Here is a 72,089-nt window from a genome sequence, read left to right as displayed (position 1 = left end):
TCTTATCTGTTTGTCTTCACAAATACAAGTTAAGTATAAGTGGAAAAAATAATCCACGAAAGTAAGGAAATATTTGTTGTATTCGCAATAGTTTTAATGGAGTTTATTTTGGGAGTTGATTAACAAGTGGTAAAAAAAAGAATGATACTTTCCTGTTATCTGGTACCTGCGAAAAAATTCTTTAACCACGAGTACAACTTCGTCGATCCAGAGTCCGGAGCACATACTACCGTTTAGGTTAGGTTTGGTTAGGTTAGGTTAGGTTAGGTTCGTTTACTTACAATGCTCATGTTATTGATAAACTAACCTAACCTAACCAAAGTACAACCAGGTACCAAATAACAGGAAAACATTTTTTTGCAGGTACCAGATAACAGGAAAGTATATTTTGTAGGTGTAAGACACTTTCAAATTCTGTTTTAATATAAAGTCTTATTAATTCTAAGACCTATAAATGATCATATTTATAAATTATACATGTAAACATAAAGTTTTTATTATATGTTTCTGAAAATAAATATAATATGAGTTTTAACTTGTATAAATATTTGAATGTTTTAATGATATGTCCGTTATAGAAGACGGGTTTTAATCAAATACGCATCATACATAAAAAAAACATATACATTTTTTCCTGTATGTAATAAGGTGAAAAAATAAAATAATAGAATCATAAAAACAGGAGCAAAAAGTGTGCAGTGACGCATTATGTTTAACGCAGCAAATGTCATCATCTTAATCCTCGCTCATAACAATTTATTTTTACAGTTGTCATTCTTTCTTACACTACATTTCCTGTGTTAAAATAATGCTTTAACGACAGCTTATCTCTTTTGATGTCATAATGAACTTCCTTTATGTAGGTTTTCTATAGTTATGTATCTTTACAAATTATAGGAAGGAAATGTTATCATGTGATATTTCTAAACTACGTTTAAAATGAAATCCTACCATAACTAAAGATTGTTAAATATCAAGCATTTCTGAAAATTTAGTACATGACCGCTTTATTGTTTCATATACGAAATTAGCTTATTGTTATACATGTTTAAGCTATTAATAAATCTATATTTTTAATCTAGCGAACCATATAATAATTTTGACTATCCTAAACATTTATTTTCCTTGCTTAAAAGAACGTTTGCTTTCGTAAACAGACTTTTCCCCTATCCAAACAAATAAAATTTCCATTTAGCTCAAAGGGAGGCATAATAATTAAATAATGTCATAACTGAATCGAAAATAAACACGTTTGTAATAATATTTAAATGTAACTGAAACAAAACTTTCATATAAGATGTCATGGTTATTAGAATAATATTCAGGCTGGTGACTTAATGTTATTATATTTATGAACTATCCCGTTTCTGTACACCATGTCACAAACATAGGCTATTGTGTTATTACGAGAAATATTTTTCAAAAAGTAGATAAATAGCAAATCTATGCTGTACCAACTTTAAACAGAATTACCGGACTATGAAATAATATTTTACTGTTTCAAACCAAGAAGCTTTGCGTTGGTTTTTGCATTGAGATAAAAATATCAATCACTACTTGTCACAAAGGATCCATTCTGAGGCTCAAAAGTGGTTTTTTGCGCTCAATTGAATAAACCACTATCTAGCCCCCAAACAGGTTCCTTTCGGGACTAGTAGTGAAATATGCAATTTTATTGGTAAACAGGCAATAAATGTCTGTTTGTTTATTGGTAAACAGGCACTAGCCCGGAATTGTTTTTCACGTTGCTTCAGGCTAGACGTAGGGGTTACGGCATTATCACTTAGATAAAATACATTGGTGATTTGGTGGGATTTGAACCGAGTTCCCACGAAAGATAATATTCTAATAATCTTAATTTCAATGTGTACTTCCAAAATAATTCAACTCACACAGCGTATTCCAATGTTTGACAGATTATGAAGGTTTTTAATAGATGACCAAGAGGAACTTATTCGTGAAACTTCGTATTTCCTAATCCGATTATAATCCTCAGTGTTCATTGCTGTTATTTCAAAGGTGCCAATACGTCATCCCGCATCCATCCTTAATATTTATTGAAATAGAAAAGCTGTATATTTTTTATCAAACAAATTGATTCTTTTGAGATTGTGGAAGTGGACATATATTACAGATGTCATACAATACAGTCATACAATACAGATGTATGACTTTGATCAATAATTTTCCTTTGCCTAAGCAACTTGAACTGCCACTGTCGTGAAAATATTTAGGTCTTAGATAGCTATACGTTCTTCGTTTCAAGGATATGTTTAAGCCAATTTTAATTTTAATGAAATAATACATTGTAAAATAAAGCTATCAACAAAACTCCTTTTAATGAGACCTACAAAGTTTCAAGCAAAAACAACCTCATATTAGTTCGAAATATATATTTTATAAAAAAATATTCAATTTGTTACAAATACCAATAATACAAAATTAATTATGAATGGAAATTAGTGAATGCTGTCATTATTAAGAATTTCTTAATTCATTGCCCACGAGCCAAATCTCTGGATTTCTTTACTAAATCTGACAATCTATTTAATATTTTCTCAAAATAATTTTGGTAGGAACTTTATCGTATTAAGATGTATATTATGTTGAATACTGCCAGAACCAATGACTGAATTAACCATAGTCTAAACATAGGGATGGTTGGTTAAAGGGAACCTTAAATTTACCTTTATAATATCGGATCATTGAATACACGTTTGATTGTAACTTATTCGGAATTAGGCTCTTATAAAGTTACCAACCACTGCCTACAGCGTAGTATATTAGTATAAAATCATTTCATTAGATTTCTCTTACTATGTATGAACTGTTTTTCTGGTCCTGACAGCATTTCAGAGGAAGTGCAGCTTTGTACAGCACACTCCTTCAGTTTTACAACTTGCCTGAGGTTCTGGCATTTAGCATATATGTGTGGCTTTGCATGCAAAAGGAATATAATTAAAATAATATTATATCGGTGGTTTATTAACCATGTAAGCAAGGTTTCTGTCTATTTCGGTTTAGGGTCATGGAACAGAGTGGAAGGTCTTCTATGGAAGTCAAGACGAGTTATCGAATGTATGAGTACATTACATGCATTTATATATAATTTAGATCAGCAAAAAATTATAATATAACCTATATATATTATACCTATATTTTATTAATATGTAGATGATATATAAAGGTATTCACATTATTTGTAATTTTCAATATTATGGCCAAATGTACTATACAATAATTTACAGTAAATTATACTCTTTTGCTATTATAGCCTACCGTAATATTTAATTGTTACTGCGCACTCAAGCTATACTAAACAAGAAGCACAAATAATACGTCATTTGGTGTTAGAAGTGTACGTGCAGTGTCTAAAAATCAAAATATAGGTCACTATAAAATTATATAATAATATTTTATTTCTTTTTACTTAAAGATATATACTGTATAATGGAACTGTTATTGAAGATAGATTCGGAAACAGACTTTATATTCTTGGCTCAATATGATTAACTGGGTTGCTGTTTAACTTCTCATAATGTGAGTTTTTTTTTCTCTGCAAGAATGGAATATTATAACTAATGACTTCTTAATACTCTGAAGGTTGATATCGTATCTTACCAAACACTTTGTGGAACATCAGCCGATAATGACGCAATTACCAGTTTTATCAGAATGCTTCGCTGTGTAAAATACTCGTATTTAAGAAACTTTGTGTTGTTAAGTTTTTTATAAACAAGATTATTGGATGATATACGTAAGTATTGATACTAACACTTTGTTTATTATTTCATTGGCAATTGAAATCAGCTAAGAGTTAATGATTTCGAATACTCACTTTTATTGAAGAAGTTAGTACAAGGTATCCTGTAAACTTTTAATATCGATGAGCAAACAATAACTGCAGCTCATGTCCTTGGCCATCAAACTATGACCATCCTTCTCTAAAAACTTGCTAGAGCTGCAACAGATTGGAATAAAATGTAGGTGAATTGTATGAGAAGATTGAATTCAAGTTCAAATTATCAACCAGGTCTATTAAAAGTTTGTTAAGAATCATAATTTTTAACAAGAAAAGTATATATTTTAAGTGTAATAATAATATGTAAATTTTTATTGAAGAGTTAGTTTTAAAGCGTGCTCTTGATAGCAAATTCTTAAATGTACTAAAGTAATGAGTTTGTTTATACTCACCTCCTACTACCAAGTTACTGCCAGTGGTGAGCCTGGTTTTATAGCACAGTTGAACCAATCATTAACTAGCAAATACATTTTTGCGCTACACCAATAAAAAAAAATGATCAACATTAAGCTTGTCATGATAAATCTTAAATAAATATAATTTTGAAGGTTTACATAGTGAGTAACCAAACACCGTTGATGTTTAGTTAGTCTAATCAAAACCAATCACCACTTACCACTTTTTACGCACTGTATTTAACTCCAGTAGGCCTAAATAGTTAAACATCACCACATTGTGTTATTAGGCTACTAGTTTTTTCCCATTATTTCCAATCGTTAGTATCCTACTTTTGAAAGATATTATATTTTTAACAATATGAATAAAATAACTGGTACTGGCTAGGTTTTTTTTTCTCATGGTGCAAGCAGTTCCAGTCTCGCATTATAATAATCTTACTAATATTATAAATGTGAAAGTTTGTGTGTTTGTTTGTGTGTTTGAAGTTCAATCATGCATAAACCACTGGACGGATTGGGCTTCAATTTGACACTATTGTTGTATTTATGAACACAACAAATATAGTGGTTTTATAGAACTTGATCATCCATTTGCCCTTTGAAAAGGGTTGCAAATAAAAACCACAACTATGGCCAAAAAATACTTGTTTGTTAACACGTACGTTTTTAACTGTATTTGACGGACCATCCAATGAAAAAAAAAAACCAACCAAAATTGAGTCTTTAATAGTCACAGCTAACTGAAACAAACACGTTCAACATATATTACAAGGCTGTATGTGTTCTACAAAGCTAAGACACGTTAAAAATTATTTATATCATTTAATATAGGGTTTTAATCATGGTGCAAACAAAAATACAAAAATCGCAGTTTCCTAGATTAGAACTATACCAATGTGAATGTGTAGGCTCGACAGCTGCACACAACTTCCAGAGACTAGTTAACATGCATTTACTTTGAAACATTCTAGTGTAATTAATCCAAATTAAGTTTTATATCCTATGTATTATCAAAACAGATAAATACTACTTCTATTGGCGATTGTAAGTCATTGTTGATTATTTTGAAATTTAGGAGTTGTATATAAGTATGATTACTGTTATTTATTACTTATTTGTAACTTCCACATTAGAAAACTCACGTTGATTTAAATATAAACAAATAAAACTGATTGTAAAATTACAAAAGCTAAACCGGGTTTTAAAAAATTCCTTGACAATATACACACATAGGCCATACACATATTCCTTGACAGAATACACACAGAGGCCATACACATATTCTTTGACAAAATAGACACATAAGCTACACACACATTCCTTGACAAAATACACACATAGGCTATACACATATTCCTTGACAAAATAGACACAGAGGCCATACAAATATTCCTTGAAAAAATAGACACATAGGCTATACACATATTCCTTGACAGAATAAACACAATAGCTATACACATTTTATTTAAGGGTCTGAACTATGGTACGTTACTATACAATGCACTTATTCAAATGGTTGTTTAAATGAATCGGCATACCATATCATAAAGCAAATCTTGGCAGGAGAGGATGCTTTGCAGGTAGAGTAGTCGTTAGAGGAATTTATAGATCAATAAATTTAATGTTTATGTAGTGCTTTATTCGTTGGTCATGGCTATGAGTGCCTTTAGGAAAATACAAATGTTGATCTTGATAACTGGTAGCTATGTATATTGTACGAATGATTTGTTGTATATAGTGCCAGTTTACGTTCGAATTTCAGATCAACGTTACTCGCATATAAATGCATCCATTTATTTTCTGTACTGCCAAATATGTCGTATAAGAACTCCAAACCCTCAAATCCATTGTAAAGGTTATGCCTTTACGAAGAGCTTTACATTAGAGCAATAAAACCTCTTTACTTATTTAACTTTTTTTATTTACTTATTGCAAGAAACTAAATTTGTCACTTATTGCAATAAAGTTCTTGATGCATCCAAATGTTGAAACATAACACCTAATAATATTTTTAAATTTTCAAAGGTTAATATATTTTTGGTAGATTTTATAATTCAAAGCACACAAGTTGTCCATTCAATCGATTTAACTTCCAAACAACCTTTTAAACTCATACATAATTAATGGTATTAATGACTGAGTCATCATAGGTTAGTGAAGTCATGAAAGCTCTGAAATCGTAGTATAATATAATGTTCATGAATATAATTTTGCTCAATTGCACACTTTCTTTATAACTAACTACCTAACTCATCCCAAAATCAATCAAACAACTCAACGCATAAACAAGCGTGCTCTCTGATTCAAACTAAACAAATATTTTCACAAACAATTAATTATCAGCTGAACTTTAAACACATGAATACTCGTACATTGGTTTTCATAGTCGATTAAGAACTTCCTCTATTGTATTAATTTAATAACACTAGCTTAAAAGGTATTCAACTGAAATATTACATAAATGTGATATTTTAAGATGATAAATTTTTGTTTACTTTTCTTTCAATTCAAAATTATTTTATTGGAATCATAACTATTTAGCCAACTCAAATGAAAGTATATTTGTATCACTGGACAAATTCTCTAACACGCCAACTAGTTTCGGTTTTATAAGATGTAATTTAAAATCGTTAGTTGACCAAAAACATGCGACTGATATAAACGTGATCGGACGCAACACGGGTTTTTAAATATAGAATTGAACAAAGGGTTATTAGTTATAGTAGATTATGATACAGTATAAGCTGAAATATCATTGTTGAAAACTTTACTTTTATTTTCTTAGTCAATGGTTATACTTATGTTTAACATGCAGTACATTTATATTTTTAGTTTCCTATGTAATTGGAACAGTTATCCTAGCTGAATCGGGATTTTAAAATCTAAAAAAAACCAAGGACAAATAACATTCAAACTTTTTTTCAAACTCATTATATTCTTGCAAAAAATGCAAACTAAGAATTTTTTTTTGGGAAGAAATTGATGTAATTGGGAGTTGATTTAAAACTTTGTTAATGCTTTGGGGAATTGTACCTGAAAGAATTGTTCAGTGAAATTGATATTTGAGGTGAGAACTGTAACTCTTTGCGTCTTTGTAAGAAAGGGAAGCGTAAAAAGAAATAACGGCTTAGAGTCGAAATAAGAATATCCGGTTTCTGTCAGTTTCATGAACTTCCTTTGAAGGTCATAGACAGACCTAAAGTTTAAGTAATAATTACTATTTAGCTGCAATGATAATAATAAAACCATAATTTTACGTTATACTTTATTAAGATTCGTACACACGTGTTCACTATGATATGTTTTTATGTTTAAAGACAAATGTTATATATACTTGATAATTGACAGTTTGGGCTTATGTTTTTGTCTTTTGACATTGTATAGTATGTTGTATTATAGTATTGGCATTTAGAAAAATAAACTTATAAATAAAGAAAAATTGCTAAATTGAAACTATTTAAATAATTTATTTTAAGTATAACAATTGTTAAATATAACGAAAACATAAATCCACTTTAGCTTGTTACTAAAGTAGAAATCACATAACATGTTATAATTATTTGATATGCTACAACAAACATATTTTATATGTTAACTACAGAATTTTTTTTTTACGGGAAATAAGTGAGCCCCTCAAAAATTCAGTTTATTTATTACATAAAATGATAAACAATGTAACATGTATCGACTTGTCGTTGACATAAAAATATTATTTAATGATTTAAACATATTTGTAGAACTTTGATCAATGGGTTCACATGAGCACAATGACATTAAGCTACTGATTAGAATTACAATTCCTAAACAGTCAGTGAGATTTCCTCTAAACTAGAAATGAAATGTTGGTAAAAAGTGTTTATTATGTTAGGAATTTCTTTAATACAAATATATTTTGTATTATGAGTGCTAACAATTTAAAACCATAAACAAATAATTCCGCATCCAAATAGATTTTATGGTTAGTTTTGGTACGTTTTGACCACCGTATGCTTTGCAAAGTAAAATGTATACTTAATTGAAATGTTGATGTGTATTTTGTGAAGTTCGCCTTTGATACAGAACCCATTAAAAATTGAATAGAAAATGTAATAATAAAAAGGAAACTTAAAGTACTATGACTACTAATTCAAGCTTGTTTTTTCAAATACATACAGATCTGTGCAGTGAAATATAACTGTCTCAAATGTAATCCTGTCAAAAGCTTAGACGATATTTAGCCATGCCTATATCCTCTTGTAATGTCGTAGCATTTAGATATTTTTTAACAAAATGTATATTTACAGACATGTTTAGCCTAGTGTAAATTATGTTTGTTACGTTTGTTAGAATTTACATATTATTTACTCATCAACTTAGTAGTACCCAATAGTAAATAGAAAAGATCATGTAAAATGAGTAACTTAGGCAGCGAATCCTGTTTGTAGTATCTGCGCAAAATATCAAGGTATATATAGTACCCAACAATTTAGAATTTCTCATATGAAAAACTTGTAATGTTTCGTAATAATTAAACTTATTTCAATTGATGGTAAAGATTATGTCATAAAAACTATGGCGAAACGTACATTATGAGACAATATTAAACTAAAAGAAAACATATGATTTACAATCTAGGTGATATCAATCAGGACTATTTTCTCCTACTAAATAAGGGAATGATTTTTTAACATGTACTGCTAATTTCAAGGACTTCAGCTGATTTGTTTTCAACCTGGTGGCGTGGCTTTGCAACGCATTCAACAACAGATCTTTGCGGAAGATTGACGAAAATAGACTTTTTTTAGGATGTTATATTTACATAATATAAACTTGACACTAGGGTTCCGCTTCAATCTTTTGTTCCAAAACATTGAATTTCCCTTTGTATTAAATAATATTCTAACAAATGAAAATTTATAATATAGAAACATATTCCCTGCCTCAGTGACATACTTTTTGTACCTGTCAAGAATTCTTTCTAAATAGTTTGCTTATTAGCGACCTTGATACAGGATTTTACTTCTTAAACATAATGTACAGTATAAATATTTACCAAATTGTTCTTCCTGAGTAGGTTTTTGTAAGCAAAAATAAAACATCTAATTTATAATGTTTATGTATCTTTCTCAATATCCGGTTAGGTAATTTTAAAATTTTAAAAATGATTTCTTAAATATAATAGATACCATGATAGATTCTTTACAAACATAACCAACAATAATAGCAAACTCTCGTTTCTCAATGACAGTCTCACACCGACTCGAAGATAATCTTATAATCAATCAAACTCATGACAGCCGAGGTTAAACTGTCTACGTTTTCAGAATTTTCATTCACCAAATGTTCTAGGGACGGAATATGAATGTAATAAAAATATATTGTAAGTAAAATTCTTTATTTTTAAGCTGCCAATCATCGCGGTTTCCTTTTTTTACTACATAAATCTGTTAGGGAAATAAAATATTTACTTAAACTTAATTTTGTCTAATTAGCAGAACAAATTATGAATACAGACATTTCCTTGTTTTAATTTTTGTTTTGTTTTTTGAGCTTGTTATTAAAATATACTTGGATTTATAATTCCTATATTAATAAATTCATCACATATAATAGTGCAATGAAAAGTTGTGTACATAATCGTAAAAATTCAATTTATAAGTTATTTAATTACCGCATTTGATGTTTAATGCAATTTGCAAGCAAATGTTTCAATTAATAATTTATAAGCAAAGATAGGAACCTAACATTTAACTAATCAACAAAGCAATAATTTTTTTAATGTTATGGAAAGTATGTTTTCATGCAGGTAAGTACAAGGAGACCGAGATTTGCTCTGATTGAATAAAACAGTAAACACAACAACTTTATTAACACAAGTACATTTTAAGACATTTATACGTTAAAGATATGTATTATGTACGGGTATCAATGTGGAAAAATTTAGATGTTACAAAGAAAACATTTTTACACACCTTTATAAATAAATAGATTGCAAAAAAAAATACCTTTGTCAGGAGTTTTTATTAACTCATTAAAAAAAGGTATTTACTTATAATATGGAAACTTTCAAGGGCTGTAGGGTGGAAACTGGATCTTTCCCAGCCTTATGACCAGCTCCAATCGGTTTTTCGTGGCCATATACCTTATAAAAACAAAACAATAAATAAAAATCCTTGGACGAAAATAAAGGTTTTTCCGTACACGTGCTTCCTTTAGAATAAAGAATGGAAAAGGATACGATTACAACTTCTGTAAAAACTCATTGATCAAACGTTGTATTAATGTCGTAACTTATTTTAACAAACGTGTTTTTGTGTCTAATATGTATAGGCCTATTATTTCAAACATGATTAAAACATAATAAACTTTAGAAAGCCAATTTAAAAGCTCTACACCATTTTCGCAGTATGATAACTATCCATAATTATTTAGTTATTGTTTTTTTGCCAACATGCCGTTGATCATAAACGCGTTTTGCTATCAGAATTAACATAACAAAATGTAGATTGAAACATATTGATACCTTTAACTGCTGTAGAAGTTATCGAACCAACGTTTATTTTATTTCATCTGAGTCATAATATAACTTTTGTTGTTTTTATACTAATTACTTATAGACTAAAGTTAGATTTTAGTTTGTCAAACTTGATAAATCCACTCAAACAGCTGATTCAAAGGCTGTTGATCGCGTTTAACCTAACTTTACACGTTGAAGTTAAACTCATGCGTTTTGTTTGAGTTTACACCTCAACCCGTTGAACTTCAACTTTGCATTCACCTACCACTAAATGAAGTTAAGGTCAATACGTTTCAATCAACAGATTGCAACCTAAATTACAGCCTTTACGATCAATTTTCTTGTCTTCAGAAGCAGCACAAAGAATGATACGAAAAGTGTTTTTGATATATTTAAAATTAATATTAGTTTTTCTGTTAATAATTTTGGAACAAGATCTGTATAGGAATTTGGTTTCTATTTATTATTTAACAGGATTATATTTTTAAGAAAACAGTGGCACTGAATCTGCAATTTTTACAGTATAACAATAGTCTAGACACTATTATGGCATATTAGTTATGAATATACATTATTTTAAAGTGTACGTTAAATTCATAGGTATTGTGTTTTAAGTATATGTAAATGAAATAAAATAATTTTTACTATCAATTTTCAACAACATAGTTTAGGGAAACTGGGATACATAATTTAGGTAAACTTAATTATATTTTCTACAAGCACATTTAATTTAAAGAAACGTAAATATTTTCCATCTAGAGACTGCAAAAATAGAGAACTTACTGAAGGCAACAGGCTTATCCTTATTGACAAAGTTTTCAACTCAAAGTATTTTAATAGTATTCTTTTCGAGCCCAAATATATATATTCATAAAAATAGCTTGAGATGTAGAGAGAGGGTATGGGACATATATCTTTCAAAACCAGCAGTAATTTAATAGATTTTTTTTATTGTGGGTTATTATGTTTGTGCTATATATAATAATATAATACATTTCAAAATATAATTTGTTATTAGATAGGATAACGGTTGTTCTAATTATTCAACTACAATACTAAGCTTTTATTATATTACTAAAGTATATGAGTAAACGATTTTAAATAGTCATACACCGTTTCAAAAATAACAACATTCCAATTTCCCTGTTAAAAAAAATTTAATTTTCAGTTTTCTGAATTAAAGTCAATAACAGTCAATAATAGAAAATCATACTCAATCAAATGTTTATCGTTGGTGAATAAGGGTTTTCCCTACTCTGTGAAATATCGCCAATTTAAGGTGCAAGAGGATATTGTGACTATATCCGTTGCCATAGTTACTGTTCGCCAGTATTGCCAAAATATAAGGACACGAACCTTATCCTCTTCCAGAGCACTATCTTTAATAAGAATTTATTTTGTTAGGTTTTTGTAAAGAGAATGTAAACCAATCTGGATTGCATTTCTTATCCAATATATCAGAAACTTTAAAATGTAGGTTTGTTTTATTTGTGTTTGTGGGTTTGTGAGTATAAATTAAACGTGGTATGAAGAAAATGCCGTTCAACAACTTAAAATTCGTGGTTAGGTAATATTTGTTGGTCAATGTTTTGGTCTAAAACTGTGTTGCTAGTACTTTCTCCGTGGTATTTTCTTTGTGAAATCGCTGTTTTTAAAATGTGCAAATTTTTTAATGATCTATTATTTATATTTGGTGAATTTTACTAAGAGGATTACTACAACCAATTCATCTTGAACAGCATTTAATTAGCTTAAATTGTAAGCCTCCTAGTAGAAAAACGTTAATTTTTCAAATGAATAAGTTTTTTCTTAGTTTGTCTTCAGTAATCCATATTTAATCCATGTTTAATTAGCTCAGGTGATTAGGATAAAAATATATTTAGTCGTTAATAATTGTTAATATACGGGAAAAAGTATGCGAAAGTCATAGCCGTGAAGTTACAACTTCAGGGGTGTTCATAGTAATAAAAACCCAAAAGTATGCCAGTGAAGCCGACGGGCAACAGCTAGACTTAGTATAAAACTAAAACTGTAAATGAACTTTAAAAGCATATATATCAATTTTCATCATTAACAAGAATTTGTTATGTACCTAGTAGTAGTTATTACGTGTGGCTAAAATTTATATGCCTAACTAATAGTCAATTAGCTGTTTTATTGAAAACAATATTTAAAATGGTTTATCGGAAAATTTTGTTTTAGTACCACAAAATAATATTAAATATTGTTTTAGTGATCACGATTTATTATGATTCACAGGTACTGTCATCTAAGGAAACAGTGTTGACATTACCGGACATATGTGAGACAAGGCTTTTCTAAGTGTTGTGCTAAGGACATTTATAAAGCTGAAAAACTACACAGTAAAATATATTAAATCAAATATATTTGTTAACCTGGATGGTTTTTGGGCCGAACTTTTGTGTAGCTATATTTTAAATATTAATTAAACGACAATATTCGATGTGTTTAACAATGTTATGGATTGTTGTTAATGAATTTCTAATAATTTGACGGACTGACCTAATCATAATACTATGATTAGGTCCACATAGAATTTGTTCATGTGCTGATGTTCTAATTCACTATTCTAGTGAATTCTCTTCCCTAATGATCTCATAAAACTATGAATATTTGACAGTGAATATTTATATATTACTATTCAATCTTGACTTTATTTAAACAACAAATGACTTGTATTTTTACCTTTTAGACATAAAAATGTCATTTAAATTAAGTCTGATGGTATAATACCATTTACCGGAGGTTTTCCCTCTAGTTAAAATCTTGAGAAATTAAGTATAGTCAATACATTTTAAAATGACTTTATAACACTCGTTCTATTTTCACACAAAAACCTAGGTATTCTGGCGCAGGTATGTTCCATGACAATTGACGATAACATGGACTTTCCTGGAGTGACGGTGAGCCTCTAGACTTTGGGAGGCGGTCACCTGGGCCAACTGGGACCCGTTAGTAGAGGGAGGTAGAGAGGTAGGGGGTGGCTGTCCAGTTGAACATCGTCCAGACAACCTGGTTCAGTTGGTAGGTTGTTAAACAAGCAAGATAATGGAGTTACATAACTCCTCAAACAACTTGGTTTGAGCTACGTTTAAACTATTTGAGGTAACCGAACAGTATAACAAGCTTTGGCTCGATGTTATGGTTGGTTTTATATGTTATTTTGCAGTAGCAAAAACCATAACTTTGTTTATGATGTTTTAGTACACGAAAGAAAGCCCTATTTTTAGAATACAAGTCTATAGGTGTACATCAAAATAAAAACATGTTTCTGTTTTAACAGAAAAAATGGAAAACTTCACCTGATTATTATATAATGTGCAGAGTGTTCCCAAGATAAACAGCGAACAGATTTTTATGGATAAAAATAAAAAGAAAATTAGGAGTAAATGGGTTTTTAACCAGGTATCCGCCACTTAATATTTTGTTTCTACTGTTTCATGGAAATATGATCTGATTGTCATTGACGCTCAGCTTATTTCACACATAGTGTTACTTCAACAACCACAGCCACGGAGCCAGTACTTTAACAACTAGTAGGTAAATAACATAACCTACAAAACAAACGTAACTTCAATGACATTTTATAAAAAAATAAAACAATTAATTTGTGTTATAAGTTAACTATGGTCGTAGGAAAACATCTTGTGTATTTCGAGCACAGTCATTGCCGACCTTAAACATGTATGGCCACACTCAGCTATAGATGAGTTTAATTAACTCAGTAATTTAGGGAAGTTATTTGAATTTTAAAACCTAAAATACAAAAAAATATATTTGATTAAAAAACCTTCAGTTAATTTCTTTACGTTCAACACTTTTTTCAACAAACCAAGTCAATTAACTTCAAATATTGAACGCCTTAAAAATTTCACGATATTTACTTGTAAAATAGGGTAAACTGTGCCGCATCCAAACTACCTTGGTATTGCTTTGCCGTATTTTACAGCTGGGAATCCTTTTGGTACCCTTAGGTGTATCACTATTTGACATTGTGTGATTATCTAAACTCAATATAATTATAGACAACATACTTATAGTTATAAAATGCTTACTGTTGGATAATTGAAAAGAACATTTGAAGTATTTTCTAGTATTTAACGAATTTATTATTTCATAGATTTCAAATGAATTGTTTAATGACATTATTCACATTGGAAAACAGATAAAGTTTTATAATATCTAGTTTGTTTTCACCAAGACTAATTACTTTCTGTGAACACAACAACAATCAACGTCTATGAATATGTATAAGATTCATGAAACAATTAGATACAGAGTTCTCAAATTGCTCCTCCATTCGTTCCGCTCTTATTGCAAACCTCTTTCATCCTGCAAAATTACTATTTTGCAAAGGAACCGTGTTCTTTGTTAAGAATCCTTTTGAGAAGCGCTTCATGAAAAGTAGATGTATTAAAATTCTAAAATAAGTAATAAACGGTTTTTAGAATAGTAATAAACTTTTGAGTGACCTATCATAAAGAATATCCAGTTGCATACAAAAATAGTGAACGGATAGTGAACGGAGGATACAGTAAGTATTGTTGAAATATAACCTTTAAATTTTATGAAGAGGAATAATACATTTGCATTTTTAGGCTACTCAACGGTGACCGGGTTCGAGATTGAAATCTCATCAAGCAGATTGGAAAAATGCAATTTCCTCAAGTTGATCTTGTCGGTGAACACTAACACACAAACATACTAGATAAAACCATTTACTATATATACCTATATAGTCAGAGTTCTACCTATTTTTTCTACAGTTCTAGAACTGTAGGTATATAAAGTCAATGATAAAACACAAAAACACGGAAGGGAATTGTACGAATATTTACAAGACGTGTCGTTTGTCCTTTACTGGCCGAATGAAAATATTCCTAAAATTTTCGTTCTTGTTTTCGCGTATGCGTGTTTAGTCTTCACCAACGACTTCAATTTGAGTGAAATGGCAATTTTCCAACCTCTCTGATGATGGATTTTAATAACAGATCACCATTGACTATAATAGGATCAGTGATGAAGATGGATTGTGTAACTTCAATACTTTATTTTTTTTTCTTTTTTTAGTTATATGCTTATTAAAGTAAAACCTAAGATTTTGGTATACAGAGTTCTAGAAGGCAGAAAGAGCTACTCTTCCTCATTGGTTGGTCTTATTTATAAAAACATTGGCTGTTTTGATTTATATTAGAAAATGTTGTAAAATCTAGGTACATAAAAAGTTAGAGTATGAGTTTGTATTTAAATAATTGATCACAAACAAGCACAAACAGAGAAAAACTTCTAGGAATAACTAAGATATGGCTAGTTATAGTAACGATTTTCTTAATTCCACATTTCCTGATACTCCAAAATTCAATAATTCCTATATTGATTGACCAACAACAAAACATAGCTAATTACAAAAGGTTTTTAATTCGAATTAATATTGAAAGTGGGTACACAAAAGAATAAGGTACGGTGAAAGAAACTAAATGAATCTTATAAATGAATGTTTATGCAAATATATATGTACAGGGTGTCCTGTAACTCTCTGGGCACATGTAAATAGCGTTATTGCTTAGGTCAATACAAACACATTTCACCATAGGAACATGGATCTGTGGTGCCTAGTTTTCCGTCTGTCTGTATTTATGGTTTTTTACAACAGATTTAATAACTCCTAAACGGGTTGAGATACAGTGTTGAGATTTTGCAAAAGCGTTTACCTTATTTAAACCTATTTTCTTTTAACATGTTACTAAAGAATCATAAACCGTTCCAAAATGGCGCCAATATAAAATATCTCATGCAAAATTTCACGAAAACCGTTAACTTTACAAAAAAAAGATTGCAAGTGACAAAAAGTTAGCAAATTGTATGTAGTTTTCAATGATACCTCATTTGGTAAAATTGGATAAATAACAACAGAGAAATTTGCTCTTTTCGTAATGCATGACCACTTTTCTCCATTTAAACAATACAAATTCCCATTTTTTATCGTGTAAATTTCTTTACAACAATCTGTTATACGTCAATCAGGAGTTTTAAAACATAACAGCTGATTGAATAATTTGTTTTTTTGTTGTTTATAGGTAACGTTCGTCATTTTGAACAGTTGTTGTAAAGGTGGCTTCTTGTACATAAAGAAGGGCTATGAGGGCCATTCGTATTTTATAATTACCAAAAAAATTGTACATTATTATTTTTTTAATTGTATTTTAAGAAAGATTAATGTTACTTATAATAAACAGCAACTTAGACTTATAAATAACAAAAAAATATTCAATCAGCTGTTATGTTTTAAAACTCCTGATTGACCTATTACAGATGATTGTAAAGATATTTAGACAAGGTAAAAGGTGAAGAAAAGTGTCCATGCATTACGAAAAGAACACATTTCTCTGTTGTTATTTATTCAATCTTAACAAATGAGGTACCGTTGAAAACTACATAAGATTTACTAACGTTTTAGTATCTAGCAATTTGTTTGTAAAGAAAAGGGTTTTTGTATTAGGCATCAAATAGTTTAAATGGGCGGCATTTTGAAACGGTTGATGATTTTTGGTAACATTAAAAAAGTCTTAATAAGATAAAAACTTTTGAAAATTATCAACGCTGTATTACAAACCGTTTAGAAGTTAATTAATCTTTTGTAAAAAAAAACAAATAAATACGGACGGATGGAAAACTAGGCACCACAGACCCATTTCCCTATGGTGAAAAGTGTTTGTATTGACCTAAGCAATAACGCTATATACATGGGTCCAGAGAGTTACGGGACACCCTGTAGATGTAGATTGTATTAATGTGTTATCAAATAAACTCAATAACACAAAGCTGTTAGAAGACAATATTTGAGAGATATGTGGTATCAACAAACGTGAACAAAACTCTTATTTGTCGTAGCAATACCTTACAAGGTTCAATTTTGTAATAAACAACCGTTTAAACTGATGGTCAATTAAGGGCAAAATTCACATTGTAATAACCTATCACTTGGAACTTCTGAACTAAATAATGGACTCAAGCTACAGTTTCCTCCGGGAGCTAAAGTGAGTAATAACAGATGTAGACCATTATAATGGTTGGACTAAACCCCAACGGAGTTGATCCCACATTTACATTACAAGTTCTATGACTAAGGTGAGATTCCATCAACATATAAATACTGTTTATAACCGTTGTCATAAATAACTAATACATAAATTTCGTAACCCTAATGGACGTGGGTATGTGAATCATTCTAAGTAAAATGTTTGTATGTGTACATATTTGTGGATGTTTGGGGTGAGTGTGTAGATTTCTTACTTTTTCTGTGATTTTTAATTTTAACTTATATCGTGGCCGATTTGAACTTAAGTATTGTACATTAAAAATAAAATATTTTTCATAAACTGCTTTATTGAAAATAATACAACTATAAATTATATAAAAGGTGAGATAAAAAGAATTATGAAGTAAAAATAACATTTGTAGAAATGAGGATGATTGCATGAGACGAGATAAGATATTCCGTGGCGCCGCTTGTAACACTTCATCGCTTGAATTATTCATCAACAAAGACCAAGATTGATGGTAAGGCTGGATAATTTATTTATGATCTGATCTCAATGAGATTTGTAAATTAAATTAAGCATTAATCTATTTAACCACTGAAATGGAGTTTGAATGGTCTACATGTCAGCATCAGAAAATTATATCCTTGAATAAAAATCCTGACAAAAAACTAGTAGTGTGCTACGTTTCAAATATATGTTGTATACTGATCACCTTAAGCTCACATTAAACAATGTAAACCTGTAAAATATTTAATTGCCACTTAAAATCTCTGTTTCTTATATATATTTCTCCATAAAAATGTTATAGTAATATAACTTTCTTCTTAGCTCACAATGCTAGATATAGCATTTAAGTATGTGATTTAAGTTATGATAAACTTACGAAAAACACTGTGGGATAAAACTAGACCATGTCAATTAGTTCCATACGTAAATAACCATAAGGTACTCATGAAAGTAAAACAAAATCATGATGACATGTATTTTACCATTGATAAAATAAATTGGTATAAGTTTAATAAATATTGTCAATTTCTACCAAATGATGTTTCTGTTAATATATCATTAAAAAAACACGTTGTCTACAGATTTAATTTTTTAGGCGAATGAAATTATTTCTCTGATAACATGCTTTTAGTTCACTGTAGCCTATAAGATAAATATTTTGTGTTTGTCTTTTTTCATTTGTTTTATGTGTTTCTTTTGTATTGTATTCTGTGACACAAGTTACTGCCTTAACTCAAGAATATCGTAAATAATATTATTAAACATCCACTTTAAGTACATCCAAATTTCGTAAAGTATAAAATTATCTTAATAAGGTATAAGGGGAGTCAAACTTATAAAAAGGGTCAAATGGACGCAGCATTGAAACCTATCAACTACACAATTGAGCAAAAGGTCTTTCATATAAGTCCTAAGGAAATATATTTGCTGGGTAAGCTTATCAAAGAAAATAAATTGGAACTACTCGAAATAACGATTTTAAAAATAAATACTTTATATTATTATTATTAAGAATGTGAGTAAATATATTAATTGTTCAATTAAATTGTTGCTACTGTTAAACGTTGTTATATTGTGTTTTGGATTAATGTTTCTTTACAAGACAAGTTCTCTTTAATTTCTCCGCCGGAGTAGTGATAAATTAAAGCATAGGATGAATCTAAAAGGATGGTTATTTGACCTCTGGGGACATTAAGCTTAGCAGCAAACATGAAGCTTATCATTGACAACAAATCAGTTTAATATTTTATAGTGTTTCAAAGAAAGATTATGTGTCGAGACTATTTTTGTTGAATTCTACGTTATCAATAGTTAGAACCGTATGACTTTGTAGGAGAAAAGGTTAATATAGCACCCCGGAGGGCTTAAGCACAAAATATAAATGCAGGTCTCTGAAAATACATATTATTACATTGCTGTATTTAATAATTTCCTTTACTAGGAACGTTGTTTGATTCTTGTAATCATCCCAATAATAATTAATCCATACACAAATTTTGTCTCATTTCATAATTGAAAGTAAAAATAACAATGGATTTGGATTTTGGTGGTCACTGACCAAATAAAATAGTGCCCTGATAACTACGCTCAATTTTGCGGATGCCTCTGTGAACACATATATTATTTACATACACTATATTGTTTACAATAAATATATTTTATACGTGGTAAAAGACGTTTTAAAGACAACCCACCTTGACACCAGTAGTCTTTACAAATCTACGTTTCACAAAAAAAAGTTTGTTGGTTTAAATATAACGTCCTTAAATATAGTTAATACTGCTGTAAAAATAATACTGCTTAAACTTATACTGGAATCCACGGTGCTTAGTTATACAGAAACTGTAAGTTCACAACCCATTTAGTTGACCAATTGCGTAAAAGCAGTATATTAAGCATAAATTTAAAACTATTTCCCGTGCTGACGTAGGCTAAATGAGTACCAGGGCTTGCTTCCAAAAACAGACGACCCATAAGCCACACTCCCTATCAAAACTGCTGATGCTATTTCTTAAATAGTCTTTCGTCTTTTAAACATTTTTAACTTTTTAATCAAGCTAAGTGTGGAGTGGAGTTCGCTAAGTTAAAAGTAAATCAAACTATTATTTATGTTAAAGGTTTTGGCAACTTAATGTAATGTAGGTCTAATTCTAAATTTTAAAGACAAAAGACTTATATATTTTTTTGTGTTTAATTCACAAGCACTTTTGAAAACTTTATTTTTATCTTTATGCTGTGTTTAAATCTTAATAATTAAGCACCACAATAGGACTAACAGTTATAACTAATTTTTATTGTATTATCAGATAGTCTAATACATCGATTGGTTTCAATAACAATGCTAAATAATACTAACATACAAAATTTCATACGATACGGAGGAAAAGAATGTGTTGAGATATACAAGATATCAAAAAAATAATATAACAAGCTAACATTTAAATAACTAAAGAAACAATTTTTAATCATAACAATTTAACATTTACTACAATATCAATTCAAAAAAAGGGCTAACTAAAACAACTACGAGATTCAATACAACGGTAACATGTAAATATTTTTGTAATATATGTGTGATAGTTAAGATAATGTATGTACAGTATGCATTGGTTTGAGCGTGTATGATGAATGATTGATTTTATTAAACTATTAATTACAAGTTTAAAAAAATCCAACCTATTAAGGTTAATAGTTACTCATTAAAGTTAGTGAGTTAAAGTAATTTAAGTTAGGGTTTGTTATCTAAGTTAGAATTCACTAACATACCAAACAGATTGTTCTAAATGTTATGTAATCAGTTGTGTAAAATACAAACGTATAACACAGAATCATGTCTGTTGATTGACCATTTTTGCAAAACCTTATTTCTGGCAAATGTTAAATATCAACTATTGTGAAGGCTGTATTGTTTGTGGTGAAGAAAATGCAATGTAGAAAATGATTATTCAGCATTCCGTCTCACAGTAAATGCATTTTTGAGCTCTAGTTCACAAAACCAATAAATCGTTACGAATAATGTTATCGCACCTACATATTAGGCTACGACAAAAAAATGTTTGTAGAGGTTTGATGTATTTTAATTATTTGTTTATGTTTCCTTATAGGAAATTGAGAAAATGTGTTTTAGTAAGAAAATAGTTATTATATTGTTATAATTAGAATATTCTTTATTGATTCAATGTAACATAAAACTGTATAATTCAGAAATATTACAGTTAATATTATAGAATTTCCATAAATAACTAAACGAAACTATTTATTTAAAGTAAAAAAATAATATATTATCATTATATATAATGAATATAATATATAACATATAATATTAAAAACTACAATGTAGTCACCTTCTGAAAATTCACTCAATTGCGGGTACTGGTGGCAGTCTATCTGTTTATTAGAGTTATAATAAATAAAATATTTAAACGTGGGGGAGCAATTTTAACATATGAATACAGATCAAACGAGGAACCACCTCACGAACTGCAAGGTAAAATTTTAATCAATACAACTTTTTGAAGTTATAAAAATGCCACATTAGACAGCAATAACATAAAAATGAAATTCACAACATTCTCATCATCAGCATATTTGGGTTGAAGATTATTTAGGTCTCATCATGAAATAACTATTTTTGCGATCAACCTCTTTCTGCAAATATTTAATAACGCACTTTTAAAGAACTATTTGTTATTGTTATTGTACCCCTATCAGAAAAGTAATAATTATGTGAAATTTATTTACTTTTACAGGTTGAACATATCATTATTCATAAGGATAATCATTATTACGTATTAATGCGACTAGCTTAAACAGTTTTACTCAAACAATCATACTTTTTAGGAAAATATTCTTAATTCCTTGAAAGTAAATATTTAATGGCATTTATTTAAGTTTTTTGTCTATTAATATATTGAAATACTTTACATTATCAAAATACACTTTACCTTATAAAAAGTCAATTATCATAAAAACGAGACATTTTTAATAAACCGTTCTGGGTGATAATTTTATTAAATAAAGTTTGCATCTGAAGTTGACAAGGTCAAAGGAAACATATCAAAGGATTGATTTATTGGAACATGGTTGATATTGAATTTTCATTGTTTTGGTATTTTTTCATTTTAATATTTCTTCTGAAAACTTAATTTCACAACGCTTCGTAACGGATAGAAACAAAGTAAATATGAATTTAACGTTACTGTTTACAATCAATTTTCAATGTATTAATTAAATTGTCATTGCTTCACCTTATAACGAGCAAATATATTCCCACTAAAAATACTCAGTTAGGTTAATAGAAATATTATGTTGCCTTACAATTTCCTTGTTTTTCGTTAATGAACTAAATGCTTTGTGGCAACTGCCACATCCTTAGGATTTTCTTCTCCAAAGACTCGTCTTACATTTAAAACTGAGAACCCAAAACACGTTGATATGACACGTTTAACAAAAACTGTAGCCTACATTAATTAAAACAACCGTCACGGTGCGTTAAGGATATTGTAAGGTAACAAAATGTTTCAATTAAATTAAATCAATATCCAGAAGTAGAACAATGAGTTCTGAATCATTTAGGATACATGAATGAAGTTAAATGTGTGCAAAACTTGTCAATCGTTTTTGATAATTAAAAAGGGTTTGACATTACTATTTCTAAAGGTTGTGTTATCCATGACACCTGTACTAAATAAATGAGGCTTTAAAATTTTCTTAAACAGTGTCTAATTATTCTTGGGATCTAATATTATGCATACGACCTATGAAAGTCTTATTTTATTTTAAAACAATATGTATAGGTACCAAGTTTTATGATTAAATAACAAACGGCAGGGAATTATTAAGGTCAAGTGAATACCTAGTAATAAGTCCAATTATTATCTAGATAGAAAAGGGATATTTTTCTGTTAAACCTAGACTAAATTATGTTAAATCTTTTGTCTCTTTACTCAAGCGTAACAAAATAAAGTTGTTTTTGTATTTATTGTAATATTTGTAGTTTATAAATACGATTACAATATAATTATTAAAAAAATACTGAAAATGCGTTCTTCTGAGCATCGGAATATTTTGAAATTTTCTTCAAATGCATGTGCAATCACAAATTAACCCTCTTTTTCCTATGATTAGTTAGAAGTATACAACTTTTTCCTCAGTTTTTATATATTCCTTTGGTATAAATAAGCAGAAAACGGTTTTGACTCATTTTATGTTTTTATAAATAAATTACAGACATGATTCAGATTTAGATCAATGGGAAACTGTGAAACGACACGACACGGTAAAGTATTATGCAAAACAGTATTTGTATTGTCAGAATTAAATAATTAAAAAAATAAAATCAATTTTATTTTTATTTTAAATTAATTACAAAAAAAGTTTAAAAATTATATTTTTTTATTTAAAATTATAAATTTAATGTATGTATTTAATTTACTGTATACATACACAATCAACACAATTTTGTGTACATTTAAAATAATTTTAAAATAAATTAAAAACCTAATATCTAATATGTAATCAAATAGATTTGAAAACTTAAGTTGAATAAAACACGTTAAAAACTATTAATATCCAATTTGCAAAAATAATTTTGGTCCCCATCATTATTTTTTATGACCAGTAGGAAAAGGTTTGTAATATCTGCTTTAAAATATTTATATATGATAATAACATTTGATTATTTTCTAATACTGAATACATTCAATATCTTACATTTAAAAAAAATCGCAAAGGTCAGATATATTTCACATTCCTCACACTTGTGATTTGCCTACAAAACTCATGAAATTACAGGAAAAAATATTGAATCTAACATGTGACCCAAGTGTTGCCAACTTAATGAAACTTAATTCCCTACTCAATTATGACTCACATTTAGGTCATTGGGAAACAGTGGCATCTCACTTAAAAATCATTATTTAAATTAAATGATTGGGAAATAAAGGGTTAAAATCAACATTAATGCATTCCTAGTAATTAATCTAGAGGATGTTAGGACAAAACGACTGACAGACACCAATCAAACATCGCTTAAACCCGTCTAATCAATCAAATACGTCAGAAATGTTCGAAATCCCACACTTGTAGAATGATTAATTGCCAGATAGCCAAATGCACTTTGTCCGTTACATGAATGCCAACCAATCAAAATTGTGATATAGTTTGTTACGTCCACGTAATAGCAAAACATAAAAGGTATATCAAATAACCAATTTATCTCTAAACACGCTACGATTATCCTGTAAATTACTTGCTTGCCAACCAGTCAAACTTCAAAAATATCAATAATAATATTTAACTAGTTTACATGTTGCTCTAAATCGACCAATCGCAAAGACGTAAAGGAATTATTTAAAAACAAATAACTTATTTAAGAACAAATAAAAGTGATAAATTCCGATGAGTTTAAAAGAGTCAACTAAAAGATTACGTAGCCAACGATAATACTCACAATCTACTTAACAGATCAATATAATCAACATTTCTTGTAAATATTTTATCATTTTTCAAACGCTGATCTGGCTTTTAGTGTATGTAGAAATGTTTCCCACTTATAGCCGCAATAGGTTGTCCATGTTGGTATTTGTCAATGATAAAGTAGTCTGGTCTGCATGGTATCACCCATTGTCGCCAGTACTTGGACAAATTTCAGTGTTTATTTTAATAGCACCAAATAACCATTAACTACCACATTTTCTGTATAACCTCTCTGTCACAATTTTACGATTAACATATGTTCTCCTACTCACTTTTAATTTCTGACAACAGCTGGAGTTTCATAACAATGTTTGTTTCCCATGACAACAAACGAACACATAATTGATAACACAAGCTAAAATCCAAAAAGTTCCAAAGTCCAAAGAGAGGGTAATGATAGATTGAAGTATTGTTGCTTTGTTTTGCAACTGGAGTCAATACGTGCACAGATATTTGGTTGTAGTTAAAGGAGCTATTGTAACCCTTTTTGATTAGGGCACGTTTATGCTTATGGAGAAATACAAAATTTGAAAGGGCCCCAGGGCCTTACTATCTAAATATTTCCCTAAAAAGAAAGTTCCCTGTACAACTTCACGTTACGCTCCTTCCCATGACACCAAAAACATGTAAATCGGTTGGGTAGTTTCGGAGGAGTAATTGTCACAAAAAACCTGCTTGCGTATTAAATAAGTATGTAGATTCAACTCTTTTCTTATTTCCGATACATAAGGGTGTGCCCACCCAAAATTAATGAAGGCAGGGAAAAGAGCTACAAAGCAACGATTTTTTATAAAACATAAAACACATTTTAACATATTAACGTAATGACATGTGCACTTATTTTAAATACTACCTCAGGATTTATTATACTTGTATACAATTACTTTAAATTTTCACTGGTATGCTGATAATCTTATGTAAATTCACTTGGATAAAAAATATATTTAAGGTCATGTACGTTCTTTATCGTTATCATAAAAATGTTATCAAAATGTCCAACAGTTATTTTATATTATTTAGACACACAAATATTAAGAGTAACCTATGATGATTTTTACAGTAACTTAACGTAAATTAATAATTATGGAGTGATGAATCCGTGTATTTGTATACGCATTTGTTACGAAGGACGGTTTGAAGTAAATACAGTGATTATCACTAAGCCTTTGAGCCAAGAATATAAACATATTATTTGGTCTCTCCTGGTGTTATAAGCTGCATTTTGGTGACTGGAAATGGTATTTTATTATTTATAATACAAATTTAATGAATACCATTTTTACAAGCCTATTTAACCTTTAAGTTTTTAACAGTTTGCGTAAAATAACAAAATTGGTAAACAAATGCTTTAGTACTAACGCCCAAATATACCCACGTTCAGTATCTAATTATACAGTATTTTTGTATAATAATTCAAACATAGCTCTAGGCCTATCATAGATCGAACTACCATTACATATTTTCAATTGAAAAAAATGAGTTTTACTTAGTTATTTCAAACTTTCCTTGGAGGTTATAGGTACCGAAATATCTTTCCCCCTAATGTTAAGCTACTTGAAGTCAGCAAACACTTGTAATTAAAATATACATTAAAAAACAATGGCATTTCTGTCCTATACGGAAACCTTATTGTCTTACATCATCACCAACATAAGTTCAACGTTCTACATGCCTTTACACAGTTAGTTAAGTGTCTGAAAGACAGAATTTATATTTTGTAAGATTTCTGTCAAGTTGGGTGATAACTAAAGATCTGATTAGGTCTCAATTACACATGTGGTTGAAGGCAAACTAATAACAGCCTCAGATGGTTTCGTACATATTGCTTTTCTAAGAAGTCAATTTGACGTTAGGAGTAATCAAACACCAATTTATGATTCGTTTCTCGTTTGTATTTAGATTATGATTAGACTGATATTATTGAAGTCTAACAAAGATTACTTCAATTAAATGTAGTCACTGTTATGTATCAAGAAATAAGACCACATGTTTCATTTACAACATCTGTCAGATGACTGTTTATATTATCATGTTTTTGTTTACTTTTTAGTTTAGTCTGATTTTTGAGTCAATAAATTTAGTTTTGTTAATTATGTTTCAATTCACTAAACTGGCGACGAGGATAATTGGATAATGGATCTCATTAAGCCTGATCGTTTTGACCCCTATACTAATCCTGCAAGTGTCGCACAGCGTTGGGGTACGTGGATCAAGCAATTTGAGAGGTATGCTTTAGCTGCAGACATTACCAATGATGTAAGGAAAACTGCATTACTACTAAATCTAGCTGGTGAGGATTTGGCTTACATTTTCGACAGCTTACCACAACCTAATGAAATAACATACAAACATGTGATCAAATTATTAACTGACTATTTCACTCCTACCAAAAATGTCCTGTTTGAAATATTTAATTTTAGGAAGTGTCGTCAAACAGAAGCAGAATCGTTTAACTCTTTCTATTCTCGGCTAAGAACATTAGCTGTGAACTGTGAATTTAAAGACTTGGATAGGGAATTAATTATGCAAATTTTGATTGGATCTAGAAGTGATGAATTAAGGAATAAAATTTTGAAAGAACCTACTATTAAACTTCAGGATGTTGTTATTGCAGCTAAATCAAATGAATTATTTCAAACTCAAAGTAAGGAACTTTCTTTCAGTAGCTCAAGTTTTGCTAATGCACATAAAATCGACCATTCAAACAGGAAATTTGCATTTAACAACAATCCAGCTCACTCTGATACGCCTAATGTCTGTCTTGGTTGTGGACTAAGACATTTTAGAAGGGATTGTCCCCATCTTCAGACTATTTGTAATACTTGCAAGAAAATCGGGCATCCAGCACGAGTTTGTAAAGGAGGGAAACCACGCCCCATAGAATATTTCAACCAAAAACACGGATCAAAGGGACAACGGGCTCATGAAGTTTTGTCAGAGGAATCCAATTGTGAACAAGAGGAAATGTTTCCACCTTATTCAAGTAACGAAACAACTCAGTACGTCCAGGAAGTTAATTGCTCTAAAGTTCCAGAACTGTGTACAACTGTCAACATTAATAATCACAAAGTTCTAATGGAAGTTGATACTGGTGCAGGTGTTTCTATCATAGGAGGGGAACTATGGAATAAAATTTCTCATAAAAACTGTAAACTGCAACCTTCTCCCTGGAAACTCAAGGATTACAGTGGTAAACCTGTAAATGTTTTAGGTCAGACTAATGTTCTTGTGAAGTACGGTAAGTTCAATGGATTTCTTCCGTTAGTCATAACTGAAGGTAACAGAAATAGTTTATTGGGGCGTAATTGGCTAAAAAGTCTTAACATTGAAGTAAACGGAGTACTTTCACTCAACTGCCATGAATCTGATGTTCTAAGTAAAGCCCAGCTAGATGTTCAACATCTGAAAAATGAATTTTCTGATGTATTTTCAAATTCTTTAGGGTGCTATAAAGGACCTCCAATCGAACTGAAAATTGACCATAATTATAACCCAATTCACTTAAGAGCACGCCCTTTACCTTATGCATTGCAAGCCCCAGTAGAAGAAGAGCTGGATAAGTTAGTTAATCAGGGAGTGTTAGAACCTGTTCAGGTATCGGATTGGGCCACACCAATAGTTGTTTCCGTAAAAAGCAATGGTAAAATACGAATTTGCGGTGATTATAAGGCAACGTTAAACAAAGCTATCCAAGATCATCTGTACCCTATTCCACCAATCTCTCAGCTCTTAGCCAAATTAAACCAAGGGATATATTTTGCTAAGTTAGATTTAGCCCAAGCTTATCAACAATTGGTTGTTGACGAGAAGTCGGCGCTAGCTCAGACACTAATCACACACAAGGGTGCTTTTAAACCAAAAAGACTACAATTCGGTATTAGCTCAGCTCCATCTATATTTCAACATTTTATTGAGGGTTTGCTTTCGGGCTTAGACAATGTAATCCCTTACTTTGATGATATTTTGGTTAAAGCAGGAACAATACATGAATTGATTACCACATTAAGGCAAGTATTTACTCGTTTTAGAGATGCAGGAATTACACTCCAAAGTGAAAAGTGTTCTTTGTTATCTACATCAGTTGACTTCTTGGGATTTGTTGTGAGCTCTGACGGAATTCGTCCTAACCCGGACAAAGTCAAATCCATCCAAGATGCTCCTGAGCCGACTAACAAGGAACAACTGCAGGCATTTTTAGGGTTACTCAATTTCTATCACTGTTTCTTACCCAACAAAGCCAATGTTGCAGAACCTTTACATCGCTTATTGGACAAAAATGTTAAATGGCGGTGGGAGGAAAAACATAAAATTGCTTTCAATGCTTCAAAGAAGCTCCTTTCTTCAGATAGTGTACTGGCTCATTACAATCCCTCCAGCCATCTAATACTAACTTGTGATGCATCTCCTTATGGTATTGGTTGTGTGCTTAGTCAGGTTCGAGGAGAAAAGGAAGTTCCAATTGCGTTTTATTCCAGGACAATGAGTCAGTCAGAACGAAGATATGCTCAAGTAGATAGGGAAGCACTTTCCATCATTGGAGGGGTTAAAAAATTTCACAATTACTTATATGGGAGGCATTTTGAAATTAGAACAGATCATAAGCCACTTCTGGGTCTTTTCACTGTGGATAAACAAACACCAAACACACTGTCACCTCGAATGATTCGCTGGAGTATCCTTTTAAATGGATATGACTTTGATCTTGTATACAAACCTGGTATTTCTATTCCGAACGCTGATGGTTTGAGTCGTCTTCCATGTTCCTCTAATGGTGTAGATCAAGAGATAAATGAAGTCTTGAATGATGTGTTATACATTGAATCCGATGAGGTTAAACCAATTACTGCTAATATAATAGCAAAAGAAACGGAAAAGGATCCACTTCTATCAAAAGTAATATTATGGACTCAACGTGGCTGGCCAACTCATAACTCAGATCTCAACCTTACGCCTTTCATTTCTCGTCAAAACTCAATTTCTCAATACAAACAATGTTTACTTTGGGGAACTAGGGTGATCATTCCATCTACTCTCAGGCAACAAGCTCTGAAGCTTCTACACATGGGACATGAGGGCATTGTGCGAACAAAGGCGTTGGCCCGAAGCTATTTCTGGTGGCCAAAACTTGATCAAGACATAGAAAACATGGCGAATTCTTGTCAAGCATGTCAACAAAGTCGTCACAACCCTCCAAGAGCAACAGTTCTTCCCTGGGAGAAAACAAAACAACCCTGGTCTCGTCTCCACATAGATTTCGCTGGGCCTTTCCAAAACAAGTTGTTTTTGATTGTTGTCGATTCTTTCAGTAAATGGTTAGAAGTAGTTTTGGTGCCTTCTACAGATTCAAGATCAACTATAAAGGTTCTCAGAAGCCTTTTTGCAACACATGGTGTTCCAGACACAATAGTATCTGATAACGGGTCGGCTTTCACTTCACAAGAATTTAGATCGTTTAATGAAAGCAATGGCATCCGCCACATCGTGGTTGCACCATACCATCCATCATCGAATGGTCAGGCAGAAAGGATGGTCCAAACGACAAAAAATTCTTTGCGACGAATACTTCAAGGAGATTGGCAAAAAAGATTGGCTCAGTTCCTAATATCATCTCATATAACGCCAAACTGTTCAACTAATATGTCACCGAGCGAACTGCTTTTCGGAAGGCGTATTAGAACCATCTTAGACAGAGTTCACCCTGATTATTCTTCAAATGACAAAGAAGACAAAATCTTGGATAAAGCGCTTCACGATTACCAACAGTCACCTCAGAGGAAATTTAAAGAAAATGATTCCGTATTTGCAAGAAGCTACAATCAGCGAGGACCAAAGTGGATTCCTGCTAAAGTCACTAGAATTACTGGGCCGCTGAGCTACCATTTGACAACAAATGACGGCATTGAAATACGACGTCATATCGACCAATTGAGACCTCGCTCAGAAATATCAAAAGCATCTCCTAACTCTAACTCACACTTGGATAATTCTGAATCTTCAGTAAACCCACCATTCCACCCAATATTCCAGAATCCTATTCAGATGAGAACACCAGAATCACATCATATCACTCCAGTTCAACCACCATCTATGGTCCGCAATCCTAGTATGATGAGATTACCAGAGGTACAACCAATGCGACCATCAGTGATGCAACAATCTCACAATTCCTTTAGTGGTATAGAAGAATCAATTAGAATTAACCCTCATCAAGAAGATGCTGGTTTCAACGTTTCTGGTTTATCTGATCCCAATGTTTCTGGTTCAATTCAAGACTCCACTAGCATGAGCACGAGTCCACAACCTGTTCGGACACATGTCTTTAGATCAAACTCCCAAAACACTTCAATGAGCATGAGTCCTCGACCTGTTCGGATCCGTCGACCACCGGCATATCTCAAGGACTACCTGACGGGGGAAGGAGTGTTATGTATCAAGAAATAAGACCACATGTTTCATTTACAACATCTGTCAGATGACTGTTTATATTATCATGTTTTTGTTTACTTTTTAGTTTAGTCTGATTTTTGAGTCAATAAATTTAGTTTTGTTAATTATGTTTCAATTCACTAAAGTCACCTCAATACCAAGCCTGTAACAGTTTAATGAAAATATCACTTTCGGTAAATAAAAAAGTAAATAGTTAAATAGCTGATAAAAACGGATGCATAGGCCTATATGGGTTTATTTTTTATCCATATTCTGATTTATTGTTAACTATATAAATAACGAAATTATTATATATTTTTCGACTATTATTATACATTTCCCTAAACTGTTCCGAATACATTCATAGCAAAAAAATTGTTGGTTCTTTGTTAAGGAATATGTACAGTAGCCTATGTGGCAGCCAAATATGTTACTATAATTCCGTTAGATTCGTTTAGTACTGTAGATAGAAGAGTAAACCCCTTACGGGGCAGCTTATAAGGAAAACATCTACACACGTGGAGTATCATGCCTAATCCGTCTTTGGAGCATGTAACTGTAAACTCTAGGTAGTATAATCCGATCAAAAGCTTAGATGATATTCAGGTCTTCCTAAATGTTCCGGGCATGTTAGATCAAGCAGCTTTGTTTTGCAACTGGAGTCAATACGTGCACAGATATTTGGTTGTAGTTAAAGGAGCTATTGTAACCCTTTTTGGTAATCGGCTTGGAGTATACTACTGAAATAGCTTTGGGTTTACTTGACTAGCTTTTAAAGAAAGAGAAACTGAAATTAGATATCCACTGAATAGTTATTTGTTACTTTATTTATAACTAGTGGGCGAAGTGGCACTTTGCTGCACACGAGAGAGATGTTTTTAGGTAAGGGCAAGGGTTAGTCCAAACATTGAACGAAATGGGAAACGCTGCACCAGCTGATCGTAGTCGTAATATTTTCAAGCGCACGCGAATTACGTGTACAATAAAAGCACGTTGTTTTGTGTTGTTTGTTTTGAATACTGGTGTGTGCCAAAATAAAAACTGTGCGCCAAAATAAAGTAAGACTTTCTGTATCATAATCTATGCAAGGAAGCCCACTTCGTCGAGTGGCTGTAGGACAAAGCAATTTTGCTTAATATTTAAGTGTGTATTTCGTAATAACTAATTAGTTTTTCTTTTAGTCAAATATAAGTTAAACTAAAAAATGTGACCTAGACAAGTGAGGTGTGGAAAAGTATAAACACAAAAACTAGCTATCTGATTAAAACAAGGACATTTATTATGAAGTGTTTTGTGCCACCCTTAGGATACGATTGGAGTGTCCAATCGAAATCAATCAGTACTTATATATATAAACCGAATGTATTTATTTTAGCGTTTGGGTACAGATTGAATTTAAATATATGTGTCAATATTGATATTAAATGAATTTTTAATTACTCTCTGTAATAAAAGAATATAGCACACAGCTGTACTTTTTCTGACATAAACGTTCGTCAACCAAATTTGCTGGGAAAAGAAGTCCGGATTTAGAAAATACATATGTTTCCGTCAGAACAAAATTCAGTTTATGATAACGTCACAGGACATCATTCGTTACAATAGCATCAAAATTTGTTTACCGACATTGTGAAAAATAATTGGATTGGCACAAAAAAGTGAAGTATGATAGCACAGTAATATTTGTTTCCCCGAAATAACAGTAACAGCTTTTTAAAAACACGGTAACAGCTAAAATAGTCTAAAACAGTCTTAAAAAAAACTTATGGAGGTAAACAACTTATATAAATCAAAATAAGAAGGTTACAATACCTGCAGACTGCCTTTAGTGGTCCTTAAATATCCAACAGGATTACGCGTTTCGGTATTTGTTATACCATCATCAGATCCATATATACAAACTTGAAGTTTTTTGACTCATCATGTCACGTCACAGTTTTAAACACAGTTACAAAACATTTAAACACGAAAAACTATTTACAGTATGCCTACTAATTAAAAACGAGAGACAAAAGTGAAGCAATGCATGTATTTCAAATGTCGAGTCTCAACATTTGAAATGCATGCATTGCTTCACTTTTGTCTCTCGTTTTTAATTAGTAGGCCTACTGTAAATAGTTTTTCGTGTTTAAATGTTTTGTAACTGTGTTTAAAACTGTGACGTGACATGATGAGTCAAAAAACTTCAAGTTTGTATATATGGATCTGATGATGGTATAACAAATACCGAAACGCGTAATCCTGTTGGATATTTAAGGACCACTAAAGGCAGTCTGCAGGTATTGTAACCTTCTTATTTTGATTTGCATGAAGTGGCCTAGAAAAACAACTAGAACATGAAACTTATATAAATATCGTTCAGTAATTATTTTAGTTTTAAAATAAATTAGTGTAACAGAGAATACTGTTCTCCGCACTGGTTAGAAGTGTTTTTCGACATTTCCTCCTTTTCCCTAGCTGTAGTAAACCGAGATCTTTGGCCACATGAGTCTTTATAGGCCCTACTAATGAAAAAGACTTTTACTCCCCTGACATTTTCGTCCAGGTGACATTTAAAAGTCAGTGGTATTCTCCCATATACCATGGTCGTTCTTAGTGACCTTTGAAATGCATTTTGTAAATTTTAGGTTGTTAGGTGTTGTTTTATAAAGATGAAAACAAGCTACTGTACTGCCTCTCTACGTATAATGTCTTAACCCATACAATTTGAACTAATAAAGTGCGAACGATTAGCCTCAATATTAAATACAATTAAAATGCTTAAATATCACAAACAGTCCTAGAATTAAACTTTTTGTGTTTGGGAACCTTTACTTATTGAATTATTCAATAATTTTTCAATTGTTTCTTAGCTACTTTGATTCTTACTCAAGAGAATAAAACGAATCACTTGTATGTGCTACGTATATTTTGTAAGACGGTTTTATATAGATATATCTCGTTTAAATCCTGGAAACCTCAAGTAGATTACACTGTCAAGATTGAGCCACAAAACAACTTAAACCCGATTAACAAAGCATGGCTTAGTTCTACAGAAGTTGAGTTGGAATTAACATACAATCTAATCATCTAAATATTATTCGTCCATACAACATACGTTGGTCTATGCCAATATTGGGTGACCCCAATGAGTCGAACGGTAAACACTATTTGTATGGTACAATTTAGACAGGAAAGAAAGTGCGTAATGAGTTTTTTATGTATATAAAAATATACCCAACATCCAAACATCTATATATAATTAATTTCAATAATAACAAATTGTAAGTCCAGTGAAACTTATATAATGAAAGCAAAATTAGTTGTAAATATAATGTGAGTTTTTATTATATTAAATTTATAATGGAAATACAATTCACTGAGTTTGGCTCAATCCCCAGGTACTAATTCACAATATGAAATTTATTAATAATATTCACTGCAAATTGGTAGATATTCCGTATTTTATGTTACAAGAGAATGCTATCGTGTCCTCACGTAGCTCACGATGCTACGATATAGTACATTTTTTATTGTTTAACCGTGTAAAATTCTGTAGTTACTCGCATTTTACATATTCGAATTATTCATATTTGTATATTCAAATATCGAAGAAGTGTGTTATACAAGTTTTTAATTTAGCTTGATCAATAAAGCATGCAACTTGTGGGCAAAAATAAAGTTAAACGATATGACTAACGCAAAATATTGTAACGGCAACATTGTATCATGTTGATGTTGATGTGTCATGTATGTTTTGTTGATTCTAAATTGTCATACCTTTCAAATAAACTATGTCCAGAAAATTTCTGCGACAACCCTCCTTTAGCCAAAACTTTTAAGTGCTGAAGTTATGAAAGAAAGTGACAAATTACCTGGCACCAGTGCTTCTGACTGTGTCAGTCTTAGTGAATTGGGAGAGATTGAAGGTGAAGTCGACACAAAACTTGGAAATGTTGCTGAATCCAGCGTTTAGAGAAGAAAATGCCTTCACATTGTCCAGAACCTATTAACAATAACACCCTGTATTATGAAATATACAGTAGGTACAGATTTAAATGATCAAACTATGCATGTGAGTTTAAAGTGCTTAAAAAAATCTGACTTGTATCTCTTTGCTTATTACATTATAATTACTACATATAACATATACGGACAACATATAACTGTAAATAAATATGAAATGAAAAGATTGGTGTTTACAATTGATAATAGATTGCATTGAAGTGATGAATTATAATTAGGTTTTCTTGTCACCACATATTTAACCTGGGCCGTATTATAAAAATAACGACGATTTGTAAAATAAAGGCAGATGGTTCTACATGTACGACAAATATTCAATGTTCGCTGAGTGAGCATTCGAAATATCCAACCAAGCTGAAGTGAAAGGATGATCTTTTGTTTCAATGTAACGGCATCGTTCGTGTTAACATCGGCCAGTGTGTGACAATTTATGTCTTAGAAAATGGTTTTTTTCTTTAATAAAACTTGCGGCAACTCTTTCAAACTAAATTAAACATACATAGTTACAACTCGTATTTAATATATTATCTTATCACTCAAATATTATTATGTACATTAATTTCCTCGTAAGCAATTAAAAAGATTGATGACTAGAGAGCATGGCAGATGTATAAGGGCAAATAAGTTCCTAGCCACATATTGTTCTATGGGAATCGTTATATTTGTATAACAAGATGTGTTTGTACATCTAGCCCATTGTCAAAATCGATTGCCTAGAGTTAAATAGGCACTCTGTAAATGAAAAAGAAAACAGTCAAAATAGTATTAAGTGTATTTAGTAAACCATAATATTTTACACGATTAGATGGAATAAAAGTAAATAACTCTAAACTTCTACAAACGTAATTTTTTACTAATATTATCGAGCACACTTCTTGCCACTGGCAATTCATCACAAACTTCGCTCCTAAAACAAAAGTACTTTATAGGCATTGTTATTGATCAATACTTAATTCTCTCTTGTACACTAATTATAAATAGTTATTGAGTGATGGGAGATCACACAAAACTTGAGAAGTTAGTGGTCTTAAACACAGGTTACTCTCACAGTCGAAATAAACACAGAAAATCAAAACAAACACAGAAAATTGCCGATTATCTGGCATGTGAAGAAAGTATATAGAAAATATTGTCAAACAAATGTTAATAGTAAACGTGCACTAAAATTGAAACGTTAAGGGTTTCTAGGGCGTAACCCTTGTGTAAATTCACTATGCAAACTATTTAATTTCCTTTTTTTGACCGGAATAATGAGTATACCAAATTTAAGCCTTCTAGCTAGTCTGGAAGTGGGAAAATTAGTGATGAATCAGTCAGTGAGTCAGTGAAAGCTTTGACTTATTATATGCTTAGATTATTGAATGCAGTAACTTTTTTTTCATACGACGTTGTACATTTTTCAAATCTACTCAGGATTGTAACCACAAGGAGGTTATAATACCAATGATACCAAGGTAAGGAGAGTATAATACCAATCTACGGTATAAGTAACTTAAAAAAATGAAGTGATGATTGTATCGATAAATAGAGCTGACAGTCGGTCTTATTAGCCAAAGACGTTAACAGTAAGCTACTGAGCAAATTATAAAATTAAGGTTTAAGCTTGTATCAGTTTTCACCCAACATTGTATGGGAATTAAAAGCTTGATATTTAGTTATCTAAATATAAAGGGTGTTTGAAAAGTCTGGGCACGGCTTAATATTTTCGAACAATTACAGATGGAGAATACAAGTTGGTACACATTACTCACTAATTACTTATTGGTTACTGGGCATAAAACACTACTTTACTACAACTTCGATGAGCTGCTAACACTTCAAGGGGACGGCCCACAAGGAGTTGGAAGACATTCTTAAGCAGAAGCATAGGTTTATATACACATCAAATTACAGAGCTTTACTAGTATAATACAATGCCCCAAGTTTTTACTCAAACGGACAACCGAGCAAAAAATGACAGGGTTTGTCCATTTCAGTTTAAATTTGCGACACTGTATTCTTCTAGCAAAGGCCTTTAATTTGATGTGCATATCGTCCTATGCATACTTTTTTTCTTCTTCCGAATTATAGTGGGGCACCACCTGATTGGTAGCGTATAGGCTAACTAACATTTCAAATTCAACGCATCTTTGAATGGCTGTAATTTTGAACTCGGTTGCCCGTTTGAGTTCGGGTTTGCGACATTGTGTTTTACTAACAAAAACCTTTAATTCGGTTTGAAAATCCTGTGTGTATGCTTACATTTAAGATTTCCTTCCAATCCTTGTGAGCCGTCCCCCTGAAGTGATAGCGGCTCATTGAAGTTGTAGTAAAATAGTATTATATGGACAGTAACAGTGTACCAACTGGTATAGCTCCATCTGTAACAGTTAAACAGATATTGAGCCGTACCCAGACTTTTCAAACGCCCTATAATGTAATGTAATAGGTTCAAACTAGCTGCCCAACCACGAAACAGACTATTAGATACAGTTTATCTAATCATACTATGAAGTTAAGGTATTTTAATACTGTTTAACAATGCTAGTGGCACAAAGCATTACCCAGGTCAACTTTAATGGCTCTGGAGAATTGTGTTTGCACGTAATCCGAAAAAAGCACATTCGTGTGTAATTGCTATAGCAATAACAATTAAATATGCATTAGTTGAATTTTAATTTGTTTGATTATTCATGATGATTGTCATTAGTAATTAACCTGCAAGCGACAAAGCCATTTTAAACGGGCTTTAATTTGAGCATAATTGAGCTTTAAATAAATAATTCTAGACAAAGAAACAGCTGGTCGTAGTCATTAACAAAGCTACATAGATCATAACACATCATTTTACACTCAACCTTCACTCATATCTAGGTTCGAATATGCACCTAAGAGACGTCACTGTCCCATTTAATGTATTGTAATAAAATATTCACCTTTAATAATACATCATATTAAAAAATATTAAATAAAGATTTTAAAACATTCAAATGTAATGTTTTTCGTTTCAAATACCAACAAACCTCCGCCATATTTATTTCCTGTCACATTAGAATATATACGAGACAGAGGTGTCAACCGGGAGGAATTAAATGTTATGGTTTATACCAGTGTCACTGAATATGTATATACATTGACTTATTGTATCAATACATCTACCTAATTATTAAAACATAGATGTATCATTTATATAATACGTGATATTACATGTTCCGCTTTACATGTTATCTATGTAAAACGGTACTATATTTCTTACATTCTTAAAAAACTTAAAAAAGTTTATGCTTGTGTGTTAATGGTATTGTATTGTAAATTGATACATGGTATACAATCAAGTTGTACTCAATTCTTTAGGTACTTAACTATACAAATTTTTAAACCTTTAAATTTATAATATTTACCAAATACAATTGATTGTTTAGTCTTAACGGGTGAATAGTTTTTAATAAGTCAAGAAGTTTCAATTGTCATGATAATTCCTGGGACAAACTCCCTCTAACTTTAACTTCGCAAGTGCTGAAGTTAGGAAATAAAGTGACAAATTACCTGATCCAGTGCTCCTGATCGTTTTAGAGTCTATTAAATTGTAAATTATTAAAAGAGAACCCGTCAACTTTAGAAATATGGATATGACATGTTTGAAAATATATGGTTAATTCCCAGTAATTCCATATTACTTCCAAGTGTAAAATGTAAAGTGTTGATGTATATTCATTTGCATTTTTATCTGTTCCTGAGGACTAGTATTTGTTGCTTTAATTGTTATCTTAAAACTATCAAAATTAAAACTTTAAAGAAAAATTTCTTTATAACATGTGATGAATTATCCTGAATTTAAGATTTAATTTAACCTAAAGAATTTAATGCACGTGACACATTATCCACCTATACGTATGTGATGTTGTTTGAACAAAGGGGAATTAAAAATTAAATTCCTGACTTTGCTACCAAACTGAATAATTGCTGGTTCAATAGATATTTGTTAATATAGTAGAAATCAAGTTTATTGATCTGTCTAAACAGTGAGTTACTACCTACTGGAAAAATAATAAATTCATTTGAGTTCAGAAAATATTATAATAATACAAAATTAAATTAACCCTTTACAATAAAAATATTAAAATCAAAACTATTCTCTTGATGAGATATTTAAGTCCAAATTGTAATAGACAGAGAGGAATGATGTGTAGAGATGTACTCACGACCTTGAAGAGAAGAAATTAATGAATGTTCGTTAATACCAAGTAATGGAGATTAACACTTGTTGAGAAAATAAAATATAACACTGTGTGCACACAAACTTCTGGTGAATGTTCCTCACGGTTAAATAAAACTTCTGTAGAAACAATAGAGTCAATAATTGATGATTTAATACGGGATACTGAGACCCATAATAAAATATTTAGAGGGATTCAGAGACCCTCATAATGTTTGATTCACATGAAGACTGCATAGTAACTGACTGAGTTGGAGCAGTGTACAGGAAAAACCACTGTTCAGTCTATATCATGTCGGCTGGAACTGATAAGCAGGATACGCAGCACATTCCTCTGCATTGTCTGCCTATCTCTCTCTCTCTCTCTGTCTGGCTTAACTTAATACAGTTTTATTTTATGAACTCACTTAAAATATTATTCTGAATTGAACCAAAAAGAGCAGTTATTTATTTACACACAAAACATTTAAATATCTATTATTTAAATGACAAAACAAGTATTATTTTATTTAAAATAAATTTAAGTTTAGACCTAATTTGAGAATGCTCAAACATACCGCCCACCGAAATTTCAAAGGAAATTTCTAGCATCTTACTTAAAAGGGTCAGAATTGATTGAAAGAAGAGGTACCAATTTCACAGCTGGACGTTGGAATTCAGAGTCACTGGTCTTGACAGTCATCACTCGAACAATTCCATCACGGCCTGGGTAAGTCTTGATGATTCTTCCAAGAGGCCACTGCAAGATAGGTACATTTTGATCCTTAAGAAGAACCAAGTCTCCGATTTTAGGGTTTGTAGAAGATCTTGTCCATTTTCCTCTCGCTTGCAGGATGTTCAAGTATTCCACTCGCCACCTCTTCCAAAAATGTTGAACCATCTTGTGGACTAGTTGCCATCTTGTAAGGACGTTTTCTCGAAGATCAAGAAGAGAAGGTTCGGGAGGAGCAACAAGAGGACATCCAACAAGAAAGTGTCCTGGAGAAAGAAAATTAGTTTCTTCTGGACTAGCTGACAAAGGACAAAGTGGTCTTGAATTCAGAACTGCTTCTACTTGGGTGAGCAAGGTTGACCACTCTTCATAAGTCAAAGCAGTTTCTCCAGCTATCTTCCTCAAATGCGTCTTGGCTGATTTCACTGCGGACTCCCACAGTCCACCAAAGTGTGGGGAGTAGGGAGGATTGAAATTCCATTTTACATCCAGTTTAGTCGTTTGCTGTAGAATTTCTTCTTGTGTAGTCTGATTGGAATACCATATTCCTAACTCTCGAAGACGATTAGCTGCTCCTCTGAAGTTGGTTCCACAGTCGGAATACACTTGTTCAGGAAGACCTCTTCTAGAAATAAAACGTCTGAAAGCAGCCATAAAGGCATCTGTTGAGAGTGCGGTTACCAGCTCTAAATGCAAAGCTTTAGTAGCCATGCAGACAAAAACACAGATGTAAGTCTTGGCAGTGGTTGCTTTTCTTCTTAACGACTCTCTCATAGTCAAAGGTCCAGCAAAGTCAACACCAACATGTAAAAATGCTCGGCTTACATTCACTCGTGGCGAAGGAAGATCAGCCATCATCGGGGAAAAGGTTTCAGCCTTTAGCTTGAAGCACCTTAGACATTTGAAGGTTCGCTGACGGACAATATTTCTCAGTGATGGTATCCAAAATCGTAATTGAATCAGAGCTTGAAGCAAGTTGGGTCCTGGGTGTAGGTAGATTTTATGGTAATAATCTACCAACAATAAGGTGAAATGACACTTTGGCAGAAGGATTGGGTGTCTTTGATCTTCTGGGATAGCTGCATTATTTAGCCTGCCGCCCACCCTGAGTATCCCCAGTTTGTCAAAGAAAGGGGTAAGTTTATGAAACTTATTGAGGACAGCAGTTGCACATCTTCTGTCGCCATCAATAGAGAAAAAGTGTGATTGAATTTTCTTGATGCAGGATAGTAAGGACTCTTGAATTTCCTTAGGCTGAAGGGGTCCTTTAAGACGACTAGTACTGTGTAGTTTAGCTTGACAATTGTAGATAAATCTTCTGATCCAAGATATTACACGTAGAAGTTTGTAGTATGAAGAATAGTTTTCCATCATCTTGATAAGCTCTGGCTCAGTACTATTTGAGACAAGCACTTGTGGTTCAGCTTTCACTTCAGGTAGGGGCTGCTGCTGGAACTGTACTGTAGACTCTGGCCATTTATCTTCAGGCATATTCATCCACTTAGGGCCATGCCACCATAGATCACAGTTTGTTAGTTTATCTGGTAAAAGTCCTCTAGAACCATAGTCACTTGGATTTTCCTCTGATTTAATATGTCTCCACGATGAAACAGGAGTATGTTCTGAGATATGTGCAACTCTGTTTGCTACAAAAACTTTAAGCTTGTAAGTTGGTGTATTCAGCCATCCTAAGACAATTGAAGAATCAGTGAAGAAAATAGGCTTCTGAAACTGATTACTGGCAAATTGGCTGAGGGTTTCCATAACAGAGTGGAATATTGTTGCAAGCAGGTAGGCTCCACACAACTCTAAGCGTGGGATAGACAGTGTCTTGATTGGGGCTAACTTAGTTTTGGCTGTTAGAAGGTTTGTAATTATTTTGTCACTAATAACTCTCAGATACAGTGCAGCACAATATCCTTTTTCTGAAGCATCAGCAAATCCTACTATTTGCAATTTGTATGGTTTGTCAGATGTTACAAATCTTGGAATACTAAGATGTTGCAGGTTCTCTAGCTGAGTAGTCAAGTCATTCCATAGAGTCTTCAAGTTAGTTGGGATTTCCGAATCCCAGCCCAGCTTCAATTTCCATAGGCTTTGTATTATGCTCTTTGCAATCATTATCACAGGAGAAACGAATCCTAGAGGATCAAAAATCTTTGCAATAGCTGATAGGATGGCCCTTTTAGTAAACACAGGGGTAAATTGTTCAATCTGGTATGCAAACGTGTCGCTTGAAGGGTTCCATTGAAGTCCTAGGATCTTGACATTTGAATCTTCACTAGATGAGAGGTTGATCTGTTTGATATGTTTTGAAGGATTGATTGCATTTAAAATTTCCTGAGATTTACTGGCCCATTTACTTAGACCAAAATGACCTTTGTGTAAAAGATTGATTACTTCATCCTTGAGTTTCAAGGCTTCATCAACAGCAGAAGCACCAGTGACAAGATCGTCGACATACATGTCTTGAAGAATAGCCTTTGCTGCATGTGGATAGTCAGTCCCTTCATCGGTTGCTAGCTGTTTCATGACTCTCAAGGCTAAAAAAGGTGCAGAGGTAGTACCATACGTTACTGTATTCAGTTCATATTTCTGAATAGCTTCAGAAGGATCAAATCTCCAGAAAATGTGTTGATATACCCTATCAGAGGGATGAACTAAAATCTGCCTGTACATTTTTATTATATCAGCCACAAAAACTACTGGATACATCCTAAATCTTGTCAAGATACCTTTTATGTCTTGCTGTAACTTTGGGCCTATCATAAGATGGTTGTTTAGAGACGTGTTAGAGTCAGTAAGGGAAGAAGCATCAAATACTACTCTGAGCTTAATCTGTGAGCAATCTTCTTTAGTGACAGAATGGTGTGGGATCACATATTTTGAAGTAGATGATGTGGGGCTCATGTGTTCCAGTTCAAGGTATTCTTTCATGAAATTGCAGTATTCAGACTTAAGTAGAGAATTCTTTGTCAGTTTTGTTTCTAGACTGTATAGTCTTTTCAGAGAATTTCTTTCAGAGTCACCAAGATGCTTTGGCTCACTTTTAAACGGTAGGCGAACAACGTACTGGCCGCTCTCAAGTCTGTAGTGAGTCTCTGTAAAATGCTTTTCACAAGCTAAATCTTCTGGGTTTTCTTTGACTGGGATAGAAGCAGGTTCCTCGAGTTCCCAAAATCGTTGCAGCTGATTATGAATATCATCTTTATCATAAGCAAGGGTGAAGAAAGAAGCATTCATATTAGTGGATGATTGACAGTCAAGAACTCTCCCAATAGCAATGTAGCCAAAGACTGATGCAAACAGCTTGGGTTGGTTTTCATGAAGAGTAATCGAAGATCCAAGCCAAACATCTGGAAACAAGTCAGAGCCCAATAAAAACTCAATAGGTCCAGGTTCCCAAAACTTAGGGTCTGCTAGTTCAAATTTGGTATATTCCGACCATAAGTTAGAAGGCATAGTGAAGTTGGGTAGGTATGAAGTAATATTGTTGATCACAACAGCTTCTGTTTTGAGGATAGGGGATTCCTGATTTTTTGGCTTCAGATGACAAAGTGCTTTGCCTTTTGCACCATCAAATATGGTCTGGCCAATAGCCGATATCTTCTTTGGATATGGAGTTGTCGATAAACCAAGTTTGGTGAGGCATTTGTGAGTTATGAAGGAATGTTGACTTCCTGAGTCTATCACTAGACGTATGGGTTGAAATCTTCCGGAAGCATCTTTTATCTCAGCAACTACAGTACCTAGCAATATGTTGCTATGTTGAGGAAGAGTTGCGGTCAAAGACGAAGTTGGTGCACTAGTAGCATTATCTTTCAGTTCTTCATCAGCTGAGGTTGGAATATGTAGTAACGAGTGGTGTCTCTTCTTGCAAAATTTACAAGTCCACTTTGAGTTACACTTTCCTATAGTGTGGTTGGCATACAAGCAATTTTTACATCCATGCCAATTTTTTAACATCTTGTGTCGCTCATCAACTGTTGCATTCATAAAATCTTTACATCTCCAGAGTGTATGACTACCACTGTTGCATAGAAAGCATGTGAAACCTTTATTGTTATCTTTCGATTGCATGTTATTTCCTGGTGAGTTAGCCAAGAGTGTAGCTCGCATACCACGGCTAGAAGATCTAGTATTATATCCTTTAATAGCGCCACTAGGCTTCGCAGAGTTATTGTCATGTGAGGATTGATGAGAATTTCCAAGGGCGAGCTGTAAAGCTAGGCATCGTTCCCGTAGAAATTTTGTAAGATCATCAAAGACAGGAAAATCTTTATCTTTGTGTTGAAGTTCAAACTGTTCTCTGGTCGCAGAATCTAATAATCGAACAGCAATATGAAACAATACAAAATCTGCTTCATTTGGAATTTTTAGCAGTTTAAATGCTGCAATATTGTCTGAAACTTGTGATACAAAGTTCTGTAGAGAATCAATGGTAGGTTTGCCTTGCTGTGGCTTAAACTGGATGAGCTGATTTAAATAGTTAGAGGCTAGCATACGTTTATTATTAAACGTGTCATTCAATGCCTTCCATGCCAAGTCATAATTGTCTTCTATTAATGGCAAGTTACTTATAACTGCAGAAGCTGTGCCTACAAGTGAGGAAACCAGGTAATGGAATTTCTCCATTTTAGTCAACAAAGCATCATTATGAATAATTGATAAGAATGCATCACGGAATTTAGGCCAGTTTGTAATTTGTCCGTTGAAGTGGGGCAGATTGATCCGAGGTAAAATTTTATTTGATCTGTTTTCAGATGATATAACTGATTCATTAGGATTAATGCTTTGGCGTGAGGGAGGTGATGTTGTCTGAACAAGAGCCATAAGTGCCTCATAGCTTGTGTGTGCCTCGTAGTAATAACGTTTGGCCTTAGTTTGGATAGTCAGATCTGCTTCGACAGGAAATTCTGAGACTTTTCCTTCATCTTCATGTAGGTCAATAAGTTCATCCCAAAGAGTTTCAAATTTGGAAAAATATTTCTCTAACACCTTAAACATACCCTTGAATAAGTTCACTTGAGCAGGATCTTTGAGAGCTGCCCTACCCTTCTCATTAATAGTTTGGACTTCCTTAGCACTATCTGATAATTTTCTCTTCAAGACAGAAACCTTACGCTTAAAATCTTCTGCATCCATTTTTCCCCTCAGAAATTGAATACCAAGAGAAAATTTAAGTAATCAAAGGCACAAGAATGTTTGAGCAATCTTTACACAAGTATGAACATGACAAGTGCTATATACTTCAAAATAGTAAAAAAATCAACAAAGAATACCACTAATTCAGAATGAAAGTAGATAAAAAAATTCACACCATGATTTGCAAAATGATTCAATAAAGCTTGTATATAATATTACAGCAGCACATAAAACAAGATTGTAGAATATAAATCAGCAATATTTATTTGTGTTAAAAACTATTCATCAGAAGAAAATATTTTCAGATTAAATTCTCAAAACAACCCTAATAACTCTTAAAATTATCAATAAACCACAAATCCAATACTGGAGAAATGTATGAGCGTTTTACAATTAAATATCAAATTTTATCTAAGACCAAATGAATACCAAATATTTTATATGATAACTACCTTTAAACAAACAAATTCTCAACTGTAATCTACAATAACCTTCAAATACAATTAACCTTACTTTGACAATTTAAAAATGACCTTAGATATGTTTCTTTAAAGTATATCAAAATTACATTTTTTTTTATTTATTAACAAATGACTAAGTGAATCCGGCTCGAAGGACCAATATGTTTGAACAAAGGGGAATTAAAAATTAAATTCCTGACTTTGCTACCAAACTGAATAATTGCTGGTTCAATAGATATTTGTTAATATAGTAGAAATCAAGTTTATTGATCTGTCTAAACAGTGAGTTACTACCTACTGGAAAAATAATAAATTCATTTGAGTTCAGAAAATATTATAATAATACAAAATTAAATTAACCCTTTACAATAAAAATATTAAAATCAAAACTATTCTCTTGATGAGATATTTAAGTCCAAATTGTAATAGACAGAGAGGAATGATGTGTAGAGATGTACTCACGACCTTGAAGAGAAGAAATTAATGAATGTTCGTTAATACCAAGTAATGGAGATTAACACTTGTTGAGAAAATAAAATATAACACTGTGTGCACACAAACTTCTGGTGAATGTTCCTCACGGTTAAATAAAACTTCTGTAGAAACAATAGAGTCAATAATTGATGATTTAATACGGGATACTGAGACCCATAATAAAATATTTAGAGGGATTCAGAGACCCTCATAATGTTTGATTCACATGAAGACTGCATAGTAACTGACTGAGTTGGAGCAGTGTACAGGAAAAACCACTGTTCAGTCTATATCATGTCGGCTGGAACTGATAAGCAGGATACGCAGCACATTCCTCTGCATTGTCTGCCTATCTCTCTCTCTCTCTCTGTCTGGCTTAACTTAATACAGTTTTATTTTATGAACTCACTTAAAATATTATTCTGAATTGAACCAAAAAGAGCAGTTATTTATTTACACACAAAACATTTAAATATCTATTATTTAAATGACAAAACAAGTATTATTTTATTTAAAATAAATTTAAGTTTAGACCTAATTTGAGAATGCTCAAACAGATGTTTTAAATGCACATGAATATGAAATAATTGTTTAATGTACTACTTACTTTTCGTGTCCGGAAATCAGACTCCGCTTTCCAGAAATTAGTTGAAACCATCCCTGGCTGGTATGGGATGGTTAGTCAACGTGGCCTCCCACTTTGCCACCAGATTGCTTGAGAGTGATCCATCCAGGACTCGTGTCCGTGATAAAAAAAACTCTTTCTGGACCGAAGCCGTTGCTCTACAGGTTGGTGGCCGTGTAATGGGTAACGAGGGTTAGTCTCTTGCTTAGATTGGTGGTGGGGCGATCCCTATGATAGGATAGAGTTTGTGTACTGGGGTTGGTTTCAACACCCAGTTAAAATCCGATCCCTGTTATTGACTGCAATTTCAACCTTTTTTGTATGAGAGGATGCATTCCATACTGGTTCAGTGTACTCCGCAGCCGACACACTGAGCGCTAACGCTGAGGTTCTGAGGACATCAGGGATAGCGCCCCAATATCTGCTAGTGAGCTTCCTGATAATATAATTCCTCGCTGAGACTTTACCTCTTTTCGCAAAACAGTGCGCTTTAAATATCAGTTTGCGGTCCAGTATGACACCAAGATATTTGGCTGAAGGACAATGTTTAAGACGGTCTCCCCGCCACGTCACATTCAACTCACGGCCTTCTTCTCCATTGTTTGGTGAAAGGCACAAACTTGGGTTTTAACAGGGTTCGGCATAATATGTTTTTCGTCATAGTACTGGAAAAGTTCATTTAGAGTCGTAGTCAGCTTCTGTTCTATCTCTTCAAAACTCCTACCTTGTGCCACCGCCAACACCGTATGTATCATCGGCATATATTTACTGGCGTGTAGCGTTTGGCAACGGTTGGTCATTAGTATATATGTTATAAAGAGCTGGGGCCAAGATGCTACCCTGAGGCAATCCATTTCTTTAATTCCTCCTTTTCTTGCCTTGAAGGGAAACAAAAAACCACCTGTTATGAAGAAAAGTGCCTGTCATCGAAGTCAGCTGTTGTCGATAGTCTTTGGTAATGCTGTCCAATTTTCCCTAGAGTCTTCGATGGTTTACAGTATCGTATGCGACTGTTCAATCTAAAAAAAACAACACCCATGATCTGTTTTCTCTCAAACCCATCCTCAATGTGTTGGGTCAGGTTTAGAATTTGGCAACAACAAGACGTACCTGATCGAAAGCCTGCCTGTTCTGGGATAATCTTTTGTTCCGGAAAATCACCGATTCGATTGAATATCAGGCGTTCTAAGATTTTATATGTGTGGCATAAGAGAGAAACAGGTCTACAGTTCTTAGGATCGTTTGGAACTTTCTAGGTTTGAGCAGTGCAGTCACACGGGCTATTCTCCATGCTTTTGGTATATGCATTTGGCCTACGCACATATTAATGAAGCTCAACAACCATTGCATGGCATTTAGACCTAGGTTCTTTAGTTGTTCGACTCTGATCTCGTCAATACCCGGAGCTCTATTAGTCTTTAAGCTGGTAATGACTGCGGTTAGCTCGGACATAGTGAATGGTTCCTCCAGGGAGCGATTCTCACTTGCCACATCACGCACAATAGGCTCCCAGTATTTCCTTCCATAGGTTTTGCCATTTAAAAGAAGATTGGTAGCGACTTGATCGGCAGTAACTGTTGTAAAGTTGTCTTTTGTTTAATGTACCTCACAGTTGACTGCAATGTCAACCTTTTTTACATGTGACAATGCATTCCATACTGGTTCAACCTTATGGTGACAATTGTGTTGTAACTAAACAATTGCAGTTGAAATGAAATGTAGAATATATCAATAATTAGGAAATCTTTGTAATTATCTTCTGCAGATATCTATAATGAGTTAAAAGTTATAAAATTTAGTACCGTTGATTTATATTTGGACTAAACCCATTAAATGAACTAGCCCTTGCCATTTCATTCTGGGTTTACTTTTTCTTTGTAGTACTTCGGCAATTATGTTGTAAATTTGAATTAAAGAAATAACAATAAAAATAAAAACCCCCTTCAAGAAAACCAGACAGAAACTTATTTATATAAAGAGTTGTAATAATAAGTAATTTTTTACACGATTTAAAAGCTGTGTAATGTATAGATCTTTATGAATAAAGAAACTAAAATTGGGATTGCAATTTACTCATGTAACATATCGAGAAGGCTTTTTGCCAGTGGCAATGCATCACGAACTCTCTTATCTTCTCTCCTCCTGAAACAAAACTACTTTATCTTCAGGTATTTAGGAAAGTTTCAGGAGTTTTTTTATGTAACCGAAACATACTGATCTACTTCGTGATATATCTCATTCATATGCACATTAAATACTAAAAGGCAAGGGGATATTTGTGTATAGGGATTTGATAATAATTATTAAGGCTAAATCAATAGATATATCTGGTACACAGCTTCACGTTCCATAAACTACAGGCAGTGTGGTTATGTAAAGACGGTGAGGTAGGCTTATATAATGTAACTTGGGCAAAATGAGTGCTTGGGTCTAGTCTCAAACCATCAATGTCATGTTTATAAGCCTCTGAAGGTCCCATAGATATAACATGTTAAATAAATTTAGGCCAGTAAAAATAGGGTTTTGCTCGGATATAATTCCAGGAAAGCTGGATATTGTTTTATTTTTTTGTCGTTTCATACAGTAGTAAAAGGATTTTAAGTTTGTCCTATTTTTCCAGGTAAGCTTTTGACCTGGGACAACAAAAACTTTGACATTTAGGTTATTTTCTTTTATTCTTTGCTAAAATGTCAACAAAAAGACTATCCATCCTACAGAACACTACATCGAAAATGAATTGTAGAACACACAATTTCACATCCATTGAGTGTCTGGTGATGAAAATCGAAGCAATAATAACTGGTTTATTGTTATTTAAATAAAGTAATTTTATTAATAAATTATTGAACATTGTATATTTTTAATTTATATCATATAATCATATATATACATATCATATAATTTATTAATTTATATTATTTCTATAAAATGGATTCCAAATACATTATTATATTCAAAGTAATTTATACAAATTACAAAAAACTTATCAGCTGTTTTTGTCTCTTTTGTGATGAATCCGGTTAGTACAGGAAAAATACTAAATAAAAATGAAAAAATTAGTTCAGGGATGAAACTTTGGTTTTAACTTCGTTTTACCAATAGAAGTCAAGATCCGATGAGTCCCTAACAGTCCCGATGGGGGAACATGGTTTTTAGGGGGTGGGGAGGGGGAATTTTGATATAATTCATTAATCACGATTTGAAGTCATTTAGGAAGTCGTTTTTAAGGTTTGTATACACTGTGAATCAATAGGAACCATATTTAGGTCGATAGAGCCACCTCCATAAGAGATTTAGCATATTGGTACATGTTTAGTTGTTATTTTTCCTAGGAGGGGTAGGGGGAATTTTAAATAATTTATGATTTTTGACTTATGACTTGTTGGGTGTCGTTTTCGATGGATTTCTACATGCCAAATTGAATGGAACCACTATTTTGTCGATATAACTACATTATTAACAGATTTGGAGTGCTATGTGAAATAAAATAAATGTTTGTGCACAAAACTAATTATTTAATATTTGAACATAAAAAATAAAACAATTAACTTAACAACAAGTATTAATTGAATGAGTTTATTTTTACAATAAATTTAATTTTTCCTATTATGATAAAAAATACCCCCTCGCAGCAAACCTGCAGACCAAGCAAATTTTCATTTACCTGGCAGGATTACTATTTATTTTCTATTTAAATAACATTAATTCTAATGAGTCATTAGGTTTGCTGCTACGGGGGAGCTAATAGGGGTTGTTTTTTTGAAATGTTGATAGCTTAGTTTAAAATAAACAAAATTGCCAAGTTTGGTTTAAAAATATATCCACAAACAAGCGAACTACAACAGATTATTTATTTTCCATTAGAATAACATGGGAGTTTTAAATTTATATCTTTTTAAATTATCTCCTTAACCTTAAAGGATAAGAATCCTTAAGGATAAGAAGTCGGTGAAAAATTACTTTAATTTTTACGGAAAGTAAATAAAAGAAACGTAAATAAAAAGAAACTTATTTACCAGGCATATACTAAACTATTTAATCTTTTAAGCTCTGGAAAGTGGTTTGGAAAGGAATTGTGAAATTCTTTGTTGATGAGGCCAAAATGGGAAAACCCAATTTTCTCCCCATAAAAATCCCCATAAACCCCTGTTCCCATAGTCCAATCATGCTGGTTCGCAAACTCGTTCGAATGAATTTAGGTTTACACGTTTGTACCAAATTACATCAAAATCGGATAATTTGTGCTCGAGTTATCACGCTAAACGGACACATATGTATATGAATTTGAAAGGATGGTGTTTTTGACTTCTGGGGACCTCAAAACAAAAAAGTAATTTGGTCCCGGGTCTAAGTCTTACCATGAGACCTACGGTAATAGCCTATTCCCTATATGGGAAATTCGCTTAAAACCTCGTTGTAACTTAGAATGTATTCCTTTGACTTGCTGAAGGATATATAAACAGTATACATATGTACAAAACATATAAAACATATATACAAACTTTGTAGGGGCTACGCAAAGGTTAATAGATATTTACTTGAACTTTAAATCATAAAACATGGTTTAAACCCTGACTTAATGTCAATGTATTATGGGTTTATGGAGAATTTTGTGGGGAGAAAATTGGTTTTTCCCATTTTTGACCCCATCAACAAAGAATTTCACAATTTCTTTCTAAACCACTTTCTAGAGATTAAAAGATATAATTTAGTATATGCCTTGTTGTACGCCTAACAGTTAAGGAGATAATTTAAAAAATGTAAATTTAAAATTCCCATGTTATCCTAATGGAAAATAAATAAACTGTTGTAGATAAATAAACTTGTTTGTGGATATATTTAAACCAAACTTGGCAATTTTGTTTATTTCATACTAAGCTATCATCATTTTAATAAAAACAACCCCCCTTACATCCCTGTAGCAGCAAACCTAATTATTAATTAAAAATAATGTTATTTAAATAGGAAATAAATCTGACAGTTTCAAGGACAAATTTTAGTAGAAATCCTGCCAGATAAATGGAAATTCGCTTGGTCTGCAGATTTGCTGCGGCGGGGGTATTTTTTATAATGGGGAAAATTGAATTTATTGTAAAAATAAACTCATTCAATTAATACTTGATGTTTAGATAATAGTTTTAATTTTTATGTTTAAATATTAAATAATTAATTTTGTGCACAAACATTTATTTTATTTCAGTCAGATAGCACTCCAAATCTGTTAATAATGTAGTTATATCGACAAAAGAGTGGTTCCATTCAATTTGGCATGTAGAAATCCATCGAAAACGACACACAACAAGTCATAAGTCAAAAATCATAAATTATTTAAAATTCCCCCTACCCCTCCTAGGAAAAATAACAACTAAACATGTACCAATATGCTAAATCTCTTATGGAGGTGGTTCTATCGACCTAAATATGGTTCCTATTGATTCACAGTGTATACAAACCTTAAAAACGACTTCCTAAATGACTTCAAATCGTGAATAATGAATTATATCAAAATTCCCCCTCCCCACCCCCTAAAAACCATGTTCCCCCATCGGGACTGTTAGGGACTCATCGGATCTTGACTTCTATTGGTAAAACGAAGTTAAAACCAAAGTTTCATCCCTGAACTAATTTTTTTGTTTTTTTGGTGAATTTTAATCTATTTTGCCTGTACTAGGTATTGCAGGTCTTACTTCCTCCTCCTCTGTACACCTATGGAAGACGATCCACAAATATGCTATGACGCGCACTTTGACTTGTATTAGGTGTACATTACGGAGGAGAAGGAAGTAAGACCTGCAATTCTGGATTCAACACAAAGGAGAAAAAAAAAATTATGAGTTATTTTTGTATTAATTTGTAAAAAATAATGCACTTGGTCACTTGGAATCCATTTTATGAAGTAATATACATGTTAAATATGATCAATAATTTCTTAATAAAATAACATTATTTAAATTAAAATCAAACAGTTGTAATTGCTTGGATTTTCATCACCAGACTTTCATCGGATGCGAAATTTTGTGCTCTTCAATTCCACAACTGTGTGGAGCATTGACTTTGTGACATCTAGAGGAACCAGATCCAAAACTATCTTCAGGAGAAAATATCACTCCACCTTCTATGCTTACCATACTGGATTACCACGTCTCCTGCGGATTGGAAGCGAGGCTGCAACGCACATTGACTTTTTCAATGAATCAACTTCATCATTCAAACGTAAACTTATTGTAAAATATTCTTTTTCCCAGCATTGAACAGAATTGTTAATTTAAAATCTTTCAGGTTTCCTCTTAATTCATTATTTATTTCTCATCACTCTCAGCTCTGCATTTTACGTCCATTGCATGTACTGTTTTCTCATTGTATTTACTTGTCTCCATTGTTATTCACCCTAAATATTTATCATTGCTATTAATGTTATTCGTATAAAGTATTATCATTGTTATTAATATTATTTGTATAAAAATATTTATCATTGTTATTAATATTATTTGTATAAAAATATGTATCACGTTTTTTGTTGTTTCATTGTTATTTTATTATTTATTGTTTTCTAGGTTAGTCCATGTGCCATTTATTGTATATCTTCGCAATTTATTCAACTATGTATTTATTTCTCGTTTAGTTCTTCAATTGTCCAAGTTTTCACATGTACTGATGTTTTCTTTATTGTTACTTTTGATACTCCTCTCTTTAGTATTATATATAGGCTATCTAGTCATAATGACCAATTCTTTATTTGTAATCAAACTGAACTAAATCAAACCTTCGTGTCACGTAAATATAATTAATTCAAAATGTCTTTAGTTTCATTATAGATAATAGATTAAATCACTGTGAAATCACATACAATTACATCCGTAGGAAGTATATGATTATTTACCAATCAAAATTGTCTATCTGTTTGGCAAAAAAAATGTTTACAACAAATAATGTTACTCTTCGTTTTTTAAATGTTAAAACTAATGTATTTTGAATATATGAAGCTTTATCCATTTAATTGTATAGAATCAAGTAGGAAAATGGTTAACATGAAATACTATATGGTTTGTGAAATTATTTAAATTGGATTTTCATATGTCTATAGTCCTAACATAACAAATTAAATAGACCTATTTATAGATTTTTGTTAATTAAATAGTTAATACCACAAGGAAGTCTTATAAAACATGTTAACGCATCTCTTTAACTCAAGTATGTCAAGCAGGATGCTCATAAACATTAGGTATTCCATTTAAGATTAGTTTGATGATTTTATTTTCTCGTTTTCGCCATTTTAACTTATCGTACAAGGCAAATTCTTATTAATTATTCCACTTTAAAACATCTGGTGAAACCGTAAGATGTTATGTTTTATTTAAGTGCAAGCTTACGAAACTGTGTGATCTAGAAATTTAATATATTTAGATTTTTTGGTTGTCATAATTTGTAGCAGAAAGAAATGATCACCAAACAGCAAACAAGTCAAAGTAAGACAGTTAATTAATATAAGTAAGATAATAATTAAATGTAATAATTACGACTGGTTTTGATTCAATCTCAATTCATATATCGCGGTATGCGATATTATTAAATTTCAGCCACTTAAAATGATACAGCATTTTACTATGATAAAATATTGTGTCATACAGTTAAATGTGGTTTTATTTGAATGTTATACTTTGCCCTGTTATCAAGCACAAGCGGATTAAACTTCCGAGCCTGAGCCACAAAATGGCGTCAACACGATTAACAACGGCTTAAATACAGGAAGTGAAATTAAAACTTGCAGGAGAATGGCGTGTGTTGACAAATGTTCTCCCTTTATTCGCATCAGTTTCTAACTTTTAGTTACTTTAATCAACGTTAGTAAAAGGTAAAATGAATTATTTAATTCATGTTTTTACATGGTTATGTAATAATTACGGTAATAACGATTAACAATTGTAAAATCTTCTATTATATTGCATACCAGATGGATAATATATATTCTCTAACCGGCTTCTCAATAGTTAGACTACTCGCTTGAAATTAATCTTAACAATATTAATAACATATGAATTGATTAAAGTTTTTAATAAATACAAAATTACGTGTTATGTTTTCTACGTTAACCGAGAAATGTTCAGTATTCAGATTGTAATGATTTTTCCAACCAATGTATTATTTTGTTATCGTCTAATAAAGAACTTATGACCTATGTCAAATTAATACAACGGTAATTATAGTGGCCTTACATTGCGATCTTACTCAAATTACATGTTTATTGAGCTTTGTACAGGAACGATCAAAATCAAGTTTTGATCATGAATGAGCATTTTAATCTGACTTTATTCACTAAGCTTTTTAAATTCTTCACACCTACTATAGTGTATTTCAAATTATTTTTCATTTAGTTTAACTAATTCATATTTATTCGTAATACTAATTAGCCCATCGGTGAGACACCATTGAACCAGACGACTATAGCACTCATTGTTGTAATTATTACATTGTATTAATCACTATGATGTAATTACTAGTACATTTCATCTATAGAATCTATTAACTTATATGATATTAATGTTTTACTAATTCTTTTCAAATGTAACGGATTTTTGCAAACATACTCAAATGTATACTGAATTTATTAAAGTGTTCACAAGCAATGAGTTACGCCTATATACATAATTACAAAATAATATGAATATGTAAATTTTATCTGAACGAATTATCATTTATTGCCAAAATTAAAATATTCAGTTTCTCCAACAATGCTTATTAAAGAAACATTATTACACGTTTGCAAACACGGCCAAATTTAATGTTTTCTGTTCGGAAATACCGATAAACCACCAGAATATTTCATTTCCTGTCACATTAGAATATATACGAGGCGGTGGTGTCAACCGGAAAGAAGTAAATGTTATGGTTTATGGCTTGTTACAAAATAAATATATTGATAGAAGTATTTGCTGAAAAACAACGACATTTCAGATTTTTTTATTATAACAGAAATTAATATAATTTGAAGTGTTGGTCAAATGAATCAATATGTTTATGTTTAATTAACGACAGTAGTTTTATTTTACCTAACTAAAATACCGATCAAGTGAAAAAATATATGTGTAAGGGTTATTGAATGCATAGCATAATCATGTATGCATATGAAAAATACGATATTAAGAAGCTAAATATAAGCCTATGTCGCATATTCAGTTTTGATAATAATAGGATAACCACAGATTGTTAAGAAGAAGGGTAAACTTTCTTTTTGTATTATATGAATTTAGGTTTAAATTATTAATCCTATAAATAAGGGCTATAAGAAGTTATTATTTTAGTTATTTAGTATCTGTCGTGTAGTTTATTGTATTGCAATCTATCAGCTCACTAATTAACGTGGATTTAAATGGTTGTAGTAACACGTCTGTGACATGTGACATTTATTCTGTCTTAAATCAGATGATGTAATATTTATTATTATTATTGTTTGTTGTGTTTATGTTAGTTTTGGAGTTTTCATGGTGAGTTCTATTAAAAACCAGTGTTCAGTACCAATAAATAAAATATAATTTATGAAGCTTTATCATTGGTGGCAGCGGTAAAGGTAATATACAAACTTAAATAGAATAATGGACCTTTTAAAACCTCCGTCAGCTATTGATTTAAATAGCAACACATTAAATGAATGGATTAAGTTCAAGCAAAAATTTCTGTTGTACCTGGAAGCAACTGAAAAATCTAAAAAAGTCGGGGAAAATCAAAGTTGCTTTACTGCTATGTTTAATGGGGGATGGTTGCCTAGACATTTTCAACACCTTTGAATTGAATGATGGGGAAAAAGACAATTTAGACACTGTAATTAAATGTTTTGACGAATACTTTGAGCCTAAAGTAAACACTGTTATTAATAGGTATACTTTCTTTAACCTCAGGCAAAAGTCCGACGAATCAGTTCAGTCATTTGTAATTAGTCTAAAAAATCAGGCAAAAAAATGTCAGTTCGGGGATCAGGAAGAAAGCCTTGTAAGAGATCTATTGATAATAGGGACTAAAGATGAAGCGTGTAAAGAAAGGTTGTTGATGACGAGTGATTTGAAACTTGATAAAGCAATTCACTACTGCACGGCTAGGGAGGAGAGTAAAAATCAAGTGCAACTAATGAAACTTGATTCACAACTTGACGAAACAACTAATGTAGGATCTAAAATTCATAACATTACTTTACCAAATTCGAGTAACATTACAAATAAAAGACAAGTTAAAGTCTGCTCTAAATGTTTAAAAACTCACAATTACAGAAATTGTCCTGCTTGGGGAAAGAAATGTATAAAATGCAAGAAATTTAATCATTTTGCAAACGCCTGTAAGGCCCAAAACATTCATAACATTGAATCTAATGAGGACATTGAACCTAATGAAATGGGAATTAGTGGCGAGAGTCAGGACTTAAGTATTGAAACTATTGTTGTCAACACTGTAGACTCAAAACATGGTTGGTGTCAGAATATTACCGTAAATGGGGTTGACATATCTTTTAAGCTCGATACTGGCGCCGACGTCAATGTTATTCCTTACAAGCTTTATCAACAAATAGCTCCTGACGCTAACATGACGACTCCAGGTAAACGCCTCAAGTCTTATAGTGGGCATGACATCAAAGTTGTAGGTACTTGCCTTCTAAATTGTACACTGGGGATTCTAAAAGAAATTTTTTAGCAGAATTCTACATTGTGAATGAAGATGCCTGTCCCATATTAGGGCTTAAAACATGCCAAGAACTGAATCTCATTTCTAGAGTAAATGAAATAACTAAACCAAGTGAAAGTGTGTACGATAGATTTTATGATGTATTTGGTGATGAGCTAGGAAAATTACCATTCGTTTATGATATAAAACTTGAAGATACCGCAGTTCCTAAAGTTATTCCTGCCAGAGCTATCCCTAAAGCTTTAAGTGATACAGTTAGGGAAGAGATAAATAAAATGGTCAAAGACGGTATTTTAAGAGAGGTAAGCGAACCTACTGATTGGGTACATCCGATTGTAATAGCAAAGAAGCCAAATGGTAAAGTTAGAATTTGTATTGATCCAAGAACTCTTAATAAGTATATTAAAAGGGAACACTACAAAATGGCGACGCTCCAAGAAATTTTCTCACAGTTGGATGGTGCAAGATACTTCAGTGTACTGGATGCTTCTTCAGCATTTCTACAGATACCGTTATCAGAGAATAGTTCTCGGTTATGCACCATTGCTACTCCTTTTGGCCGATTTAGTTATTGTAGACTACCTTTCGGATTGAATAGTTCCCCAGAGATTTTCCAAAAAGCAATGGACCATGTAACCTGTGGATTGGAGGGAGTGAGTGCATACATAGATGACGTCCTAGTGTTTGGTAACTCAAAAGAAGAACATGATGAAAGACTGGCTGCTTTCTTAGAAAAGGCAAGATATTTTGGACTTAAGCTGTCTAAAGAAAAAAGCCAGATTGGCCGTGAAAGTGTCCAATATCTAGGTCACAAACTTACTCCATAAGGTATTTCAATAACCGAATGCAAACTGAAGGCTATTCAGGACTACCCGAGCCCTAGGGATAAAAATGACCTCCAAAGATTTTTGGGAATGATTACATATGTAGGAAGGTTCATTGATAATCTATCTGATAAAACAGGACCACTACGATTACTGATGAGCAAAAACAAGTCTTTTATATGGACAAGTATAGAACAAAAATGTTTTGAAGCATTAAAGGAGGAGATAACAAAGGTTCCTGTTTTGGCCTATTTTGATGGAAGAAAGAAGTCTACTTTGTCTGTAGATGCTAGCAAATTTGGCCTCGGGGCCGTTGTTTTTCAAAATGACCATCCTATCGGCTACAGCTCTTCAGCTTTAACAGCAACTCAGCAAAGGTACAGCCAGATTGAAAAAGAGCTTCTGGCAGTAGTAAATGGTTGTAAAAAGTTCCACTATTACCTATATGGAACAGACTTCACAATAGAGACAGATCACAAACCTCTACTTGGTCTTATAAACAAACCTATAGCAAGTCTATCACCACGGCTTCAGAGAATGATGATGGAACTGATGAGATACAATTTTAAATTAGTTCACGTACCGGGGAAAAAAATGTTCATTGCAGACTCCCTGTCGAGAGCTCCAATAGATGAACATTTAAACACAAGTTATCTGGACAACGGAGCTGAGGTAGTTTACTCCCTTGCAGTTTTTGCTAATGACGATGTAGTAAATAGACATAAATATGCTACAGAAAGGGATGCCGTACTAAAGCAAGTACGTTTTTACATAGAGCATGGATGGCCTGAACACAAACAAAATTGTGATGACAAAGCTCACCCTTTTTGGGAAAAAAGGTATCAATTACATTTATACGATGATCTGATATATATGGAAGACCGACTTGTTATTCCGAGTGAGCTGCGACCCGACATGCTGAGGCAACTACACGCTTCACACCAAGGAATTAATTCGTGCCAAAACAGAGCACAGATGGCTTGGTACTGGCCAGGAATGATGAGAGACATAAAAAACACAGTAGACCAATGTACAACATGCCAGGAATACCAAAGATCAAACCCAAAAGAACCTCTTAAACCATATCCAATGCCAGAAATCCCATGGGAAGAAATTGGAGTTGATTTCTTCAAAATTAACAATACCAATCACATGCTAGTGATTGACTATCATTCCAAATTTGTGGAAGTAAAGAAGATGAGTACAACAACAGCTGATTCAGTAACTGCAGGATTGACACAGATATTTAGATCTCATGGCCTGCCTAAGAAATTACACTCCGATAATGGCCCTCCGTTCGATAGCCTCAAGTTTTCCACGTTCACAGAAAGGTATAAAATTGAGCATATAACTTCGTCTCCGTACTACCCAAAATCTAACGGGATGGTGGAGAGGGGTATACAAACTTTAAAGTCAATGCTGTCTAAAACGCTAAAGACCAAGGGAGATCCAAACCTGGCCATAATCGATTACAATAATACTCCTAAAGCTAATCTCAGAGCACCTGCTCAAATGCTAATGGGAAGACTACTAAAGACTGTTCTTCCTGCTACTAAAGATTCCATGAAACCACTCTTCCCTACCAATGAAACAGTTCTAAGTTTGAAGCAAGCCCAAGAAAAACAAAAAACATACTATGACAGATCGGCTCATCCACTTCCAGAATTAAAGGAGGGCGAAGAAGTTTATGTCCAAAAGGGAACTCGAGAATGGGCAAAAGGAAAAGTTGTCAAGAAACACAAAAGTCCGAATTCCTATTTGGTACAAATGGACAGCGGAGCAGTTTTCAGAAGAAACCGGTGCCAACTGAGACAATTTAAAATGGAAAAGAAAAAAGATTGAAAAAAAAGGACATGTGACATGTGACATTTATTCTGTCTTAAATCAGATGATGTAATATTTATTATTATTATTGTTTGTTGTGTTTATGTTAGTTTTGGAGTTTTCATGGTGAGTTCTATTAAAAACCAGTGTTCAGTACCAATAAATAAAATATAATTTATGAAGCTTTATCATTACGTCGACCCAGTAACATTTCGGCGAAACTTAACTTTCTTAAAAAAAAAAAAACAGTGACACTTCGTCCAACTCGCTTTTATAGTTGATAAAATGAGCTGATAGAGTAACATTTCTACGAAAATTTACAAGAGTTGAGGAACGCAGTTCAGGTAGTAAGAGGCCCATGACCTGTGTACTTTGCAACCTACTAGTTACCTCAACTAACCTAACCTGACCCATCCCAACATAACATAATTTGTGGGGAGTCAAATTTAAATCTAATGCTTTTAGTCGGTTTTTAAGTGTTGTTATTTTTTTACGATCCTCCCAAATAGTTAGTGAAGATCTGTAAAATAATTTTTGAGACGAAGTGTTACTAGTGAAAAGGTAGAGAGTTGGACCGCAGTCCACATCTGATGATTTTGAGCAGAAATGTTACTGAGCCGAAGTGTTACTATAGCCGAAGTGTTACTATAGCTGAAGTGTTGCCACACTTTTAAATGGACCTCTAACTTAAAGATTCTTTCCCTATTTTGTTCCATCCTATTGTAGGGAACAATTCACACTCTAAAACGTACCAATGCAAGCTTTGTTATATCTGATTATAAGCAATAGGACAGATCACAGCCACAACAAGCTTATATCTGTCTGTGATAGCCACAAAGCCTTTGATCACAGAAACCAATTTGACCTTGTTTAATAAACCAACTTTGATGCCATTGAAAAAAATAAATAAAAGAAAATGTAAAATATCTATTGGTGGGATAAAATTAGGGGTATTTTATTTTAAAAGAACATCAAAAGTAGCCTTTGTAGTTTCGTTTGTTTGTTTAGAATACTGGCCAGTTAAAATAAAAATCTACTAGTTCATATCACTTTGATAGCACAAGTGTATTTCCATTCAAAAATTGATCATTAAAAATATGTTCTTTTTAACCTCTTATTTTATTAAAGCTGGTTACTTGGTGTAGTTCATGCTTGTAGCCATTGGTTGAAATTAGTTATTGTAGTGCCAACTGAACATAAAATAGTAGTTTAACAAGTATTCATGAAGAGTAGTTTTGTTTAATGGTCGAAATAAACCTACTGTATATTATGTAACGTAAAGTTTTATAATTAATTATTTTATTATTTTGTAATCTTTTTAGTTTTGTTCCTGTATAGGCCTAATAACTTATTAAGTAGGCCGATACACAACTTTAAAATTACAATAAATTAAGAACGACGTAAATAATTGTTGTAAATATACAAAAGGATATAAAAATACATTGACTATGTATCGGTTGGCAAAAGCAGTCGTGTATGAATTTTTAAATATACCTCTAACAATAATGACACAGATTTAGGGGTAAAGTTTGTATTACTATCCCAAATAAACGGTTTTATACGTGAAATATTTAAATGTGTAAACGTTTAAGAAGTAAAAATTATTTTTTTTTTGTATTTTGTACACATTTGTTGTAAAATAACTGTAATTGGTATTGTAAAGTCAGGAAAATATGTATAAAAATTATTCATTATTAAATTTAATCTGTGACGACTAATGTAATCGAAAATTAAATAGATTATACTTATAATTGAAGTATATTATATATTTATTATGATCATTTCCGCTGTCTGGTGTGAGACTTTAGATGGTTCAAAGTTAATTATAGGCCTATTACTTAGTCTGACGCTTTGTATACGCTTCATCTGAACACCAAAACCACAAGTTATACAAACTCTCTCAACCGTCACCAGAGACCGACTGTACTATCAGCTTATTCTTCTTCTTGGAACTAAAAATAGGTCTACTAGTCATCTGGACGACTGATACAAATAACTAAGTAATGTCCATGTAAGTTAGAGTGTTTATAGCTCTACTACTGCTATTCATTTTAAGATTTCTTTTATAAGTTTTTAGAGTTGTTGCTCTAAATCTAACTGCAAAAATGTACATGTACACCTCTTTTACCGTGGTTACAATATATGTGTAGTAGGTTGACGATTAAGACCGACGAAGACAACCCATACCAATCTGTTTTTGAAAACTGTGTGAAATAAAACTATAAACTTTTAATAACATAAACAAATAGCTATTCTAAAAGAGGCCTAGACACGCACTATTGATATCTCAGATGATAATTTAATAACTGTTAATTTAAAGTTAACAATAATACAACATACGTTTAACTATGAAATGATGTTAGGATAAAAAGTATTAACAGAAGTAATGGAATATATTATAGTGTTCTGAAAATTCCTTACCCAAATAAAACATGCACCTTACCTTTTACAGATTGAGAGGAAATAAATGCCAATCATTCCATCAAAATCAACAATAAACCGCTAAAATTCACTAATATTAATTTATTGACCATCTCAGAATTTTCTAGATTTATCATTTTACACATTCACGGATCAGTTTTCCCAGACATTCTCAAAATACCGTATTAATCAATTATGTGTTAAAATCGTCTTTAACAACATAAAGCACACAGCTAAAAGCAGTTGAAACAATGTAGTACTTGCAAAGTATTCCACTTACAAAATTATCATCTTTTGTACAGATAGTTTACGTACTTTCATTATTTTTTACACTCTGAATTATATATGTTCATATAATGTTAAAGAATATTTTATAAATTCGGTAACGTTTGTTCAAAGTTCGTATTAAAAGATAAGAGATCACTGTGCATGATTTAAAAATTTCATAAAATTAACATAATTAGCTTGAATTTAAGGATACAATTAGAACATGACATCTCATGTTTCTCATGTGTCTCATGTGTCTCGTCTCATGGGACGGAATTTACATTGCCAAAATGGTTATATACCATCAACACGGTAATGATAGAAATTCTAGGGAAGCAGTTTTCAGTTTCAACAGTCGAATGAAGGATTATGTGTTAAAGGATTTACACACGGCACCAAAATGTGCAACCTCTTGCAAAGGCAGTTTTTGGCCACTTTAAACGATTTACTGTCAATGTTTTGTAAGAAGTCAGTAAACATAACAATGCCTAATTTTTGTAGCAATGTGAAAAATCTAATGATAATGAAAATTTGCAATTCAAATATACGAGCTTTTATTGGTAAATACCTTTTTTCTTAAGTGTTTCTTAAAATAATAATAACAATATCGTAAATGATTATTATAAAATGTCCCTATGGATTGATACAGGATCTTGTGGGTCCCTTTGTTGAACAACAACAGATAATTGCATCCCCAGAGTCCCTTTAGATAAGATTCCAATGGCATATTGGAGAACGTTTTAAGTTCTATATTGTTATATTGCATAGCGTCGTCAAAGTAAACGTTAAATTATGAGATTATTTATACATCATGTAATAAGATCTTATGTAATGATACGATTTTGTAAAGAGATGTTAGACTATGGGACTAATGATCTACCAAAAAACTAAAGACAAATAAAATACATAAATAGAGTTTGAACATATTCAAACATTGTAAATAAATATTATTATTATTATTATTAAATAAATTTAGAATATTTAATTTCAGCTTTGGGAGTATTTATTACATTTAAGAATTTTGCAGAGTTCTTAAAATTAAATACGAGTGGGATTTTTTATTTTAGACAAGTCATTGGCAAATGCAATAGTTAAATAAGAGATATAACTACTATTATGAAAGCTGAATTATAATATGTATGTAAAACTGTCTAAGGAATTTAAGTGGTAGTTTAATTATACTATATAATATTGTAATAAAAGAAAGCTGTTAGAGCAAAATTCAGTGATGACAGCGAAACACAATAGCCATTATTCAAGGTAGTTGGAATTTTAACCGTCACTTATCTGTACATTTAGATTGTTCATTAAATAAAAAAAATATATATATATATTAGAGAGTTCCCTACAAATGATTCAGTTCATAACTATTTTACCAGACAAAACACTTTTCTCTGTCCAAACCAATGTAATGTTATGGCCACAATCAATAACTTTAGTAAATTTTGCAAAAGATTGTATAATATGTTACCTGCTCACATTAAATCTCTTGAAATAACAAAAAAATACATATTTACTTTTAGCCTACAAAGATTTTGTGTGATATACGTGTGTATAATGTGGAAAAATTTGAAGATTATATCAAAGAATGAAAAATATTGTGAAGAAAACTGTATGACGTTGCTATACGTGTATTTAATGTTGATGGCGATAAATGGATTTGATTTGATTTTTATATGTATTTACTAAATAATAAAGGAAAAAGTCTTTAGTTTCAAATATCTTGTAAACGTAAATAAAATTCAAACTATGAATGATAAAAAACTTTAAACATTGTGGTTTAAATTTTAGTTACTCCAAAGCCCATTAAAGCTCCCCATTAACATGTATCAATAAGATGATTTATAAAGTGATTAAAAACTATAATTCCATTAATTTTGCATTTCGTTTTAAATGGTTTTGACGAAAACCATTAACTCGTTACTAATATATGGACGAGATATTACCATGGATCGGAATAATCACATTATGAAACGTGGTCTGAATGCGGATTGCACTTCTCGTTGATTAGTAAGTTTACACAATTGTATTTGTAGCCACCATATGCATAAACTACCCAAATGTAACTGACGTCGTTTCAGCACTATAATATGTGGAGGGTTTTGTATCCAACCATCTGATTCTATTGATTTAGTAAATGTAGTAGTTACTACTTTTAAGAACCATTCTAAAGTTCTGTTACCATACAATGGATATTCTAACAAAAATAAAATTGCCTCGATGAAAATGTTATTCCAACAGATATTTTTTATTAAAACTTCATGGCAAAAATCTTTTTTGACCAAAAGTATTAATTAGAAGGTAATGTAATTTTTTTTTGTATAAACCATTATTAATGGTTGATATAAACATTGTAACTCAGAAATTTGAGACCGAAAAATGTAAAACCATATTGGTACCCGTTGTCAAAATATTAACATTTTCTTTGAAGGCATTTTTTTAATATATTTGGTTACAACCGACAATAACTATTATTTTAACTGACGGTGATCATATAGTCTATCATAAACAAACAAATACGAACAATTTTTTATTTTAAAGATTACAAAAAATATAGAAAGAAAGTGTTTTTAATACTTGTTACATTTCAAACCATACAAATTTAACATGTACTTTAATATTATCATTGAGTATACAAGTACTCATAAGTGTATACAAGAGTATAACCAATGATATTATTAGTACCAATAACAAAATAAATGGAATAATTTGAAAAAACAGAGGTTCCAGATAGTTCCAACTCAGATTGTTTCTTGGATTTACATTTCTATCCACCAGTAAAGCTCCCTATGCGACGAAAACAATTTAGTTCTAAATCTCACGAAGGTGAATCTGAATATGGCTTCAGAAAAAGACTTTTAATAACATAAAATCTATTTGATCAAGAATTTAAGTTAAGTACTTAATATTGTATATTTAATTTGTGTTTAGTGACATTAACTGGCCTGTTAATAGGTTGGTTGGTAAAATAATGTATAAAGTAATAACCGACAATCTGTGATTAAAAAAGAAAATAATCAAGATATTTCTAAGTCCAAATGTTTAATCTAAATAGCATATTTCATCACAAAAACCTGAAGTTTTTACACGGTTTCTAGTTCAGCAACTGAGGTCAAATTGCAGCCGCCAGATGAACGTCGATAGTTGATATGACGTTTTGTTCCATGAAATTTATGTTATTTTTAGTTTTACAGGTACTGCATTTTTTCTTAACATAACTAACTTTAACATTTTGTTAGTTTGTAAATTGTTTACCCTCTAATCCTAAAATGGTTTTCATTTTTTTATGCGATCATATATTATTAAGTTGTAGAATATATTACTTCACCAATAGAATAAAAAGTGTAATTTTAAAATGCTGGTATACTTTTAATTTTGTAATTGGATTACTGTAAATGTCGTTGCCTAATACATAGTTTGTCAATCAGCAAAAAATAATCTTTTAAAACTATACGATAGAAGTTTTAACAGTCAGAAATATTTTCATTGGCAAAACCAAAGGACTAAATATTTTATACGGTCAGCTGTTGTTCTCGAAGTTTACTACAGACCCGTAAAAATGTGCTGAAAATAGCTGTTCTTGCAATATAATGAAAACATACTTTATAACATTTGAAATATTTTCATTCGCATATTATAGTTACAATTTTTGTAAAATTCTTGGATACCTGTACCTAATATGTCTTGCATATTTTTATGTACTTATAAAACGAAAAATAAAATGCTCTAAAGGCTATCAATGTATATATATTTCTACATTCTTATTAATCTTAATGGATGTAATAACACCAGAAAATAGAACAGTGCTTGAAACTAATATGCATTAGTCGAATTATTATTATTTTTTTGTGATATACATTAAATGTAATGTATTCTGTGTATATATGATACGTCTTGTACTCAATTAGCTACAGCAAAATGTTTACTTAGTGATAAAAAGCATGAAATTCTTCCAATTGCAAGTAGATTGGAGAAGAAATATTGCAAATGTAAAATCCTCTGCAGTGTCGATAAATAAATCTTACTGCAGACAGTTTTGCAGATTGTCCTTATCAAACGAATCTCTTTGTGGAAATCTTGAAGTTATTGCATCATGCAGTTAAGTTATATAAAGAATAATAATGATAAGAATAATTTACTTATATAAATGCGTAATTAATTTTAGAACCCAAATGGCAAATTAATGCTCTATGGAAATAGCTAAAGATACTAATATATACAAGATATTTAATACTTGATTGGTTATTTGTTTTTTTTTTATTTGCAAGTTAGAAAAAACTTACAAAATTGGATATGTAAATGCTACTAGTATTTTCTACACTAATTGATCGAAAAAAATTTGGATATTGCAACACACAATAAGTGGGACGATAGCAAAATTAGTTTTTACTAAAGTTACTTGTTTTTAGTAAAGTAATGCAAGTTTTTTTTTTTAAGTTTTATCTTTGGAAATATATGTTCGCTGCTTTGCAGTAGCAGATAGTTTAGTAGCATGTTTTATCGGCTGATGTATGCTGGTTAAATGGAATGCACAATAGTTTACTAGCCCTCTAGCTAGCATAAAACTTTTCTCCCATTGATAGCTTTTGGTAATCGTATTTTAGTAAACTTCACTATTGTATTATGACTATTAAAAAATAAAACGTTACATCATTGTATTGATTATCTACTTTTGAATAGCACAGGTTTAAACCAACAATTTAAAGAACTAACTGAGTTGTTTATATCGTTGGTTTAAACAGGAAGTTAATTTCATACACGTAGAACTTTGATTTTAAGGAAATATGCCTACGAGTATGTATGTATAATACAACCACATAACCATAGGAAATATATGTTGGCACATTGGTTATTGAACTTTAATTTTTTATCCCCCACCTATCTTTTATGGACAGAAGTTCTCAATAATTTATTTTTGACCATTTCAATAATTTCTATTAATGTAGAATTGTAAAAGGAATTTTTATGGTTAATTCACATCAAAGTAAAGCATTGGATTATTACACGTTGAGTCTATCTCACGAGTTGAGTGTGTGTGACATTCTAAAGGGAAGTGTTAATTTAATCTCTACACCACACATTTGAAATACACTTTATAATTAAATCCAGAGAACTGTGTTCCTTTTGATAGCAAAACTGTTCATGTTTAGTGGAATCGGATAGCCTGAAGTTATATTGTATGAATACTCATTAGAAGTGTATTTATATAATTTTACCTAGCCTATCATGACCATTTAAAGGGGATTTTTAAAAGCAGTTTAGTACTTAATAAGCTATGTGATATTCGTTTATACGATTTTGTTTACAGTTTTAAAATATCACTCAGTTTGATATCAGAGGTAGTACTGATCGTTATTGATACTGTCAATAATCAAATGAATATCGATTTATCCAACCGGCACCTGATCCTTTCCTATATATCAAGACGGCAGACCTTGTTGAACATTTATTACCAATGACACGAAAAATATTTTGGCAAATTATCATTAATATTTTGGTTATTAAATAATTAGGGAGATTTATGATTTTTTTTTTTTTAGTAAATGTACTGTACTTATGATTTACAACTGGTTATGCATAGAAAATTGCCGTATCCAAGGGGTGAATTCTTTCTTAACATGAACTTTGTAACTTTGTTAATATGTTAACTTTGTACTTATTAATAAGTTAGAAATAGGTCTAGTGCCCTAACAAGAAAGACTGCTTATTTATGTAATTTATTGATAATGTAACGCATACAAGTCTGTACTAGTTACGTGTTAGCTTTGTATGGAGTCTCCATTTACAACTAGTTCATAATCTATAGAATGGTTATAGCATGTATATATCCCTTAATTGGCTAATTCCGTCATCAGAGCTTCGTGAAATTATATCCATCATAAATGCGAAATCACAACGGTCAATAATTTTGAGCATAATCCAGTTTTATTTCAAAAATTGACAGAAAATTATGTGATAGTGAAATAACGAGATAATACAAGGTGTTCAAAAAATTTTGGGACCTAATTTACATAGTGAATCCTTGGGAAGAAATATAGAGGAAATCGGGAATGATTATGTTTCCAAAATCGCTTTGTTAGCTAGATATCCGCTATTTAGTATTTTTACATAAACATTTTAATCTTTGAAATTCTTTAACCGATCTTCATCTTTATCTTTATTGGCATGTATGTTAAGGTAAAAGGGACCCATGTTAGCAAAAATATAATCTTGATTCAAATTAAAATTTTAAAAATGGCGGGGGCTTAATTTTTTTAAACTTAATTTATTAAAAATTACTGATTTTATGAAAAAATTTCAAAAACGATTTTATTTGGATTTCCAATTCCCTATCAAACAATGCTAAGTTCAACAACATCAAATATCTGAAACATTTCCATTCTTTTTATGGGGTAGAATAAGGCAGAAGCTAGACAAGTTTGTCCCATTTTACAAAAAAAATCTTAATATTTCAGCTATTTCTTATTTAATCTTTTTGAACTTTGTATTATTTTATATAAAATGCGAAATAAAAGTGCTTTTGGAATTTTTGTCATAAAATATGCAATTTTTTAGTAATTTAAGTTTATAAATATTTGAACGGCCACCATTTTTAAATTTAAAGTTCAATCAAGAATATATTTTTTCCTAACATGGGTCTTTTCTTTTTTAACATACATACCAAGATCCATAAAGATCGGTTAAAGAATTTCAAAGTAAAAAATGTTATGTAAAATATACAAAATGGCGAATATTTCGTTAACAAAGTAATTTTGAAAAAGATTTTATTCATGATTTTATCTTAATCCTTACCAAAGGAATCACTACGTAAATTATATCCCCACTTTTTTTAAACACCCGGTGTAAGGATTATGTTTCTTTCATGATTTAAACGATAGAAAACATTCATAGCTTTACAAATCTATAAACTTTTCTAAGTAAACGAATGCTTATAACTTTGATCTAACGACAAGTGTAAATTTTTCGTATTTTTAGGTTGGTATGATAGATAATATTTTAAAATTTGCCAGTACATTTTAGGTTAATTGTGGAAATAATGTATTAAAATTATGTATAAACTAAACTTTGCCAAACAATGCTTGAGCTTAAATATTAGAGATTATAATGTAAAATATGCTGTTACATTAGGGAAATTCAATGGCCAATAAAGATAAGAAAGTAAGTAAACAAAGAACCCATTGAAAAGCATACTTAAAGTTTTGAAACAGTCCACAGAGCCCCTAAAACGTCCAACTTTATATTATTTTTCTAAGTTTTAAGAGCCGAAGTTTCTGATATTTATTCAAGCTACTATACAGTTTTATTAAGGTCGCAATCCATCGAGCCGTTTCCTGTTTTTTACAATAATAGTTTCTTAAAATGATTGTAGTTTGTTAATATTGTGTAGTGACTTAATAAAAACAACTATGGTCTGTAAAGAAACTATAAAATAATACGGATTTTTACAAGTGACAAATTTAAATAAAAGTAAATTAAAGCATTATTTTTTAATAAAGGCGGTAATTTGTCTCAAAACGTTTTATGAGTATTTTATTTATTAAACTAAATGTTTTATTTTATTCTAGTTTTGGGCACATTTAATGTCTTATCTTATTAATATTGTCCATCATTTCCTAGACATTCTACTAAAACAGTGTGTTTTTTGGGTATACCATTTTAGATTAAACGTACAAAATTGATCTAAAGTAATATTGTACTGTTCATTTGATTAATTCGATTTTCTTATATTGGAAACAATGATATTTTTCATTGTCCATAGTTCCATTCTTTAACCATTTCCAGTGACACAACCAAGGTTTCATCCTTCATGATAATGCAAAACAATAAGTAATTCCGTGATACAAAACATTATACGAATTAGTGTAAATACCTGTTTCGTTCTTATCATAAATGCTGCTAGTGTCGCAAGTCGTTTCGACCCATCACTACGATTCACTTGCGAAACTAGCTAGCAGCATTTAGGATTACAGCAGATATTTAAACCAATTAAAATATTCAGCTGAATCCGGATGCTTACATCAAATATTAAAATAAAATATTAATTTATTCATGAGTTGGTGAATATATATATATAAACAGATTTTGGTGTACAATTTTCACAAATAAAATAAATATTAGGTACTGTACTTAAATATTTATAATTCATATAAATATCGGACATTTAAGGACTACCTTATAAGTTTCATCGTAATTTGACGACTAAGCTTTTTAACTTTGCATTACGTGAGGAATGTGAGTGTTACTTAAAATATTATAAATTGGATTCAAAACCTTATTAGAAATATAAAGTCCAACTTGTTAATTAATTTTCTTTAATTAAATCGACAAAGCAATAGTGCTGGTTTTTTATGAGTTAAAATAATACAGCGTCAACTGTTTGAATTGTGACTAGACTTTTCCAAAAAATAAGATTGGGCAGCAGAAGTTCAATTATATATTAATAATATAATGTAACATATTAAGAATGGATATAATTATAATTACACACTTATGTGATTTTGTCAAGAACAGACCAAAAAGACTGCGACAGTCGACCATCATTTAGAAACGACTCTGTTAAAAGGTTGTCTCTCGAAAAGCGTGAGATTCTTCAGCTGACTTGCATTATCGTGGCAGCAGTGAAAATCGATTTGTTATTCCCAAAATATTTGTCGTAAGATCTCGTATTTTGTTATGGTTTTAGTTTTAACCATAATAGATTCGGTTTTCGCATAACGCTGCCTAACTAAGTTCCTGTATAAAAAATAATATTTAAAGGGAATTCACGATTCCACTAATGGTTACCTCCATAATCACACTTGGTAGTTATTAATATTAAAATACCTACAGTATACAATATGTATAACGTAGGTATTTAAAGAGGTATTAATAGAGCTTGACTAATGTGCCTGGTTTTGTTATTGTCAAAAAGAGAAAGTTCAAGTAAAAACAAAGGTTAATCCTTTGAATCAAAGTGACGAGTACATCCGGTTTTTGTCAGTTGTACTGACCCCCTTTGAAACCAGTGTGGCATTTCCGAATACCTGTGTGCAAATCCAAGTTGTTATTCATAGAAAGACTCGTGACAATGACAGGACGTTTATGTTGGATCGTTTCTAGGAAGATATTTTGTATAGCGAAGGTCTTTTCCTACTGTCACCCGACAAAGTGGGCTTCCTTGCACTGATTATAGTACATGAACTTACTTTGACACACAGGCTACACAGGTCATCACACACCATTCTACACTCATCCTTCACTAATATTTGGGTTAAAATACGCATCTAGGTGGCGTCCCCATCTCAATGATTGATGATTG

The 72,089-nt window shown here is 31.6% G+C and overlaps 3 protein-coding genes across 3 annotated transcripts; 2 read left to right on the top strand and 1 right to left on the bottom strand.

The window, feature by feature from the left end:
- The first annotated feature begins 29,403 nt into the window (after nucleotides 1-29,403).
- LOC129004664 (uncharacterized protein K02A2.6-like) lies at nucleotides 29,404-31,185 on the top strand. The gene has a single exon (XM_054433219.1). The coding sequence runs from the start codon at nucleotides 29,404-29,406 to the stop codon at nucleotides 31,183-31,185; it is 1,782 nt and encodes a 593-aa protein (XP_054289194.1).
- Nucleotides 31,186-35,020: 3,835 nt separating this feature from the next.
- Nucleotides 35,021-57,999, bottom strand: LOC129004663 (uncharacterized). Its single transcript, XM_054433218.1, has 3 exons — nucleotides 57,906-57,999; nucleotides 40,002-43,831; nucleotides 35,021-35,155 (listed from the first exon to the last, which is right to left on the bottom strand). Exons 1-3 carry the CDS (start codon nucleotides 57,997-57,999, stop codon nucleotides 35,021-35,023), a joined length of 4,059 nt encoding a protein of 1,352 aa, XP_054289193.1.
- Nucleotides 58,000-59,152: 1,153 nt separating this feature from the next.
- LOC129004662 (uncharacterized protein K02A2.6-like) lies at nucleotides 59,153-60,121 on the top strand. Its single transcript, XM_054433217.1, has one exon. The coding sequence runs from the start codon at nucleotides 59,153-59,155 to the stop codon at nucleotides 60,119-60,121; it is 969 nt and encodes a 322-aa protein (XP_054289192.1).
- Nucleotides 60,122-72,089: the final 11,968 nt, after the last annotated feature.

Source organism: Macrosteles quadrilineatus, unplaced genomic scaffold (assembly GCF_028750875.1).
Source record: "Macrosteles quadrilineatus isolate MER2022 unplaced genomic scaffold, UCM_ALF_1.0 Scaffold_10__1_contigs__length_6754688, whole genome shotgun sequence".
Classification (NCBI taxonomy): domain Eukaryota; kingdom Metazoa; phylum Arthropoda; class Insecta; order Hemiptera; family Cicadellidae; genus Macrosteles; species Macrosteles quadrilineatus.
Note: the sequence above shows the minus strand (reverse complement) of the source record. Positions and strands in the feature narration are given on the sequence as shown.

Excerpts from the sequence above, each read along its gene's own strand:
- LOC129004663 (XM_054433218.1), bottom strand. The coding sequence starts at position 57,999 with ATGGTGCATAACCGAGAACTATTCTCTGATAACGGTATCTGTAGAAAT. Across the intron at positions 43,832-57,905 it reads GTATCTTGCACCATCCAACT|GTACTGTAGTTGCTGAGATA; the intron begins GTGAGAAAATTT and ends ACATATTGCTAG. Across the intron at positions 35,156-40,001 it reads AACGTCCAGCTGTGAAATTG|GTTCTGGACAATGTGAAGGC; the intron begins GTACCTCTTCTT and ends TATTGTTAATAG.
- LOC129004662 (XM_054433217.1), top strand. The coding sequence starts at position 59,153 with ATGGAAGACCGACTTGTTATTCCGAGTGAGCTGCGACCCGACATGCTG.
- LOC129004664 (XM_054433219.1), top strand. The coding sequence starts at position 29,404 with ATGATTCGCTGGAGTATCCTTTTAAATGGATATGACTTTGATCTTGTA.